This window comes from Apium graveolens, chromosome 5 (genome assembly GCF_009905375.1).
Source record: "Apium graveolens cultivar Ventura chromosome 5, ASM990537v1, whole genome shotgun sequence".
In the NCBI taxonomy this organism is placed as follows: domain Eukaryota; kingdom Viridiplantae; phylum Streptophyta; class Magnoliopsida; order Apiales; family Apiaceae; genus Apium; species Apium graveolens.
Window position 1 is genome coordinate 316,557,155 of NC_133651.1, and position 70,700 is coordinate 316,627,854.

The following is a 70,700-nucleotide window of genomic DNA, read 5'->3' on the forward strand; positions in this document are numbered from 1 at the left end:
CCTAGGCAGGCAAGGGAGCCTAGGCAAGAGCCAGAGTGGACACCACTAAACAGGACCCGGGAAGAGATACTGAAGGAAATCAAGGGAAAGCCATTCTACTATCCCCCAAAGCCAATGCAGACTCCGCCGGAGAGCAGGCCTTACAACAGGCAGTGCGACTACCATGAAACCCATGGACACAAGACTGAAAATTGTCTCTCTTTAAAATACTTCATTGAAGATCAAGTCAAGAAAGGCAACCTGAATCAATACATCTCAAGGGAGAAAAATCAGAGAGAAGAAAGGCAAAGGAAAGGTAAGAATGTGGTGAATGTGGTCCTAGGAGGTTCGTACTCCCCCCTGGGAGCCCGGGCTCAGGAGATGAAGTGTTCTCCATTTAATCCCACCCGGAGATGATGATCTCATTCAGCAGCAAGGATTATGAAGGAGTCAACCTGAATCACAACGAAGCCTTGGTTGTAACACTTGATATCTTTGACAACGAAGTAAGAAGGATGTTGATCGATAATGGATCCTCAGTAAACATACTCTTCAAGCATACTGTGGATAAGATGAAGCTTGGGAGCGTACGCTCCAATGAATGCCAAGAGGACCCTCTGTATGGGTTCGGGAACAACTTGGTCCCGATCCAGGGAACTTTATACTTGCCAGTCGTATTCGGATCGGGCTCAAACCAAGTTACCCATGTGATAAAGTTCTACGTGATCAATACTCCTTCATCCTACAACGGCATAATCGGGCGCTCGGCCTTGACCAGGATCCAAGCAATCACCTCCATATCACATTTGAAAATCAAATTCCCAACTCCAACCGGATATATTCGCTACTCCGAGGGTACTCTGATATATTCGCCTGGACCCCGAAAGACATGTCTGGGTTGGATGAATCCATAGCGATGCATAGCTTGGACGTCAACCCAGAGAGGAAGTCAGTCAAATAAAAGAGAAGAAATTTTGCCCCAGAAAGGCAGAAAGCAATCGATGAAGAAATTGAGAAACTACTGAAAGCTGGAATAATATGCGAAGTCAAGTACCCGGAATGGCTGGCAAATGTAGTGATGGTGAATAAAGCAAACGGAAAATGGAGAATGTGTATCGATTACACAGACCTGAACAGCGCATGCCCCAAAGACCCCTACCCCTTGCCAAACATTGATCAATTGATCGATGCGACTTCTGGGCACGTGATACTAAGTTTCATGGACGCCTACTCGGGGTACAACCAGATCAAGATGAATCCCAGAGACATTCTAAAGACAGCCTTCATCACCCACAGGGCGGTCTATGCCTATGTAATGCTGCCGTTCGGATTGACTAATGCGGGAACAACATATCAAAGGACAATGAATAAAATCTTCAAAACCAGATTGGAAGGAACCTGGAATCCTATGTGGACGACATGATTGCAAAGTCCACAAGCATCCCCAGGCACATAGGAGACCTGAGAGAATGCTTCGACAACTTGAGAAAATACTCACTCAGGCTCAATCCAGAAAAATGTACATTCGGAGTAGGGGCAGGAAAATTCCTTGGGTTCATGATAAGCAACCGAGGGATTGAGGCCAACCCAGAAAAGATAAAGGAAATCCAAGAGATGAAGGCCCCCAGAACACAAAAAGATGTGCAGAAGCTAGCAGGGTCACTAGCTGCACTCAGAAGATTCATCTCCAAGCTAGCTGAAAAATGCCTACCCTTCTTTGACCTGTTAAAAGGAGCAACCAACAAGAGAGAAGTTAATTGGAGCCCGGAATGCCAAAGCACATTTGAAGAAATAAAAAGGTACCTTTCTCAACCCCCTGTGTTAACCAAAGCTCAACCCGGGGAACCCCTATCCCTTTACCTGTCAGCAGGGGCCCTGGCAGTTGGAGCAGCCTTGATCAGGAAAGAGAATGACAAACAGCAACCAGTTTATTATGTGAGCCAAGTACTAAAAGACGCAGAAACCCGGTACCCGAGGCTAGAAAAGTTTGCTTTTGCCTTAGTCATAGCATCCAGGAAGCTCATACACTACTTCCAGGAAAGGGAGATACGAGTTGTAACAAATCAACCATTAAGGAAGATAATACACAAGCCAGATGTCTCAGGGAGGTTGGTAAATTAGGCAGTTGAGCTAAGTCAGTTCAATCTGAGTTTCACTCCTAGGACAACAATCAAAGCCCAGGCTCTAGCTGATTTCATCATAGAATGCAATTTCCCAGAAGAAGAGCCCGTGCCCATGAGCATTGACCCTGAGAGAAATACAGATCAAGAAACAGAAGCTTGGGCCCTCAAAGAAGATGGTTCTTCAACCAATGAAAGATCGGGAGCCGGGCTCATCCTAAAGAGCCCCGAAGGATTCACAATCCAAACAGCAATCTCCTTTAGCTTCTCAGCAACAAACAACCAAGCAGAGTACGAGGCCTTGATTGCAGGATTGAAGCTAGCAAGAACACTCAGGATCCAGAATCTCAAAATCTACAGCGACTCCCAGATCGTCGTAAAGCAAATAAATGGCGAGTACATAGCCAAAGATCCAGTGCTAGCCAAGTACCAGGCTCTGGTCCAAAGCTACCTCGCCTTGATACCAAAAATACAAGTCATCCAAATCTGCAGAGAGGAAAATTCAGAAGCTGATACACTATCTAAGCTTGTTCAAAATTCATCAGATTTGGATTGCTCCGTCTACTTCGAAGAATTGCAGAAACCGAGCATAGAGTCTGAAGAAGTCATGGAAATAGACAACAGTCCAAATTGGATGACTCCATTCATTAATTACTTGGAGAAGGGAGAGGTCCCGGAGGATAAAGGGAAGGCAAAAAGGTTAAAGGCAAAAGCTTCAAAATTCTTCATTGAAGAGGGTATACTCTATCGCCGGACCTTCTCCTCCCCAATCCTCAAGTGCATAGGCCCAGGAGAGGCACAGTACTGCCTCATGGAAGTTCACGAAGGAATCTGTGGGGACCACATGTACGTAAAAGCACTAGCTCACAAAATCATAAGGCAGGGGTACTACTGGCCTACTATTCACCAGGATTCAATAGACTTTGTGAAAAAATGCAAGGAATGCCAACTCTTCAGCAATGTGACACGGATGAGCCCAGTCCTACCTTCTTCAGTCTTGTCACCAATCCCATTTGCTGTATGGGGCATTGATATCATGGGACCCTTTCCCAGGGCCAGAGGAGACCTCAGGTACTTACTAGTCTCAATTGATTATATGACAAAATGGGTAGAGGCAAAGGCAATGAGAACAATAAACCAACAAGACTGCATCAAGTTCATGGATAACATTCTGATGAGGTTCGGGATCCCGAGAGTACTGGTCTCAGATAATGGTCTGCAATTCGTTGGTTCAGAATTCGAATCCTACCTTCAAGAACGGGGTATCCGGCACAAGAAGTCATTTGTATCCTACCCTCAAGGGAATGGCCAAGTTGAAGTAGCAAATAGAATACTTCTCAGGGGGATAGAGAAGAGACTCAAGGAAAGCAAAACCAAATGGCCAGAAGAATTGCCTAATGTAATCTGGGCATACAGAACAAGCCCCAGAACAAGCACAGGAGAAACCCCCTTCAAGCTGGCTTATGGAACTGAAGCCATGCTACCAATTGAAGTAGGATCCCCCTCCCATCGAGCAATCAACTTTGACGAGATAGCAAATGAGGAGGGGCTCAGAACGAATATTGAGCTAATTGATGAAGTCCGAGACCAGGCAGTGGCAAGAATGGAAAAGTATAAGCAGAAAACAAGAGAGCACTTCAGCAAGAAGTCCCGGGTCAAAAACTTTCAAGTTGGAGACCTGGTCCTTCGAGATACGGAAGCTTCAGACCCCACCAACACTGGAAAGCTAATGCCAAAGTGGGAAGGCCCATACAAAGTCAAGGAAGTTATAAGGCCAGGAACATACAAGTTCATGAACATGGATGAGTCTGAAGTACCAAATACATGGCATGGACTCAGGCTCAGAAAGTTTTACCAGTAGAAAAAGCAACCAAAAGCAACCAGAACTTGTAGCCTATGGCAAGCAACCAATCTATGATCCTGAATTTTGTATGAAAAAATTTGCAAATCAATGAAAAGAATTTTCCTTTCTTAGAAAATTATTACTTTTAAATTACCAGTTATAGAAGCAAAAAACAACCCGGGTACGTTACCATACCCGGGTTGGAAGCAAAAACAAAGGCAACCCCTATTTGCTTAGAAAATTTATAAGTAAATGGAGCAATCACCAATTAGACATACCCGGATAAGCATTCAGATCCGGGTTGCAAGCAACCATTATGCACTTATATTTTCTAAGTACATAAAGCAATACTTCAACCCGGGTGGGTATTATACTCGGATTGAAAGCAAATTTCAAAGCAAAATCAACCCGGACAAGCATTCAGATCCGGGTTGCAAGCAACCATTATGCACTTATATTTTCTAAGTACATAAAGCATAAAACAATACTTCAACCCGGGTGGGTATTATACCCCGATCGAAAGCAAATTCCAAAGCAAAATCAACCCGGACAAGCATTCAGATCCGGGTTGCAAGCAACCATTACGCACATATTTTTTCAAGTACATAAAGCAAAAAAGCAAACATCAAACCGGGTGGGATTTAAAACCGGATCTAAAGCAAATTTTAAAGCAAAATCAACCCGGATAAACATTCGAATCCGGGTTAGAAATAACCATTATTCACTTATATTACCCCAAATATATAAAGCAAAAAAAATACTTCAACTCGGGTGGGTATCATACCCGGATTGAAAGCAATTTCAAGAACAAATCCGGATACGACTTCATACCCGGATCAATCCGGATATCACACCCATCCGGATCGAAGGCCATAGCCACAATCCGGATCAGTATCATTTGCGCAATAGAGCCAGGATCCGGATCGCTCATAAAAATAAAAAGTACAGGTTGAAGAAAAGCAAATATTTTCCACAATTGAAGGAAAGTACAAGGCAACGAGAAAGTACAAGTACAAAGCAGGATCCGGATTGCCTTCAATCCGGAACAAATCCAAATATTACAAATAGTTCAAATCAAAGTACGATAATGGGAAATCTTAGAAAATGAAATTACATGGGCTGGGCCCGAGAAGCTTTGCAAAGCTGGTCCGGATCTAAAGGAAGCTGGGGCTCGGACCATCATAGGGTTCTGGTTCCCTTTGACCCTGCTCAACTGCAGCCTTTACAGCAAGGAACTCCTGGATGAAGCTCTCCCAGGACGCCAAGGGGTCGGTCTTTATGTGGCGCTCAGCAACGACCCAGGACCTACGAACCTCGGGAACCCCGGCCTGAGCAACCTCGAAGTCATAAACATCGCTAGCCTTGAATTCAATAATGATAGCCTCCTTGTTCAAATTTTCTTTAGCAACAAGCTCGGCCTTGAGCCTCTCCACTTCTTTGGCCAGCCCCTCAGCCCGGGTCTCAGAATCCTTCAGCTTCTCATTCAACCCGGACTCCACCACACGGAATCCCTCCCGGGCCTCCTCCAGCTCTCCCCTCAAGGAATCGGAAAGTATCTTCTCGGCTTTAGTCCGGTTGTTGGCCTCCTTGAGCTCAGTAAAAGCAACATCGGAGCAAATGGATATTGCACTCCCAAGCTGAGAAACAAAAAAAACATATTTATGAGCAAAGCAAAAAATGAATTGGAGGGCATAATCCGGAACTAAGAACTCAGAAGTTCAGAAATCACCTGCCCCCATTGATCTGTAACCCTCTTCAAGGCAGCCGCCATGCTGTACCCCTCTACCTCCTCCCAGTCATCTTCGGAGGGGATACTGGACATGAACCCGGCTAGGTTGATTAGAGATTTGGTACCTATCTTCACGGCCTCTCCATCGGGCCCTCTGCCTTCCGAATCACATAAAACCCGGTTGGAAACCACAGCTTTGCCCCGGGGTGGCTTGGTCGGAACAGATTTTTTTTTCTTCCTAGGGGGGTCATCACCGCCCGGAATCTCCTGGACCTCAGGCTCAGACTCGTGGCCCGGATCCGGGATGTTCTGAGGGACGGAGGATTCGGCCCCTCCCTCAATATCTGCGGAGCCAGATCCGGGACCAGGGGCTCCCTTGCTTGTCTTAAAGGCCAGCCCGAGGGTGTTGAAAGCAGCAGCATATGCAGAAGAAGACATGATTTTCAGGAAATTGCGGTTGAAATGAGGCAGACCTGTGGAAATGAAACAAAGGGAGATCAAATTCCGGATTGAAGGCAAAAAACTTATGCAAACAGATAAGCAAACTGGACCTTGATCCGGATCATCAAGCTGGATGAAGGAGATCCGGATCAAAGGCAAAAAACATACAAACAGGTTAAAAGCAAACTGGACCTTGATCCGGATCATCAAGCTAAGTGAAAGAGATCCGGATCAAGGGCAAGCATCTTATCCACAATCAAAAAGAAAAAAGGAAGCATGACCCGGGTCCCTAGGAGGGAAGAGGGAAGAGGAATCCGGATCAGGAGCATAATAAATTAAAGGAAAACTTACAGCCGAGATTAAAAAGCAGCTTATGGTTCATGAATGTGTCCCGAGTCGGCTGAAACTCGAGAGAATCACAGAAACAGCCCGGTCTTCAAGCACAGCCGGGTTGAACTTAGTCTGAACTCCCTCGATCGTGAAATAAGGGAGGTAAGCCAAGTCAAATCCCTTCTGGAGAATGATCTTCCCATTCCAGTACTTCAAAGAAGACTGGTGCATTATTGGCTTGGCTCTACCCGGGCCATATCCACACTCCGAGGCCCGGAACCTGATCTCATAAAAAGGTTTCTGACTCGACTTAGAGAGATAGAAAATCTGGTGGAAGAGCTTCAAGGTGGGCAAGAATCCGGATTTATTGCAGCAAGCGATGAACCAGATCATCGACTTTATCCCATTCGGAGTGATTTGCATCGGGGATATCTTGTACACGTGCTTGCAGAGGTGCTTTATGAACATATGGCACCGGGGGCTCCACCCGCATCTGAGATGTTCCATCCAGACCGGGATAAAACCATCTTCCGGACGATGATAAATCCTCTCATGGGGTTCTGGCCATCTCCACTCAATATCTGGGGTCAACTGGAAAGCATCCCGGACCGCCTCGTTCATCTCACCCGGATCAGCCTCGAAGAACGAGTCCTTCAACTGATAGTGATCCCGGCTTATAGGAAACTCAGCAAACATCCTCTCGAGAGCTTCCTGGTTATATACCCCGGGGTGACCGTCGGGCTGTCTATCATATCTAACCCGGCTATAATAGACCTCGTTTTCGATCTCGGTCGGCTTTTCAACAAAGTGATACTTAACATCTATCCAGTACCCCTCGGGCGTGAAGGGAACTGAGCCCCCAGGCATTCTTTTATACCTGAACTTTGAGATTATCTCGGCGAAAACAGAAGCTTTCTTAACCATCTCTACCCGGATCTGTTCTCTACCAGATGAATCCGGGTCACTCTCCTCTCCAGAAAAGTTTGGGTAGCAGTTATAGACTTTTCTAGCCCGCTCCTTGATCCGGACCATATACCTATTAAAATGAAGGTCAGTTAACTGACTGGTCCCTACATATTTTAATTATTTCGCTAAGAGGTCCGGATCAAGTGTGTTATGTTAGTATCAGCATAACCTAATGATCCGGACCACCAATGTAAGTCCAACCCGGAAAAACATCAACGATCCGGATCATGTTAACTACAACCCAAAAACCAAGCAACCGTGAACCCGGATCCTGTCGGCAAATACCTAGATCCGGATCCATAGCATCAAAAACTTAAAAACACACCCATATAGCCGGAACCCGGACCCATATTAACCAAAAACAAACTACAAATCCTAAGGAATACAATTCAACACAAATAGACTAAACCATATCCGGGTCTTATAACCCCTACCCGGATCAAAACCAAAACACTCACCCAAAAACAGCAACTTTGAGAATCAAAAACCAAAAAACACAAATTTTACACATACACACAATTATATTCTCTTAAGAACACGAAGAACAAACAAAGAAAACCCAGAAAAATCGAGCCCAAAAACTCAAAATCAAACCAAAACACAACGAAAACCTACAGATCTAAGCATAAAAACACGAAACAAGCAACAAAAACGAAGCCAAAATTCATGATTTCTACTACTTATGTGCGGATGAAAAAGCAAAATCAAGGCATACAAAAACTCGGAGGAAATAAAAACAAAATCGAAAAGAAAAACAGAAACAAACACGGTGATTTGCAGAAAAGCGAGAGAGAGAAGAGAAAAACAAAGGACTGTTGAGTTTCTTTTGTGAGAATAAAAAATAAAAGAGGTGGAGGCCCATCCTTTTATAGGACCAGGGACGAAAAAACTGCTCCTGCCACGTGGCAGGACCCTACTGGTTCAAGGATCGGTTTAAAAAAAAAAGAGAAGAAAGAAAATATATATATACATGTGTGTAATTACACACATATAAATGCAAATTAAACCCCATCATCATTAGGGGCCTATTTTCAAGGAACGTAACTGCAAAATTTTCAAATTATTGGGGGGAATTGAGCAGAAACGTTACAAATTCCAAAAAATTCACAGGACCTAAAGCTTCCTACCCGGATCATATAAGCCTACACAGGAACATATCAATCCGGATTGGTATTCATTACACCAGATCCGGATTGGGGGGCAACCAGGAGCAGAAAATTCTCTAAAGCATCTACTATACCTTAATCCGGATTGGCATCTACTACACCAGATCCGGATTGGGGGGCAACCAGGAGCGGAAAATTTTCTAAAGCAACTACTATACCTTAATCCGGATTGGCATCTACTACACCAGATCCGGATTGGGGGCAGCCAGGAGCGGAAATTTTTTTCCTAAGCCAAATATGTAACCCTACTCTACTCCCTCATCCAGAAAATCTGCACAATGGAGTGGGGGGCAAATGATAGGCTGTAAAAGACCCGGATATGCGTCAACCTGGACTAAAGGAATACAAGCTTAACTAACCTACCAAGACCCCCCTTTCCCAGGCCCGGGCCTATCCTATTGCCCGGATCCGCATCCGCCTGCATACCCGGATCCGGATCTATCCTATTGTCCGGATCCGGATCCACCTGCATACCCGGATCCGGATCGGGGCCAAGCCCACCATGAGGGGGGTCTCAGCAAACACACTCACATCCCGCAACCCACCAAGCAAGGGTACGTGGGCACGTGACTATGACAGCTATCAACAACCAACACACCATACAAGCACGGCGCGTATCAGAGGCCGTTAGGACACTCTGAAGGTGGTCCTCCCCTGGACACGTGTAAGCAATCCACCCAAGTCAGGCGTCCTCTGATCCCAAGATCCAACGGCCCAGATTTAGAGGTAACTACCCCTAAACCCTACCTTGGGGCTATATATACCCCCAAGGCTGAAGGGTTTAGGGGGGGGGGGAAATATTCACTCTTGCACACTCACACTCTCTCATACACTCAAAACACACAGCAGCCATCACATATACTCATCCACACACAAACACACAGCAGCCTTTACATTACTTACATACACCTTCTTCTTCTCCAAAGTCTGCTCTTATTCTCACATCGGAGGCGCCGTGGGAGCCAAACCCCCCTTCCGGTGTTGTTTTGCAGGCGCTCAACCAGCAGCTACACCTCACCCCCGCACTGAAGGTCCAGGAAGGCCGTCGGACGGAGCCGCCCGCTCACCGGAGTTATCATATAATATATGTTTGCAAAGTTAAGCATCTTCTAATCTTAATTGTCCTTGGATCCTGTTTGTCCGTTGTCTATTGTTAAATAATATGGCAGGCGCACGCCACTTAAGAAAATAGAGCAAAATGGTAGAGTATTAAAAATTGATTTCAAGATGATTATTAATTTCAAGCGGTTATTAATATCAATTTATCAAGTGGTTATTGTGTTTGCGACTACTTTTCCATTATTATTGAAATAAATCGGTCCACTACATTATTAAGAATTTTTTAAATTAAAAAAAGTCTAATATGATTCGAAAACACTCTTGAATTGTTTTTGAATACGTGACGGTATTCAAAAAGTAATGCCAAATTTTTTATTCTTTTTGTCAAGTTACTTGGGTCTTGGGTAGAAAAAGATAAATAAAAGTTTTTCAAATGATAACGTCTTAATTTGTTATTAATTATTATTTTCAAAAATACAATGAACCCGTGTTATCTTTGTATACTATTATTTTTTATCAATAAATAATAAACATTATTATTAAATCCTTTTTTAAGTAATTTATGTTAGTTGCTCTTATTTATTATACAACAGTAAAAAACGGGAATCGGAGAATATCAGTCCAATTAGCCATGGGATTAATTGAAAATAGGACCATCAATAATAGTACTACCGAAGATGCTCTGATGTCGTTTAATTTTTCTATATATTCTGAAGGACCAGAGCAAACAAGTAGTTTGTTCTCCCCTGGCTTCTATAATAGCATACCATACACTTTCTCCGGTTGTGTATTGGATAGTGTCAACGCAAGTACATTTGTCCGCGCATAAAATGCGGGATATGTTAACTGCTGGAACACACACATGAGCTGCTAATCAACCATGCAATCATTATGGAAAAAGCTAGACTGGAGATGGATGCTGTTGTTGGAAGAGCAGATTAGTCGAACAACTAATCATCTTCTCTTCCAACAACCGTTTCTATCTTCTGTCTAGCTTTCTCCATAATGATTGCATGCTTGATTAGCTCAGCAACTGCCCATTCAATTAATCAAACTAGCTGCTGTTTTTGTTCCAGCAGTAAACACGTCCTGCAAAATGACTGATGTTAATCTCTAGAAGTTATATTTTAGCAGTAAGATAGCCTTCATTTGATACATGTTCAATGTGGATGCCTTAATCCATCTTCGTTCTCTTGTCTCCTCTGTGTTCAATGATTCGTGTGTTTTGAGAAACCCTTTAGCCATTCCAGGGGAAGAGACTGCCACACTAAAGTATGAGCCAACAAAGACTTATGAAGTGGTATAGAAGCCAGCAGGTGAAGATTTATGATGTTTGAGGCATGAATATGTAGTTGTTATATTGAAGTAATTTTTAATGAACATTTAATAAATTTGATTAATGCAATTTTTAATGAATATGTAATTATGTAACGTCCGTTTCATGATATATACAACCTTACTTGTATATACATTAAAAAACTTGGTTGTATACTCGTATGAGTTCTGTCCACACGTTAATAGAAAAGTACTCTTTAGCCATAATATACAAGAAAATGCGATAATATTTTATTCGGTTCTAGGGCTCTAAATGAACCGAGTCGAGTCGAGTTCGAGTTCTTTTAACTGAGTCGAGTTAAGCACGATTAGCTAAACGATCTTTATTTTGTTGATCAAACTCGAGTTCGTTAACAACCGAGTCGAGTTCGAGTTATTAACAAACCAAGTTGAGTCGAAACCGAGCTGATTGATAAAAAATTTAATAATTTTTTTAAATAAAGTTTTTACATGATTTTTTCGACGATCCAACCATCTGGATGTTAAAAAATAACGATTTTATTCATGTGAATTTTTTTTTAAAAAAGTGAGATTTATCTAACATTACTTTATAAGGAAAATCTAGTAAAAGTACAATTGCCGGAAACATGATTTGTTTCCCTGTTAACAAAATATATATTTAAAATAATTTTGTCAATCCGTACGAATATTAATATATATTGATGTTATGAAATCTTACATGGGTCGTTTGATTTGGAAGACGGTATAAGTTTTGAATAAGAAATCGGGTTAGGCTGGTATAAAGTTGAGTAATCATTTCTGATATCATGTAGTTGTTTGGTTCGATGCTGGAATGAAATCTATTTAATTTAAATATTTTTGATTCATTGATTGAATCAAACTTTTATATATTGCATATGTCGAATTTAAGTTGTTATACAACTTACAAATAAAAAATTAAATATGAGTGATTAAAAAATTAAAATTTTAAAATTTCAATGTTAATTTATAATTTTTAAAATAAATAAAATAAAATATTACTAATTTGAATTAAATAAAAAAAAGTACAACTTATTTAAGATTAAACAACATGATATTTAAGATCTATGTTTTAAGATTGTATTTAACTTTATAAATAAAAATAATTTAATTTAATTTAATTTGATACCTTATACCCCTCCCTCAAACTCACCTCCCCCGTAAGATATCAAATCTAAGATTCCAGATGGGTATAAAAAATAGATATTAAATTTTAAAAACAGTCAACCAAAAACCGGATATGGGTTTGGAATGAACGAAACTCATACATGATATCAGAATGGGCCGAACCAAACAACCCCATAATGGTTCTTGTATTATTTGTATTGTATTGTTCTATATTTTGATTTACTAGTTATATAAATAATTAAAAATGATAATTTTTTAAATGTGTATATCTTATCGATCCCGAGTCGAGTTCGAGCCGAACCGAGTTCGAGTTGATAACGAGTTGGATCGAGTCCAACAACTAAAAAACTCGACTCAACTCATTAAGCATATCAATCTTTTTTTCTTGATCAAACTCGAGTTTGTTACAGAGTCGAGTTGAGTTTTTACCGAGTCGAATCGAGTTCAGCTCGATTCGTTTATGGCTCTGTTCGGTTTTATAACCAAAGTTGAAAGGATAGAAACTAAATCGAAGTTTTCGGAAGCAAAACCTAATTTTACGGTTTTTAAAATTTTAAAACTAAAACAAATAATTTCGAACATGATTTTGTCCAAAATCTGAACCAAATCGTGTTCTCTCGACTTATGCCGGTCATTACAAAATTACTCAATAAGAAAGATTCAAATAGCTGTGTAATGGATAGAACAAAAAATTGTTGGAAGCATAAGCAATTAAGAAATACCAAAAATGCTACTAATTCATGTGTATTACACTGTCAGGCAATGCTACTAATTCATGTGTAATTTGACATTTAATGGGTGGGGGAGGTCATTATAGTACCTAAAATTAATGTATCAAACTAAGTAACCACAGTTCTATGCGGAAGCAATGACTTCTAACTGGATAAGATGTACTCAGTTCGAAGCAACTGAAATATCATACCTCCATCTTCAGTTTTTACGGCTGGTTATTGAAATATCATGATTCGATCTCCACAGAGGAGTCAAGATCTCCACAGAGGAGGAGTCCGACGTAGTTGCTTCAGTTTCTGCTACTTCAAGCTCCACTGTAGCATTAAACCCAAAATCTTTACCAGGGACAAATGCTGATTTTAGCTCTTCTGCTGTTTGTGTTGTGTTAATCTTGTTATCCTTCACTGTTAAATTTTCCTGGTACATAAAATAATCTCAAAAGGTTGGTTACTCTAGCTCTGCTAAAGTAACACTGTATTTCAAGTTTCAACTAGCTAATGGACTTGCCTTCTTCACATATTCAGCCAAAGTTGAGCTGACTATTTCTTGAATTACAAATTTGGTGACACGATCTTCGCCAATAATCTGTAGTAGGAAACTTTTTGGAACCTGCACTAGTTTTCCTATCAGAATTCTTGCTTGAAGAGAAAGAATCAGTTACATGCAATATTTCTTCATACATGAATATCTTTACTGTCTCATCATATACATATAGATCAAGAAGCACGTATAGGGAGTATATTCAGCACAAGTCTACGAGATAAAACAGAGTAATCCTAAAAATTTGAAATTAAGTACTCTCCAAGTAAACTCTTAGCTGAAAACAATGGATAGCATTCTGTAGCATACACACTCAAAACAACAAACATATTTCTTCATTAGTAGACTAGACATTTGAAACAATCAGCCGAAAAGCATGTAAATTAAGGACTGAATGGCTTGTTTCTGGTGATAAACATCATAAAGGGAATGACTTAAATAGGTCTATACATAAACGCTAGCAAAACAAATTCTAAAACTATAAAACACCACCACCCACGTGAGAAGAAATTACCTTTGATGTTTTTCCTGGAAAAGCATCCGCGGACATGCAGAAAAAAAATAGAAAATATGAATTCCAAAGTTGCGTAGATCAAAAATATTTAAAATGAATTACACATAGCAGGTCTGGAACACGGTACATAGCCATATACTTGTGGTTTACCCAAATGTTTACTTGACTATATATTATCCTACAAGGTTGCACTGAAACCAAGCTCATCCTGTTAATAATTGATATTGTAAATTAAGTTGATAACTATTTTCTAGTCATGCCTCTCTTTTTGATTGTGGCACTTAACTACACTCACAAATTACGTATTTTTTCCGTACCTTCAAGAGCCGCAGGTGAGATTCTGGTTAGGTGTCAGGTCTACTAAACTGATGAACTGGATTTACATCAGGGTCAACAATTTCTTTTTATCATATTAGTTTGCTTTCCATACCACTCAATGAATTGTGCAACATCCAATAGGTAGAACCCAGAACCTTGTTCTTGTCAAAAAACATGGTGGTTATTATATCCCACGGATCTGTAAACCTCGCTTCGCCTCAAAGTCAAGACACAAATGCCATGCTTGATTCTAAAGTTGTTAAGATTTGTACCAACACAATTAACTACATCAACCAGTAATCCAGTATGGAACTAGAATTGATAGTAGAGTAGATTGTAGAAGTTATGATGCATTAGTAAAGAGTCTAAAGACTAAAATCCATTAATCATAAAGGAGTGCTTTACCAGTTTAGGAATAGCTATACAATAAAATAATAGAAGAATCTTGAAAAACCTGGCTTATAGTTAATGAGAATAACAATTCGTCCGAACCACTGTTAGAGGTTACCCTAAGATTGAAAACATGTATTTCAATCTCACTGTTGTAGTCTTCGAATGTATTCCTACAGTACCAGATACATTTTAATAAAGATGGTTATTAAGAATATAAAATTTAACGATCCAATAGATCTCTGGCATTGGCTAGATTAGCAATTGACCAAATTAATTAGTATACTTGTGATGACTGAGAAGCAATTCATGGATCACTTTAAATTTTCCATAAGGTACAACTAATTAAATTTATGTGTACGGGCATGGACGCTTCTAAGATTCTAGAGAAACTATATTTTTATGTAGCAAAGCTGTCAAAGTGCTTCAAATAAGATATATTAATTTAGCATATTAGTTGCGAGATCATTGGAAAGAGTAAGTATGGTAGAACTAGCACATGTGATGCATGCATAGCAAAAAACTGTGGTTGTAGATCCAAAGTAGCTAACTTAGGCAACAGCCAAAGCGACATCTCTGAAAATTTCTTAAAACAACTTATGTTACCGATTATGATAGTCAGATCCATTTTGTGTTGGTTGTGAAATAGGAAGATTAGCAGCAATATGTCACAGGAAATGATTTAAAGACTAAGAACTGGGAAAGATCTGTTCTGCTGGTCATATTTGAAAGTTATATCTTGGGAACAATAGCTATGTAGTATGTATTACACAAGTATGTATGAGAAACAAAGTAGTTCGGGAATCAGATATAAAATTGAGCAAGATAAGAAACTATTTTCTTGTGTAAATTATAATTTATCACCTCCTTTTTGTCTACGAAAGCCTGGAACTGGTGGTGCTGTACGAGCTAAATTTGCCAGAACCTTATCAAAAACTATCTCTGTGTCCTCCCCTGGCACATCGACTCTTAGCTGAATGCGCAACAATAGTAAAATTACTATATGTAAAGTTTAGAAAACAGGTCATTTCTAAATATTAATCCGTAATCTAGGCATCCTGCTCAAAAAACGGCCTTCAATCTAGTTGTGGTGTAAACTGCACGAATAATACAGCATGTACTTTATACTCTCAGGAGCTTAACAATATCTCAGTCAAGGAGAGACTTTCATCATTTTACGGGGAGCATTTTTATTATCAATTAAGTGTCGAAGTGAATCTTGATGACATGCTACAAACCAAAATAAGAGTGTAAGCAACTATAATGAATAGGCCCTGAACGACACAGAAACATGCATGTGGTATAGCTCACAGTAAATATCCTCGATATGCTATTTAAAAATATTGAGAGCCTAAAACTATTTCAACTGAATATGGTCCCTAAACTACTTGGGTGCAAGAATTAAGATATATAGGCCAAAAAATCAAACTATGAGAAATGTCCTCATATATTAGTTTGTTGCTTCGTATCATAAGATAAGGGTCTGATTGGGATGTGGTGACAATGCAGATCAGAATTAAGATGCCAAAAAAAGTTGCAACATCCACCACTTAATAGTTAGACTGGCAAGCCAACTTTTACAACCACCAAACTGACAAACTCAACTAGATATGTACCATCAAATAGAAAACGGTTGATTTAATTTTTTTAATCTGCTGAAGATGCATACAAGGTTATAGTCAAATTTGAAAGCTAACTTGTAAGATGTCATCCTCTTGAGACTCCAGAACTATCTTGGCATTTTTCACAGATATTGACTTTGCTGTGTCCTGTAACAGAAGCCTCTAAGCCTACAACATAAAAATAGTTTAGAGATATAAATAAAATATAAGGATAAATATGGAAAAAGTAAAAGGCGGAGTAGCTGCACAAATTAAGTTCTACGATGGAGTTGACTTACCTGTACCTACAGCAGATGTTGGTTTGATAAGAGATTTGAGACTCTCAGAAAGACTACAGGGTTTTAGAAATCTGTAAAAAAAAATAAAAATTAGCAGTACGACTCTTTTGAGAATAAAATAAAAAACTACTAGAAATTCCATTCAGGTTAACCGATGCCTTCACTAGAGTGCATGAATCTGTCTGATTGTATCTTTAGAATGCTGACCACTATAAAACTACTTCAGCCATATACAAGGAATCGCTTTGAGTTAGCCAAAGAGAGAAAAACCTTAAATTTATTAAAGTTCACGAGGAATTAATGTAACAAGCTCAAGACAATGCAATATTAAGGTTAATACTAATAATTACTGAGCTACAGTACTGATTCGAGATAGATCTACCAGGCTGTTCTGATGTTACAAACATTGTCTAATAATAATAATGGATAGATGTTTGATCACAAATTCTACAGACTAAACCCCAACCATCCCACATTTAAAAAGTTACTACAAGCTCAAAGTTATGATGCGTCAAGGTTAATATTCATGATTTTGGACCTACGATACCTAGTCAAGAAAGGGCTATCAGTCTATTTTGGTGTTCTAGTTTCCAACTTACAAGTATTGTGTATTATGATAATGGCTAGATGTTTGATCACAAAATCTCCGGAACAATACTGTTTTAAAGACAATGTCCCCATTCCGACAAAAAAAAGACAGTGTCCCCACATTAAAGATGTGGGTAACACAGCACCTGTTTCAGGGAGAACCTCGACAAATTATTCTCTTTAGTATTCTTCTCAATTGTAACATAATCAACACATAATCTGAATTTAAAAAGAATAAAAATATAAAATAACTGATTGAATCTGGATAACAGCTCCCGACCTTTTTAACTTCATGGAAAATTAGATATAATGATAGAAACTGTGAACTACAATTACTATGAATATATTTACCTCTGCCCTATAGTTAGTTCCTTTATGCAAGCTGTATTACCACAGCTATTCAGAACATGCACCAATGAGCTCCTAGCAGACAATTTCTGTATAATAAAGAGCCAAGAAGAACGAGGAAGTAACAATGAGCGAAAAAACAAAGAAAAATAAATTAACTCCGAGCACCAAAACGTAACTTAACTGCATTACTATAAGGCAAGTCACTTTATAATTGATACATATAAGCCAACTTCATTATAATTTCGATCAAGTGAACTAATAATGTGTACTATAATCATTCATTTATCTTCTCGATTAGGCCGAGAAACGGGTTTTTGCAGCCAATGTCTGTCTTTTGCTTATTGATCAATCTTAATGTCTGAAATGACTGAGTAAGCAACACACATTTTATTCTCTACAAAACACACACACACACAGCAAGTCAGCAACAGACATAACATATCAGCTCCCATATCAGTTCCAACTTGTAAAAAGACCATAAGTACTTGAACTAAGTTCCAAGAATCATAACTCAATGTTAGAAAATCTAATTCATATAGAAATTCAAGTATTACCAAAACATATTTATTCTTTATAAAATACACACACAAAAACACACATAGAAAACGCACACAAGGGGTTCTTACATTGGAGTTGTGAAAGTGAATACAGGGTGAAGAAGAAGAAGATAATCTCAACGCCATTGCTGTTGCTATCCACAAACCAATCCTCAAGTCTATGTAAATGTTAAGATAATTTCAAGTTTATATTTTTTAATTTATTTCATTATTGTTTTTTATTTGAAGACATTATCCGGTGACGTAAAAATCGGGAATCGGGGAAGATATCGATTTGAGATTAATTGAAAATCGGGAATTAATCGGAGAAAAAATCGGATGTATTATAATACTAAATTATATTTAATATATTATTCTGAATATATTAGTTATTTATTAATATACTTATACAAATTATGATACTTATACAAATTATGATAGAATAAATATATATTTGTTACTCCCTCCGTCCCTATCATTTCTTTACAGTTTTTTGGAGTGTTTGACACGCATTTTAAGATAACTATAACGTATATTTTCGTCATTTATTTTTAAAATGTTTTTTTTATAAAAGTTTGAACATTATATTTTTATTTAGGAGAAAAAAAAATTGAAAAAAATTTATGCAACTACATTTAACAAGAGCATTAAAGTATGTGCCGAACCCCGTTCCCCAATGTAAAAAATTGAGGGGGACGGAGGGAGTAACAAATATATATTTATTCTATCATAATTTGTATAAGTATTCATATTTAAATTAATATAATATTTTAATTTTAATAGATAATTATATATATTCCGATAACAGAAAATGAATACGTTCGTGATTGGAAAATTTCATTTAACGAGATTATTCATTTATAAAGATTAAAAATATATTCCTATCAAAAAAAAGATTAAAAATATATTGGATTTATTATATGAAAAAATTATTTGCTAGAGCAAAATTATTGATTTACCACTACGTGGAGGCTAGAAATGCAGATTAGTGTCCCTTCGTTGTTAACACCACACACAACAAAATGAAGCAGAAGCACACCAAAGGCTGGTTGAATATTAAGTACAAGGTAATCTCATTAATTTGAATTCAACAATTTAAATTAATTCTTGCCTAGATTTTTAGTTTAATTTGGATCGATTTACGTATAAGATGTTCCAATTTGCAATATAAATAGTTTATTTATTAACTGAGACTCATATATGCTTATAAGGTGTTCGATAGAAGTTCTAAGTAAATTGTTTACTGCAGTTCTCGTACTATCTATATCTTTATAGTTTTTTTCGGATTAAAGCTGGTATCATTTGATTAAAATTTTCGGGATGAGCGAGAGTCGAGTCTGGGACTACAGGAAGGTGTTGCAGTAATTAAAGGTCACATTTCGGAACTGTTAGAAACTGAATATTTGTATTGTAGAGGGTTAAACTGTTGCGAGATATGGAGAGCGGAACTTGTCCAGATTTATAATATTTTTTATTCATTTTGACACAGACTTCGCTATAAGTATAACTATTTTCAGGTTATTAGGGCACCTTGTATGTTAAATGTTCATCGAATACGCGGTCTTCTAGTGTTATTGAACCGTGAATATTTAATTTTATTGTAATAATATGTGTTTTGTTATGAACAGAGGTTGCCAAGTAGCCGGGATTTCTTTCTTAAAAGGAGGAAATGGATCAGCTTTGAACGGCTTTGGGCCTGGCCTTCTTCTCAACAAAAAATTTAGAAAGCTCAGAGATAAAGTAAGTAAAGCACTAAATTGTAACTCAACACTTGTTGGTTTATTATATGTTTACTTGCTCCGTTGTTAGTGGAGAGGATAGGCATGACTGATGACACTTAAACTGTAATTCCTATCAAATCTATACCGGCAAGATAATGTACAAGTTATTAAAAGCTTATAGAGAATGTTTAGTGATGATGTTTATAGAGTTAAAACAAGATAATATACTCTTTTGCTCCACCATTGCCTTTTCAATTCAACTTCATATTGAGCATTAGAAATGCACATAATGGTAAACGTGACACATGTACAAGCATATAGGGTTCAATTGCATCAACCTTTATGTTGTGAACTGTTATAGTGTTTCCTTTCGAGGCGAGTAAAGTACTCAATTGTAACAGTAAAGTACTCAATTGTAACACAAGATTATTCTCACATTATATGTTTATGTGTTTTGCTTTGTGTACGTTGGCACGATTCCGGTATTAATTACGTGCACGTTCATATTTTGCTAAGTACATGTCATGAAGCTATTGATAAGGACATGATATGATATCATGCATACAATTTCTTAAATTATAAGTCATAGCTCATAATTTATGGTGCCACTGTTACAAGAAGATCATATGATGCTAAGTACATGATATTGATGAGTACTCGATACAAGATCATGCATATGCATACGATTACTTGAATTGTAAGTGATTTTTTTCCACTGCTGCAAGATGTTGAGTGCATTAAAAGTAATATCCTCATCATCAACCATTAACGTTCCTTCCGGTTACACTACTGTCGGTCACACTACTGCCTATAGCAGATAACACTATTCTTTTGGTGACCAATAACAAACTTCAGGAGGGTCCTAGCTCTGTTAGGGTGTTGGCCCATTGCGGCACAATTTGAATAGATAATGTCCCAAGTAGCATAAACAGAAATAATGGCCTCAAATAGCACGCTAAAACGTAAGTTTAAAAAATGTTTACAGAGAATGCAGGATCCCCTTGTGTATATGTGTTTGAGTCACAAGGAAAATGAAGCAAACATATTATAATAATACGTCTCTGACAATAAAAATGCCATACGATGTATTGTTTCCTGGGCAACGCAAGTCTATATATCGTTTTTGTTTAAGAACTCGTGTGACTTAGACTACAAGGCTGCAAAATGATCAAACAGGACCACCTAAATGAGTGTTCTAACCCTCCACACACGTACCTTACTTTCATGTGTTATAATGTTGACTAGGTGGAGTGTAAGGTAAAGCAGTGTTTCCGGCCAAACTGGTACACCCTAAATCGTTGCACCTTTTTTTCCTCGTTTTTAAAAACTAAATATTTCTAAAACCCGCATGTAAATTGTTGAACCCCAAAAATAAACCGGTGCATTAGGATCTACGATTAGATTAGGGTTTAGGATCTAGGATTTAGGGCCCTAAACCCTAAATCGTAGTATCTTTTGTTCATTTTTATAGGAAACTGAATATTTCTTAATTCCAAAAGGGAATTGTTAATCTCCAAGGAAAAATGAATAATTTTTTAAAATATTAATTAAAAAATTGAATATTTTTCAATTTCAAAGAGAAATTATTGAACCTCAAAGGAATTACGTATAAAAATATAAATATTAGTGAAAACTACTGAAAATACAACTTTAACCGTGTTTACCATTGAAAAGTAAGTATGTTTAACTGCTGAAAACACAACTTTAAACTGTGTTTGACCAAGTCATAACGCCACTAGTAGCGTTTTAATGTGCTATTTGGGGTCATTTATTTGAGGTGTGCCATCTTGGGCCTTTTAGTGTAAAATTAGAATTGTGTTGTATGGGGATTTTTTTTAAGTTTGTTATGATGTTCATTTGCAATAAGGGCCATGGTGGTTGTTAGACCTCCCAACAACTTATATCGCACCTTCAAAGTGTGGCGTTCAGAAAATAACATGATTATGTAAGGTTGATCAACTCCGTGTCTATTGAAATTGGCTAACACTTTCTTCTCAATTTCACGACCCAAGAAGTTTGAGAATCAGTTCGTGATACTTTCTCTAATGGTTTATTTTCTAACGCCATTCGAAAATGACAAAAAAGTCGAATTATTTAGATTCCATGATTGTAAATGTTTCGATGATGGTACAACATACAAGAAGATTGTAGAGAATAATCGGTTCTTTAAGTTTCTTACGGGACATGATAAGTCTCTTGATGAAGTTCGTGGTTGAATACTTGGAACCAAATTACTTCCTAGTTCAAGAGAAGCATTCTTTAAGGTCTGCCGGGTTGAAATTCGAAAAAGCTCATATTGGGCTGGGTCAACTGGATAACATATCTCCATTTGGAAGTTCCGCACTTTCTAATCAAAATTGGTTTGGGGATTATCGTAAACCAATATATGTATAAGCATGCATATGACAAGATCTATCTTACTAAGGAACGACATTAGATTATGGTATGAAACAAGAATTTAAAACATAAACATTATTACAATCTTAAAGTTATGATAAATTCGATAAGAAGCATACTAACACCTGAATATCTAGTTAAGTTTTACAAAGTAGTTCAGTTTTGTGCACACATACATTCCATCATTTACAAATGTTAATCCTTATGTACCCATTGTGGAACAGTTTGGGGCTCCGCGACTTGTCCCCTCGAAGTTGCAGTCACGACCTAACACATGATCCATCAACCGCAGCACACGAGTTTCCTCTGGCTCCATCTATTCCCATGGTATCTTTGTTGGCACTACCGACCAATCCTACTCCTTAGTCACATCATATCCCCTCCCGTCTCAGCGGGATGCCTAGCTACTGGTGTTACCTCCTCCTCTACCAGATCCATCTCAGAGCCTCCTCGGAGCCACCATGATTACCCTCCCGCGACGTCTCTAGTTATGAAGTCTCAACCATGTCGATCTGCTGCTAAAGTAATAGTAACAATAATATAGAATCATGCAATTGACTCAACAATCGCAACATATACCATCATGATAACTAAGACCATATCTGATTGTCTCGACCCAAACTCTACGTGAGTTTGCATAAAGCTCTCCTTGTCCTATGCGATCTTCCTATCGTATCTTAAATTCTGCCTATTCTTATTTCAGGGACCAATAACATGTAGTCCTCATACCAACCTGTGACGCGCTCCAAATTTGAGGTCTAGATTTGGGAGTCACTGATCATTCACAATCATAAATTAACATGGATAATATATTTATAAGGATGCAAATGACCCCATCTATCTACGAATGATTGATCTCTGGTTATGGTATGAAACATGAATTTAAAATATTAATATTATTATAAACCATCTTAAAGTTATTAGCAATTAGGATAACTAAGATAAAAAGCATACTAACAACTGAATATCTACTTAAGTTTTACAAACTAGTACAATTTTATACACACATACATTCCATAATTTACACATGCTCGAGAAACTCAAAACTCTCGTCTTAGATAGGCAACTTCACCTTAGTTGCCTGAGGGTCCCTCCTTATCACACGCTTCTTTACCTTTCGAGTGTGTGTAGGCTTCATCCTCTAGTTTTACTGAAAGATATAGGAATGACAAACAAGCGTGAGCCAAAAATGACCAGCAAGTTCACAATAGATATCCAAGCACCAACAACCGTGAACAAGATATAACTGATAAAAAATCAATAGAACAATTTCAACTGATAATTGTTTCAGTTTTGCGTTTACTTTAGAAGTTCAAAAAGGAATGCAACTAATGGCAATTAACAATAAATTAGACTGGAAACATATGTACTATACCCGCTGATCAGTCGGGATACACTACGGATATACACCCACATCATATATCCCTACATATTAAGGACCCAAGCATACATTGGCCTAAAATAATCACAAAGACCAAGCATTACTGACCTTTTTTATAACCATCCATACCGTAGGGTAAGCATCCAGAACAATCGACATGCTTAAATGTTGTCCCAACGTCATAATTTTTTTGTATTTGTAAAATAATGTTCAAGTAAAACAAGATATGATATGATTGATTTAACTAATCCAGAGTATCAAAGAAGAGAAACAATATTATATGGAGATGAAAAATAAATGAACCGCAATTAACCTAGAACAAAGGTCATTTGCCTAAGATATCTATAAATTATGACAATGAAAGAATAAAAAATAAAGGATACTGGCATTATCATGATTTGTTGTAAAAATAAGTAAAACATTGTACTATTATGAACTTAGAATAGGGGAGAATACTTGCATGGTATGCAGTATGAACACACTTTACTTTTATGCTCCTGGCCCTGAATGCCTCGAACTATGTGTATAATTAATTGACCAAATCTATTTTAATAATTGGTTGATGTTTAATAATTGGTTTATGTTGACCAAATCTTTAGGATAATAGTTTATGGTTAGGTGTGATTTAGTTTTGAATATTTTGAATTACAGTTTAGTGAGATAAGATATTTGTTTTATGTATTTACTTATATAAAGGATACGCATATAATTAAAATATAACAGTTATATGCAGTTTACACTTTATATTTGTATAGCCCTAATATGTACACACACCTAAAATACCAATGGTATCAGAGCTCTCTTCTCAAGGGACTTGTGAAGTACCATGACATAATCTATAACCTATATGCTCAGGACCCGCACATCAGCATGGTGGCTCCGAGGAAGACCCTGAGATGGATCCGGTTGTGGAGGTAGCACCGGTAGCTAGGCTTTTCGCTGAGTTGAGAGGGATACCATGGGAGCAGATAAAACCAGGGGAGGCTCGTGTGTTGCGGTTGATGGATCATGAGTTAGGCCGTGACACCGCCACTTCGAGGAAACAGGTCACGGAGCCCTGGACTGTTCCATATTGGGTACACGAGAATTTGTTGATTGAGTTTGATGTTCTGCAGGGTCAAAACCATGATCTCTGGAGGATGCTAGATAGTCGGAGAGAGGTTTAGACGGGAAGAACGGGGCCAGTTGATGGGATTATGAGGAGGATTAAATATATTGAGGAGGTCGGTACCCGAGAGAGAGTTGGATGAGCTTCTGATGGCTAGAGATGTATAGTAGATTACCGTCTTGCATGTTGAGGGGTGTTTTGGCTGAGCTCCGAGACGTAGAGAGGCGAGATGCAGAGAGGATGGGTGATCCCAGATGAGGGTTTCGAGTTGCCCGAGCAGGTGTAAATAAAATAATGGAGCGTATGTGTTTATAAAATTTATCTAGTTTGTAAAACTTAACTAGATATTCAGTTGTTAGTATGCTTGTTATCGCAGTTATCGTGATAGCTAAAAGATGGTTTGTAATAAAGTTTATATTTTAGATTCTTGTTTTATACCATAACTTGAGATCGATCTTTTGTAGATAAATGGGGTCATGTGCAGGCTTATATATGTACATTTTTTATCAGGTTGGTTTATGATTGTGATTGGTTAGTGACTCCCGAATCTAGATCCTGGATCAAACATGATGTCCTCGTCATCGTCAGGTTTGAACAAACATCCCATAGGTCCAAGATCGATCCTCCCTAGCCATTGTGGGATAATACCGGTTGACTGCGTGTCCCCGCCTCCGGATCTCTATTCATTTTGGTATAATACCACCAGCCTACATGTCCCTAGTTTCGGCAACTTGATGAGTCAAGCTTTCGAGAGTCGACTCTGATACCTAATGTGAAAACCGATTCAAACCCAAGCCTTTCTTGAAAACCGGGTCAAAAGTCAAATTAATATCGGCCCAAATGTAGCCAACTTGGGTAGTCCACAAGCCCAACACAGACCTCAAAAAGATAATGTTTGTTGGTGCACATATACTAATTGAACTTTGCCTGAAGTCTCAAATATCTTCAATGTGGGACTGAGGTGTTATATGAGTGTTGTTAAAGGCATATATTAAGGATGGTAGAAAAATTACTACTTTGCTCACACTCGTCCAGATTTTGGGTTTATGTTGGTCAATTTATGAACAGACCTACTCAAGAATACTTGAATATCTTACAATATCTCAATGAGAATTCAGGTAAAGGATTATTCTTCCGGAAAACAGCAAATCAGACTATCGTAGTATTCACTGATTGCGCTGTAGGGAAATTTTATTACATTGCGTAGCAAGAAACATTTTGGCTGAATTAAGAGCATTGGCACTCGTGATATGCGAAGGAATATGGCTTAGAATGTTACTGAGCTAGCTTAAGGTTACTAAAAGGGCCTATTTCCATGAAAAATGGTAGTCAATCAGCTATAGCTAAAAATCCAGTGCATCATGATCGAACAAAACATGCTGGGATAGAGCGACCTTTGATAAGTGAGAAGATTGGAGGCAAGATTATCTCTAATAACCACGTTCCTATAAATCAGTTTAGCAAACTGCAGACATTTTAACAAAACCGCCAAAATTTGTGTTTCAAGCCTGGTCTGATATATACATCCCAACTTGAGGGGGAGTGTTGAATTCTAATTTAATGAAGTTAGTTGTATATTGTTTAGATATTATGTGTAGAAGTGTGAAGTAAGAATGGTTGTTAGGTGAATCTGTTCCATGATTGAGTGTAATTTAGGCAGACAAATCACTGATTTTCACGATCTAATTTGATCCCATTCTCTCGGTATATATTCTATTTCTTACTGAATGATAGGTACGAGCTTTCTCCAAAACTTCGGTATATATAAGCGTCATGATATGTGAAAGCAAGATGAGCAGAGCTATACCAGCCATGGTGATTTACATATGGATATTTAATCACTGTGGGAAGGTACTATTTCATGCCCTTATAGAGAGAGTATGTTTAAGCTTTAGCAGCAAAAATGATATGCCTAAAGTAGGTATTGAAATATTGTTAAAAAATCAGCGTGAATTAGTAAGCATTATAATATTAATAGATTAATAGACAAGATAAAACCTATTTGAATAGAATTGCGGGTGTTATAGTATTAGTTCAAATATAAGTTGGAGTAAAAAGATATAAAATATAAGTACCTAATGATCCTTTATTTTTCTGAATTTGCTTAAGGGCACATTTTTGTTTAAAATTAGCTTTAGTTATATAATTCGTTCCTCCACATATCAGAGCTTCGAACTTCGAAGTAGCCCCCTAAAGGTAAAAGACCCCAATTTTCTGTCAGCTGCTGATGTTTAAGTTTTATTTTTGCTGTTGTATGTATGTATATAAGTATGAATTGTTTGTTTGTAAGAATTCGTATAATATGGGATTAATTACAACTTACCCCTTGAAATGTGATACAGTGTACACATAACCCTTAAAAGATGAAAGTCATACACATCAACCTCTTATGTACCGAATGTATACATCATGACCCTTGCTCCAAACATAACTTTTGAGTCATAAAACGTTACAATTTCAGGCAGGGTATTGTGGGCAACAAATGATTTTTTTCCTACATAGTATGAAGATCAGTCATGTTGTTGTTTTGCGGGGCATGTGCTTTTGTATTTATAAAATCATTCTCATCCCTGACCGAAACTAAACCTTGTTCAAGAGGCAATATAGGTATCTTGTAGTATAAACACTTTAGTTCCCTATAACCAAAGGCATTAGATTTTAACCTAAGATAGACTAATGTAAGTTCATCACAAGAGTCACAGACAGTGAGTTGGCCTCCAACATATTCAGCAACAGGGAGCCAATTTAACTTTTCATCTGAACTTATCGTTTCATCACCTACATTGAAAACATAACAAACAGTACATTGAAAGAACTCAGTATATGATGGGTTAATTGAAACAAATTGTAAAAGACGTGAAAGTACCTGGAGGAGTTTTCTCTCCCATGAAATACACCCCATTTGATCCTCACAATCTTCGAACTTTGTTCTTCATCATTTGTCTTTAAATTTTAAGCTCTGATAGGGTTTCAATATTTCATGTGCTTTTTGTTGATATCTTAAGGGCTGATATTTGTACAATTATTACAAAATATGTATCGGTCTAATTTGTGTTCCGAGAATACCCTCACCCCGATACATGACATTTCACGATTCAGGAGTGTTTGTCGAGCAAGGGTCGGGATGTACACATTCGGTACATAAATGTGTATGACTTTTTTCTTTAAGGGCTTATGTGTACACAGTATCATACTTCAGGGTCAAGTTATAAGGAGTCTATAACATGCTAATCATTTACCCTGCAATAATCTCGGAGGAGAAATTATTAAGTTGTCTTTTGGTGCATATCGAATAATCTCCCGAAATTTTATTGCAACTGTTAAAGATGCATGTCAGGTTAAGCTCATCAGTAAGCACCTGATCTAAATATATTATAATAAGAGGGAGCTGGGGTAGTGACCGGGGTTTCGGAGTTCCGACTCTGGTTCCTGTTGGCAGCGAAAGTTTTATTTGTCATTGTAGGAAGAAAAACGTTAGGACTTATGATAAGACTTTTATCTAATCAACTTGGGCAGGTTTATGCTATGTGTTCTATTATTTTAGTGCATAAAAACACCGAGGTCTGAGGTTATATATTGCCTTAAAAAGATGGCTTTTAGTAATTTTCTATAATCCCAAATTGTAGGATTTCAAATTAGCGAGAATGGATAAGTGTTATTGTGTTACTATAATCCAATTAAGACCTTTTTAACACCTTACGATTTTTCAAGGTTTTTAGGAGAGTTGATAACCTAACAACAGTGCAGCAGTTGAAAAGTGTTTCTTCTGATTTTCGACAAGGTCTGGCTTCTTCTATTTTTCTTCAATTTTTTGCCCTTTAGTTGCTTCTTTTTCTGTGTTTTCTTTGTGCTGCAAATGTTATTAACTTTGAAGTGTCGTTATTCTCCTCTAATTATGCTAGTATATCTGTACTTTATGGCTTTGATTTCCATATTGTTTGAATTTATGATACAGGTTTGGCACAAGCATGAATTATTGGAGGTCAATGATTTCATATATGTGTTATCAAAAGAACGTAATGTTGGTACTTCTAAGAGGAAGATTCATTTGATGGAGCTCCCAGTAAAACTCATTAATCAGCTACTGGAGAAAGTTCTTTGTATGAACATTCTTTTCTCTGATTACTTTAAGTGCTTTACGTTTAAAAACTTATGGTGAAGTTATTAAGATCTACTATCAAGTGGACCATGTGGAACCATGGATAATAGGAAACTGTCAAGGTCCTTCGACAACATTTTCCCTTCTTTCCAAATTTTTTATGATGATTATCACTGCTAAGAAAAGACATGGGCTACTAGATCACCCAGATTCTCCTTACATCAGAGCTGTGACTTTAACTTGTTAATATGCATAATCTGATGCTTGATTAACTAATTAATAGGCTTATGATAGCAAATTGGCTACCAGGCTATGTGTTTATGAATGATTTTTATTATTTATGATATTTTAATATTTATAATTTCTCCACTGTTTTAAGTCTTTGGAACCATTATTGGGTTTATCAGACCAGAGGTCCGCTTGACTTACCTAGAAGCTACTTCTCGCCTAGTTTATTTTGTAACTTATATGTATAAGTATATTTATACCTAAAAGTTGTTACTTGTTTGGATAGTGTACATAGTGATGATGCATAACTTTTAAGTTATAGGATGTAAATGAATAATAATAATAAATAGACACATAAGTGCTAGAAATTACATATGATGAGATAGATAGTGTTTTTTTATCAAATCAAATTTTAAACTTGAAAAAATTGAAGTACCAACTTCCAAGCTTTTAATTTGATGAACTTACTAGTGATGGCCAAGTCTTGCTGACTAAATTGTTAATTGGCGATTTTCTGGTTTAGGACTTACAAGTGGGCTTGATGCATTCCAAATTCTAATCTGGTTGTGAGTCTAATGAGCTTTAAGTGGATACCTATGATCCCAAGTACTGCTATTAAGATTTTGTCTGTTGACGACAAATATAGACATACTAAACCTAGTCATTTTGACGTAGGTTCTATTTATTTAACTTTGTTTATAATTATATTGTTTTGTGATGGAAGAAAATGCATATTCCGTGTATAATTTTCTTCTTCATATAGATTATACACAGCTTATGGGTTATTAGGAGATTTATGTGTTGGATTGGGGAAATATGTACAAAGTTGGGTGGGAAAAAAGTCACCAAATCACTTTGGTCTTCAAGTTCCTGTGAAGCACAGAAATTAAACTTTATACATCTTGTTGCCATTACCATTGTTCATATGTATCAATAGTTTTGGTTTGGTTTTCCAGGTGGGATTCTTCTTTTTAAGATATGTTGCCGCTATGGGGTTGATTTCAATCGTATATCAAAGACGATGAGGTGTTTTACCACGTTTTATTTTTCTAAATCTTCTCTTGAATTCATTGACAGTTTTGATATATATTGTCCATAACTAATATATCCTCTTCATTAGTGATATTAAGTAATGTCTAGCGAGTATTATAGTACATGATGACATAGTTTTAGCATCTAAGTTGATATCTTTGTATAAACATAGTACCATTAGGCTTTCTAGTTCATGGCATTTTGCGATATATTGTACTTCATTGCTATTTGATGACATTCTCCGTTACTTTGTAGGAATTTTTCCTGGATCTGACAGTCGAGTGACTACGATGGGTGTTTATATATTATCGATCTCGAAATGTTACAGCTCCCTACCAAGTGGTGGAACTCTGTTATATCCACCAGCGGATCTAATCACAGTGCTCAGCGGCCGCCATATGTCAAAGTCTCACTTTCATTCTCATGGATATTATTGGGCTAATAACAACTTTAACCTATTTTTTACATAAAAAAATAACAATAATAACTATTTTCAGAAATTTGATCAGCTTTAGCCTTTGGATATCCAATTAGTATCCGAGTATCGGATATGTTATATAAATTGGGATACTCTACTGAGTATTCCGCTAAAATTGACTACTTTCTTTATTTGTTAATTTTATCATAAAAATGGTTATTTTTGTCATTTTTTTGATAATATTACACTTTGTTTCATTTGTTTTAGAAAAGTTGCAACAATTTGTAACAATATGTAATGCTGGGAAATTTGACTTCCATGGTTTCCCTTTCAGGGAACATTTTTATTTATATTTATGATACGACTTACATGGTTTGTTAAACAAACAAAACAAGTGAGAGATGTCATGCTATCAAATAGATAGCATGTCACTGTTAAAAAGTATGCAAGTTTACTTTCAGCAAAAATATAATGATTGTAAAATAAAAAAAAATGCAATACAAACATGTACGGAAAATCATCATTACATATATAATTTTAATGATTAATAATTATTTTGCTTAAATTATGTTTGATCGTTTAAACATGTACTTAGCAATTGTATTCTTCATATCCTTTTTGATAAATTGTAGTATATATAATATAATATAAAAAACATACATTAACATCTTGTATTAAATATAATCCTAAAATATTACTTCCTCCCATCCCAAAATGCTCATATTTTTTAAGAATTTTTTATCCAACAATAGTTGTTCATGCATATCTCCAACCCATAAATAAGAATAAAGTTACAAATTTACCCTTTTTTATCATTTCCTGGACAACTTACTCATTCAGTATAAAATTAATGCAGATTTTAATAATAAAATTTAACTATCTTCTCTAAATATGCATTATTTATTTTTTCAGGTACACTAGTAAATTGGATGAATCGAATACATAATATAGATGGAGCACAAGATTATTTCTCGAAAAATCTATAAATAAATATTGTATGATAAAACTGGGCCTGAGTGTGTTCTCAGGTAAAATTACATGAAATTAGGACATTTTATATTTAAGGACAAATTTATAAATTTAAACATGCCTCCTTACTTATATGCTACACTTATTTTATTTTAATCTCATATATGTCTCCCGAGTTCATCAGTAATCTCCTATGGTATTTATTAAATTCTTTATTAATTTTTAGTTTTTGGACCACTTAATTCACATAATTATAGCTATGAAAGTAGTGATACAATATATTAACAACAAAGTAAACATAATAATCAACAGATCTGAAAGCAAGGAAAGTATACAAAAGACAGTTCCTTGTCTCAGGGAATCATTGACCCTGTTGCAATAAACACAAGTACTTGTAACTTGTAAGTATAATGTCTGTACATAGACACACATGAATCCTGGCCAGACCTTGAAGTGTTCACTTCCTATTTTACTTCCTATACTTAGAATTTCTTTATCTAGGAACTATAACTCTCCAGGCACTACAGTTATATTTTATAGTATATGTAGAGATATATATGACACAGCTGCACTCTCCATTGCTATAGAACTTTGTGTTCACCAATTTCCAAAGATTCAACACATAATACACTTTGGCAGCTTCTGCACACAACATTCAAGACTCTTTTAAGGCGGTCAAGATTTATTTTATCAAGTATTGGAGGCACAGAACAATAATAGCTCTGTTTCAGTCTTGTTTCAGTTTGAGCTCTCTCTCTCTCTCTGCAGGTAATTAATTTTCCTATTTCTTGGTTTTTGATGAAGATTGTATCTTTAGCTAGTGTTTCAGTTTGAGCTCTCTCTCTCTCTCTCTCTGCAGGTAATTAAATTTCCTATTTCTTGGTTTTTGATGAAGATTGTATCTTTAGCTAGTGTTTCAGTTTGAGCACTCTCTTTGTTCATCTCTCTCTCTCTCTCTCTCCCCCCTCTCTCTCTCTCTCTGCAGGTAATTAAATTTCTCATTTCTTGGTTTTTGATGAAGATTGTATCTTTAGCTAGTGTTTCAGTTTGAGCACTCTCTCTCTCTCTCTCTCTCTCTCTCTCTCTCTCTCTCTCTCTCTCCCTCTCTCTCTCTCCCTCTCTCTTTCTCCAGGTAATTAAATTTCCTATTTCTTGGTTTTTGATGAAGATTGTATCTTTAGCTAGTGTTATAATATGCAATATCTTGGTTAAGAAAGATTTTGGATTGAATTGATTTTGTTTCTGATTATGTTCATTTAACTTAACTTTGAAACTTGTTTTTTCTATGAGTTTTAGTCTTCAATAGCATGTTTAAGAAAGATTACTAAGGTGGGTTGATTTTGTTTCTAATTATGTTTGTTTAACATACCTTTGAAGCATGTTTTTTTTAAGGATTGTATCTTTAGCTAGTGTTTTAATCTCGAATATCATGTTTAAGAAGGATTCTGAAAATGGCTTGATTTTATGGTGATCATGTTTTTTTTTGCTAGGCTATTGTGATCATGTTTGTTTCACTTAACTTAGAAACAACTTGTATTTCTTGATTGTTTTATTGGGTCTTGCTACGGGTTGTGTCTTTAGCTAGAGTTATAGTTGGCAAAATCATATATAAGAAAGATTCTGAAATTGGGTTCTTTTGGGTTGCTCTTGCTTGTAATTATGTGTTCAGTTACATGTTTGAATCAATCTTTTTAATTCAGTTTTTATGATTTTTACATGCAGGAACTAGAGTACTTCAGTTTGAAAACTTATACTGGCTAGAGGTAAGTATGTTGTTCTTTGAATTATATTGTTGTTAATAGTAGTTGAGGTTAAAATTGAATTGTACCAAGGTTGATTTAGACTAAATTTGTGCTTGAATGTTGGCCTGGGATACAAAGATTGTAGACTAGTTTCATTATATTGTTGTTTAATAGTAGTTGAGGTGAAAAGTTTAATTAACCAAGTTTGATTTAGGTGAAATTTGTGATTGAATGTTGGCTTGGGATACAAAGATTGTAGTACTAGCTTCATTTTCTTTCGTTTTTTGATGTTTAGATGGCATGTCCATTTTCGTCTAAAGAAAAAGGCTTTAATTTGGATTCTCAAGAGCTGAAATGAATGCTGCGGATAGTAAGACAAGCTATTCGAGTACGGAGGACCCGTTTAATAGTATTGAAGATATGATGAATTTTGATACATATGCGGCTGGTGCACTAGCCCCTCGACTTCAGATAAGATTCCTGATTCTTGTTCGCTCCTCCCTTTATCTGGGGATTGCATGGCCTTAGATCCATTGAGCTTTGCTCAAGAAAGTTTTGAAAGCTTTTGTGATAATGATAATGATGTTAGAAATTCGGTTTGTGCCACTAAAACAATTATGTTTGAGCAGGATGTTCCTAAGTTTGATTTTCCGGTTAATTTTGTTGACAAAGATGATGGTCATGCCATAAAAAGTAGTTCTTGTCAACAAAACAACAATACCGACATTGAAAATTGCATTATTGCTCGACCCTTTCAACCACCACTTGAAGAAAGGATGTTTAAGGCATTGTCTTTATTTATGCAATCATCTGGAGATGGAATTTTGGCACAACTTTGGGTTCCTGTGAAAGACGGTGATCGTTTGAAGTTAAGCACCTGTGAACAGCCGTGCTTACTTGATAATATGTTGGCTAGATATAGAGAAATATCTAGAAGATTTACCTTCGCAACAGAGGTTGAACCAGGGTTATCACTTGGGCTTCCTGGCCGTGTATATACGTCCAAGATACCCGAGTGGACATCAAATGTTGGATACTATAGTAAGAATGAATACCTTCGAGTACAACATGCTGTTGAAAATGAAGTCCGTGGATTAGTTGCTATACCTATTTTTAGTGGCAATCCTGGTGAGACATCTTGTTTCGCTGTGCTGGAACTAGTTTCTTTGAAAGAAAAGGACAATTATGATTTAGAAATGGAAAATGTTTGCAATGCCCTCCAGGTTAGGTTTCTTTTTTTTAGTATACAACAGGTTTCTTTTTTTTAGTATACAACTTGACCACATACTTTGAGACATTATATATACTTACTTTGAGATATTCTATTATTCATTCTTAAGGGCAACACCAAAATCAACCTCTCTGTAATTAAAAAATTTATCCTCTTTGGTTTTCTTAAACACTTCATCTATACCTAGTTTAATTGATATTATAAACATCATTTTATGTGACTAGTATTAGTTACCATGGACATTCCCTGTTAGTTACAATGTAGGCTTATTGTGATACATAGAAGTTGGTATATTATATATTATATAATAGAAAATTAATAAAGTACATTTTTATTAGTAATTATTTTTCTAACAAAGTGAATTAATCTTTTAAAACTAAATAAGATAATTGTTAAAAAGAGTTAATAATTCTATTTATCTTTTATGTAAGTATTGTGTTACTATTTTTAATTCCTTACCTATAACTTATAATCATTAGTTTCCCCTCTATCTTTACTTTTCTTTTTTGAAATAAGTATATGTTGAATATATATTTTTAATTTGTAAATAGATATTTTTTTATTTTTTTGTCAAGGATGTTTATTTTTTTTTTAAGATAACATAAAATATTTTGTTGGTAGTTACAAATACCCGTAGAAGCAAAGTCAAAGAGCACCAACACACACACATAAAATATTTATATAAATGTTACCTGGTGCAAAAATAAATTGCAAAATAAGTTTATATAAAATTTATAATTACTCTAATAAAAAGATTTGTATTCATATTGATTGTATTCATATTGTTGTTCTTTTATATTCAATTACACGTTTTGTTTTGAGAAAAGTGATTATGGATAGTTTTAGTTTTTATATTTACATATATCCTATTATATTTTGATTTGTAAATAAACTACATTTTTAGAAAAATAATGTAGACTTTATAAATATGACTTACATGAGTACCATTTTTAAATTTTGTATAATATTAAAAATGTAGGTATTTTAATGTCAAGTACTAATATAAATGTATTATTTTATTTAATAGTTAAAGTACAAATATAATTGTAGCACTACATTAACTAAAAAGTTAGTACTATAATAAAATGTATTATTTTAAGAATATTTTTAATTATAAAAATCTAGTATGGTAAAATAGTTAATTTATTTTTAATGTTTGTATATTGATATTATAAAAAAAACAATTTCTTTTTGTTTTAACAAGCTATTAATATTCATTCACAACAATATGTGTTAGTGATTAGTTGACCTTTTGCCCTTTAAACAAAGAAGAAGATGGTGTGTTAGTGATTAGTTGACTTTTTGCCCTTTAAACAAAGAAGTGTGTTTTAGTTTTCAATTCTAGAATTATGATATTTTGTAATGATCTTTGTTAAATTTAGCAGCTCAGTATATTTAAAGAATTAATTGTTGATGAGTAAAACATGGTTTTTACTTAACAACTTTTTGCTAACTCTTTGACATGCTATATATATAGGCTGTGGATTTGAGGAGCACTGCCCCTCCTCGATTTAGTCCTCAGGTAAATAGGAAGATACTCTGCATGGTTCAGTTCTCTATTTGAAATATAAAAGAGTGAAAGTTTGTTTTTTGTTATCTTGCAGTTTTTATCAAATAATCACAGAGCTGCTTTGGCAGAGATAAATGATGTCTTACAGACTATATGTCATTCATATGGGTTGCCACTTGCTTTGACATGGATTCCATGTACTTATAATAACCACGGAAGTGGTGATAATATTCATATAATACGTGTAAAAGGGGAAAAGATAAAGTCAAATGAGAAATGCATACTTTGCATTGTGGATACTGCATGCTATGTGAATGAAAGAGAAACAGAAGGATTTGTACATGCTTGTGGTGAACACTATTTAGAGGAAGGGCAAGGTACTGCAGGAAAAGCACTTATGTCCAATCACCCGTATTTTTTCTCTGATGTGAAAGGATTTGATATTAATGACTACCCTTTAGTGCATCATGCTCGAAAATTCCGTTTAAATGGTGCAGTTGCAATCAGGTTAAGGAGCAGTTACACTAGAAATGACGATTACATATTAGAGTTTTTTCTTCCACCTGCCATGACAAGTATAACTGAACAGCAACTCCTGATGAACAATCTAGCAAATACCATGCAGAGCATCTGTAGAAGTTTGAGGAGGGTTTCAGAAACTGAGTTACACCAGGGATTACTTACAAACTCACCAAAGGTGGTCTTGACTGGCACTCAACAGGAACTTATAGATGACCATATATATGCTAGCCATGAAATTCATACAACAGGGAGTCCTGCTCAACAGGTAAATTTTCAATTCCTGCTAACAGGTAAATTTTCAAATGTATTATATAGTACAGTGTTAATGACCATATTTTCTCAAATATATTATATAGTACAGTGTTAATGACCATATTTTCTGGGCCAATAGATAAATACGTCTACAATAATGAGTAATTTAAATTTGTGGTAGTATTTTAATTTTCATTAAATAAATGTCTAAAATAATATTATAAATGGTATAGTAATACAAAAATTAGCTTATGTCCCCTGCCCTCAACAATTTCAGTCTATATATAATATATATTTTTTATATTTAATATTCTTTTGTGTAACAAAAATTATTAAAGAAAAAAATTTGGAGACTATTTCTCTAGAAAATATCTAATATAAACTATATCCAAATGTAGTTCAATGTTATTTCAAAATAACAAGAAGTTGAAATAATGAATGTCATTTCCATATTAGTGTGCGTAAAATCTCAAACACATTTGTGAAAAGTAATACAATATATTATTTCTATTAAAGATGTTTTTTGTTTTAAAAACTTTTATATTATTTTAAAGTATACAATTTATATTTCATCTATATTATACTTGCTAATATTTAAACTATTTACCTAATGTAATCTAAGTATAAATGTATCATTTTATAAATTAGGAATTAATATCTTGTGCAAGATATAACCAAGTTAATAATTTATGTTACTATAAATATAATATATGGTCATATTCTACTAATCTTAAAACATACACTTTTTAAACTATAAATTAAAAGGAAATTGTATTATATTTTTATATATTTGAAAAAATAGACAAATATATAATATAAATAACTAAAAGTACTTGTTATAAAAGATTGATCCTCTCATTTATTATTGGTTTGTTTGCTTATTTATTAAAATCACATGTTTCAAAGTTGTGTTATTGTGTGTTATTGACTTGTATATACATATAAAAGTATATACATTAATAGTGTATATAAAAGTATTTAGGAACTACTAACTAATCCATTACCCTTGATGGGCAATACCCAAATAAATAACTTTTATATTTGTTGATAAATAAATAATGAAACTAACTTCCTGACAAATAATAATAATAATATCTACATAGTAGCAGTGGTCTACCAAGTGTTGCTTATATGATATAGCAAGATCTACCACTAATCATTTCTTGTGAAATAAGAAAATTTAATATTTGTTAGTTAGCAACATGGTTAGATTTTATGTTATCTTTTCTTGTGAAATAAGAAAATTTAATATTTGTTAGTTAGCAACATGGCTAGATTTTATGTTATCTTATATAACTTATCTTATATTATAGGCAACAAGATCTAAGAGAGTGACCGAGAAAAAAAGAAGCAGTTCAGAGAGAAATGTAAGCCTGACAGTCTTGCAACAATACTTCTCTGGAAGTCTGAAAGATGCTGCTAAGTGTATTGGTGGTAAGAATTTATAGTTTTGAAAATGGCTAATCAACAATTTCCACCTGTCATCCTAAATTTCTATTTTTTTTAGATTAAAAATTATAGGAAAATGCTAGAGGTACAAAATGAGTTACTAAAATAGTTACAAATGTCACATGTCACATGTTGGTTGGCTAAATATAAATGGACCCCTTAATATGACCAATTTAATTTTTTCATTGTGCCACATCACCCATACCATGTCATTTTGTGACAATTTTTTGTAACTTTCTTTTGTGCCTCTAGCATTACTCAAAATTATATACCCATTGAAATTGGAACTTGTATCATCCTAAGAGTGAATTATATCTAATCTTTAATTTTTCTTCTTTTTTTAGTTTGCCCCACTACGTTAAAAAGGATATGCAGACAACATGGAATCTCAAGATGGCCATCCCGAAAGATAAACAAGGTGAATCGTTCTTTGAAAAAAATACAAACCGTGCTCAATTCTGTTGAAGGGGTTGAAGGAGGATTGAAAATTGACCCAAACACAGGGAGCGTGGTGACATCAGGATCTACCTTTGAAAACTTTGGTGCATCTGAAACTTTTCTTTTTCCCGATAAAATTTTTGATCCGAAAAGTTACGAAATGGTTGAAAATATAGTTGTGGTGCCGCCTACATCATCTCTTTCCGACGGAAAGAATAATGTTGTAAAGGTGAAAAATATTGAACAGTGTACAAGTGAGAATCAAATGCGCTCGCCTTGTTTACAAAACTGGAAAAGAGATAATAACTCCGGCATCATGTTTAGTGATTGGCTTGACAACTCCAATATGGCCGAGCCCGATGGAAAGCCAATTAGTCCTAATATGGTGTATGGTGGTGGTTTAGAGAATACTTTGGTGGGATCGTATTTCTCGAAAGAAGACAGTAAAATATGTGGTTTGAATTCTGGGGATATAAAATTAGAGAAATATGATTCTCCAGTGAAGTGTCATAGTTCTAGCTCGATTGCTACTAATGAGATGTATAACAATGCAAGTATCAATAGTAGCAAAGATGATGGGGAGAGGCTTGTTGAATTTAATCAGCCGGCAACTTCAAGCATGACGGAATCATCAAATGCATCAATGACACACGGTAGTTCATCAACTTCTCCAGATTATGGTGAAAGAGAGAGCTCAAAAACTCAAATATGTGAAACAAACTCGAGGATAACGGTTAAGGCAACTTTCAAAGAAGATACAATACGATTTAAATTTGACCCTTATCTAGGGTGCTTTCAACTCTATGAAGAAATTGCAAAGAGGTTTAAAATACCTCCAGGTTCGTTCCAGCTCAAATATATGGATGACGAGAAAGAATGGGTGATTATGGAGAATGAGTCTGACATGTTAGAATGTCTTGAGATACTGAATTTCATGGGAACTCGTAACATAAAGTTTCAAGTTTTTGATGCAGCTTCCATAATGGGGAGTTGTGGCAGTAGTAGTAACTTTGTGATGGGAAGTTTGTAGGATGTTGGATGGTGGTACCTGTTTGTATATATAGTAAGACTAGTAAGACTATTATGTTGTAATAATTTGGCAAGTGTTTTAATGTAGGTATGGTTTCCATGTTTGTTCATATATTGTTGTTTTAGTAGTTTCTTTATTAACAATTTCAAACTTATATTGTATGGTAAAAAGGATAGTAAGATGTTAATGGAAGATCTCTGATCTCTCTCTCTTTTTTAAACAATGTACAATTTATGCATATAAAATAACATAATATTATCTAATGTACAAAAGAATTGATTATAATAATATATATTATAATATATTTTTGAAATTTTGCCTATTTACTATAATCATCCTATATACAAAAGAACTGATAATACATATTATACTTTCTTTACCATAAATCACCCACAGACTTGTTACCAAAACTTTTGTAAAATATTTTATTACAATACTAACAATTGGTAAAAATAGTTGGACTACAAATCAACAAGAACAGCTTTAACCCTGCTCCAAAACAGAAGAGACTAGATAATCAAGCTGTAACAACTTCACATCTAGCAGGTCCAATAAATTTAAGAAATTTATGTGCCGAATCTAATTTCATCTCAATGCCTGGACAGAGTACCACAACTTGATATATCTGTTGGGAAAGAGCTTTCGTATTCTCAGTGACCATAGCAACTAATTTGACATCAATACCCGGTGACATAGTTAGTCTATCACCGAACATAAATCCTTTAGCACCATCAGCGGCAGTTGATGAAATCATAGCCATTTTTAAAGCATTATGTTCACCTACACGTTGGTGAAAACTCGGAAGCATTGTCGCCCAAACAATCTGATCACCATAAAAAACTGAGACACCAACATTCTCGTAAAGGAATGTGGAAGAATTGCTTTTGTTTGTGACGTTGAAAGTCAGGTTCCATGAAGATTTGATCTTGTTATTTATTGGTTGATTGTAGGGAGATGTAATAACGGAGTTGATTAAGAATTCATGTTTACGAACTTGATCATTGTTGTGAAGGTAAACTTGTGAACCACCATAGAGCATTAACAAGAAAAATAGAACTACTGAGAGAATGTCAACGAAAAGGTTCCAGTTAAAACTTATTGTTTCATGTTGTGATGGTGGTACACGTCGTGCATCTGTGGTGTTGACTGCTGTGTAGCCCTCCACCCCTGACCGGAGAGATGATCTATCTCCGTTCATGGCGAAGGACTGTTTATACTCAGAAGGAATTTGTCATGAACGCTGCAATATGGAGGTAATTGCAGTCAATTTTTTTATCAGGCTTCTTTCCAAAAATAGTAAAGAAAAGCGACAGAGGAACATCAAATATGTGGTTTGCTGAAGTTAATGGTTGATCATAAACAGAACCTGATCCCTTGAGTTGTGGAATGCCATGCATCAATCTCATGTCTCACACACAATTGGACCAAAATTGTTAAAGATTATCATTTCTCTATATTAGGTAGAGTCCTTTCTCTCCCTTTTTATCGGAAGGCAAAATGGAATTTACTATCTAAAGCTGCTCTGAAATTATCAAAATTAGGGTGTTCTTCTGGGGTTATGCATTGCTCCTCCCCTGCACATGGGCGTGCAAGCATTTGGGAGTCTGCTCAACGTTTTGCCATAGTGTGTGATGTACTGATATGAATTTAAAGATAACGGACTTTCAGACACTATGTTAACGGAAAGTTCCACAAGACATTAAGAAAGTACTGAGGATTGTATCCATCGACAAAGCCTTACTGGTCTGTGGAGGTTTAAACATTAGCAAAGAAGAAACTCGTGATTGCAGAGAAAGTTGAAAACAAAAATGGAGAAAATCAAGGGAGCTTTACAGTTGTCTGACTAAGTGCAGGCTAGCTGAAGAAGGTGAAATTTCTACAAGCTGGCATGAGGAGCCAAATAAATGGAGTGGCCATTTGATGAGAACATATTTCAGTCATAACTAAAACATGAGAAGCTCACCGATAAGAAGAGATTCATTCTGGTCTATAAGACGACGAGTGTGGAGAGTTTGCAGTACACTCAATTGATGGTGTCCCCGATAAGAAGAGATATGTTGCTAACATAATGACGTGATCCACCACAAACCCTGTCTTCTTGGTATCTAAATCTTTGCTCGACTTCAAGGGCAACATTATTTTGTTCTGCATACATCAACGGACTTGGCTCATCTAAATATCTGCAGGGCAAATCCAGCAACAGTTTCATCGAAGTGAGGCACACATTGTAAAAGGAAACTAAATATTATGCTCATGCTCGAATATCTGTATCGTGCAACTGGTTACAGTTCCTAGGTAGAAACCTTTGCCGCCTGCTATAAAGAAAGAACAAACATCAAATCAAGCATCCAGTAGGTGACTGGAAATTTCAGTGGCTCGTTTTGGAAGCATACCTCAGACGTAAGTGAATCCTCAAAGTATTTCCAGTCTGCACAAAACCATTTTAAGAACATATTCCTTCGGTAAATTTCACGGGTTCACACAATAGACCTATAAGATGCTTGCTTTTTAACTAACAATGAAACAATCTTAGGGCAAATTTCTAATTTAAAAACATATTGCGTTTTTAATTATGGACGGATACATGCACGAAGGTCCTTGAGAGAGTAACAAATAATATATAGCTAACTAGTTTTGGTAACAATTTTGCTACTCTAGTATTTCTATAAATATGAAAATTGATGGAACATAAATTAAATAATTTCTAACATTTAAATAAACATTAATTTATTATCCTTAATTATAAAATAATTAAAACATTCAAAAATATTTCTAAATTTTTTTATCAAGTAAAAATAAAATTATGCTTTTTTTATTATGTCCCTGCGGATATATTATAAACACATAAATTTATAATTTTAGACTAATTTAATTTATTAAGTTTTTGTTTATGTAAATACACGGATTCAATCACTATTATAAAAAACGAATTCAATCAAAATATTTTAAACTTGCAAATTTCGCATATATTCGGGCACAAAATAGAAAAACTTATAAAATTAACCTGAAATTTTTCCAGAGATTTATTACCAATTAAACTATTAACTTTCGATTCTGTTTCACCACACTCTTTGACAAACACAAGAAATGAACACTCTCGTCTCTCACCACCACATCTCCGTCGTCTGCTCTCTCCGGCGCCACCACCGCCGGCGCCGTAACAGCTTCCCCCAACAACCTCCTCCAACAACCTCAACCGACTCCAACAACCTCCAACTAACAATCGACCTAGTCTCCTTATCTCCACTCTCTCTCCAAACACGCCTTAACAAACTCCTAACAACCTCAACCGACGCTTATAACGACCTCAAAACACTCGTACAAATCGACTCCAACAAGCACGTGCGCATCTCGTGTAAAAAATCGACCGTTACATTTTTAATTCACGTGCTAGTTTGCGGGATTGTTGTTGCTTTAGGGTTTAGAGTTTTGGGGAAGTTAGTTAAGTTATTTAAGAGCAGAGGAAGTAGTTTACGAGAGGCGGTGGTTACGAGACGAGATAGGAGTTTAGGAGGGAAGGAAGTTGTTGTGGGGAATGTGAGTAGAGGAAGGGTGTTGGAAAGTCCGTTGGAGTCTAGGGAGTTTACGGGTGGGATGTTTAAGGGAATTACGAGGAATTGGGGGAAGACGAAGGGGAATAGGTTGCCGGATTGGTGGCCTAAGAGCACGAGTGTTAGTGTGAGTGTGGGGGATGATAATGAGGAGTATCAGAGACAGGCTAATAGACTTATTAGAGGTTTGTTTATCGTTCGTAGATGGTTTAATCCTAATGTACTTAATTCAATTCTGTTAATGACTAGTACTTATCACCATATCTGAAATTTTCTGCCTATATTTAATTGAGTTCTTTGTGTATGACTAGTACATTGTCTTGTGTTTGATTGTGTTGTTTGTATATGCTTGTACTTTTACAAATTTGAGCTGCAGTATCAAGTTTAAAAGACATTTTAGGCACTGAATTAGAGTAATAACAATGGAAATATTCAACGGTGTAGCTCCACTTGATGCACTTTGAGAACGCTCGTATGTGTGTGTATATAGTGGATTAGAGTTGCTTGTACATTTTTACTTCTTGCATATACCGCTTGTTTTTCAAATTTTCTTTTCTTTTGTATGATTTACGTTATTTGTCTCTTTCCCGTCTCTCCTTTGATGAGATCTATATATATCTTTGAGATAGGGTAGGTAATAAGTATATTTCTCAAGCTTGCATCAATGTTTTTCTTATTTTAATTAAATTACAGCTTACGAACTTAATTTCCAGCAATCATGGATTATCGAATGAGCGGAAAGGACATATGGATGGATGATGTAGTACAAGTTAGTGCTTCTGTAACTGTTCTTTGTATTTATTAATTGTGCATTGTTACTGTGTACTTTTGTTACATCTCATATAATTTCCTCAGCCAGACTCAACGTCTCAGTGTACTTTTTTTTCTTCTACCAGGAAGTCCTTTGAAAAGAGCAGGACTTGCTCAATATTAGTAGGCATAGTAACTTGTCATATTTTACATATTTTTTGTGAGGAGTATGTGTAGTTAAATGGGCAGTTATGTTGTTTTCAAATACTTTTAGGAGTGTAAGTACTATAATTGTGATCATTAGGGGATGTAGAAATTTCGAAATGTAACTCTGGAACCGTGATCTTTTCCCGTACCACTGTTATTTTTTCTCTCCTAGCCTTGTCCACTTGCAACTATTTTCCATGTTTCTCCTTAATACTAGACCAAATCCCTTCTTCAGTCTGTAAACAAGCTCTAGTATCTGAAAGTGAGTGTAGGTCCTTGCAAAGATGGTAACAGAGAAATCAAATCCTACCGTCTTCTCCTTCAGCTTCTCCACTTGGATATACCTCGATAAATCCTTCTTCCTCAACATGGCTCATTTACTTTCTACCATATATATCCGGTTATGCTCAATGCCAAATTATCAGTGATGTGTGTAGTAACTTTTGTCTGTGATAACAGTTGCGTCAAGTATGCCGTATTTCTGGAGTAAAGGTGAACATTGACACGGCTAACTCACGTGATTCATTATATCGTGCATCTGTTGATTTTGTTCTCAACATATGTAGCAAGTAAGTGTACCTCTTTGACGATTCCTGAAACTTCACTTTTGTTCGCTGTATTCTTTTCGCTTCTTACTTCGTTGCTACATCTTTTAATTATAAACAGTGTGCCAGACCCATCTGCGTTTGTTCAGATTATTGGTGAGGATGCCAGGGAATTCATTGCTGGACTTGCTGATAACATTGTGCTAGAAAAGGACCGTGCTGCAAGAATGGTTACTGCAGCAGTTGCTGCTCGTACACGCTCATGGCTTTTACAAGCATGGGTACGTATCTGCATTACTGCACTTGAGCATTAGTGGTGTAAGGTGTTGTATATCAGCGTTTGTGTTAGTAGAACTATGTAATTATAGATGTTAGCCTGTGTATAGAACTACATTTTTATATTTTTTTTAGTTTGTTTATATTCATCCATTAGTCATTTTAGGATTAGGACAACGAGTTTGTTTATATACATCTTTAGATTATTTTAGGATTAGCACAGAAATATATACATTTAAGAATTAGCCCAACGAGTTTGTAATTGTACATACTACTAATTCTTTTACTACGTTCGGCATGTAGATTTTTTGACGTAAAGTATTCTGTTTGGTAATATTGAGAGATGAGGAATACCTGTGAAGGTGCTCATTGTAGAACAAAAATAGACTGGATGGTGTACTTGATTTCTTTCAACATTTTCCTCCTGCAAACAGTATGAACAATTATTATTTCATTCGTACGAGTAATGAATGTGTTTCGTTTTCAGGCTTTAGAAATGCAAGGCAAACATGCTGAAGCAGTGAGGGAACTGTCAAAGTTGTCTCTTACTCACAGCATATTTCCTCCTGAAGAAAGCTCTGTATGTGTTTTGCTATAAGGCATCAGTCACCTATGGACTTCACTTTTTTATGTTTAATGACTTCATCTTGCTTTATGGGAAACATATTTTTATGCTTTTTCAACTTGCGGTGAGATGAAGTCTTCCGTGATAAATATTTTTTTGTCATATATTCTAGACAAGTTTAGGATCAGGATTAGACATTCAACATTATATACTCTACAAGTTCTGATTATTAAGTTTGTATAATCCGCAGTCTGAGCAACCGTAGGAGGCTTTAAATGAGCTCTGTCCTCTCGTACTTATTTTAGGATAAGGCCTCTTGACTACCATTTTATTTTCCGTCATAAATTTGTCATGTTTATTGGTTATAAACATTATTTATAAATATCTACGAAAAAATAAGAAATATATAAAATTGTATGTGTTAAACTTGCATTCCATGTCCCTGCACTCGTGTCCAATTCTTGATCCATATCTAAGAATTCTATTACTTTCAAAATTATGAATCTGACACCTGGATCCATATCTGACCCCCGCACTTGAGTTTAAGTAACATAGTTCCCATGTTTCTTATTTACTACTTTGTTTTGATCTGAGTAGTAATTTCATTAAGGATCAGAATTGATTAACTGAAGAGAGAAATTTTACTTCAATGTTGAAGGAAAAATACAAGATAGATGCTGAACTTTCGAGATCCTGCTCTCCCAGAAGTGGCAGTTTCTGCCTGTCTCACATGTCTCTCCGCCTATTCCCTACACTGACTCCACTCTCCCTCGACTTCCCTTCTTTCTAATTACTTTTCCACTCTCCTCCACCTAATCCTTTACCCTATCAAATTATTTGTTTTCTCTCACTTTTTATTGGTTGTTGACTTTAAATTCTGTCACGAATAGCCAAAAGTAATCTAGTTGACCGTCAACTATCCGTCATGACTTGTGACTTTTACATCAATTGCAGATTCAGTTTATCTCCATTTTTAAAAAAGATATGGTTGTATATAATGATCTTCCGACACAAGCGTTGTCTGCCCTGTTTTTCTGATCTTTGTTTAAGTGCTTACATTTAGTTCCTGTATACCTTCTTTTTTTAAAATTTTAAATTAGTTTCAGTTATACCTTTGATGGCAAAACTGACGTAGCATAGTAGACTTCTGATGTTTGTGAAATTGTTTTTGCAGCCTGAGATGGAAATGGTGGCTAGAGGCCTTGAGAAGCATTTAAAACTAGAACAAAGGGAGTATCTTATGAATTTGTACGTAGAAGTGTGTGGTGATGAGACTCATAGAAGTGTGGCTGAAGCTCTGGGTTTGGTATGTTATTTGTTTTTTTCTTGGCTGCTTCGTTAAAAATCTAGATGCAAAGAAACCATGCATACAAGAATTTCCCTTCCAAAAAAATATCAATAACTAGGTACGCTGCTACCTACGGTAGAGTCTAGACTATAGAGTCTCAATTAAGAAAAAATATATGATATACTCTGCACAAATTGTTCAAGGCATTTATATATATATATACACACACACATATATATATATGTAGCTGATGCTGGCCATATTTGAGGATTTTTCAGCTCAACTGGTTAATAACAAGTTCTAAGATTTGACACCCATTTTGAAATTTCTTTGATCTTTGTTTTCCTTACACTTTTATGCCAAACAAAGTTGCCTTTTTTATGAACATTGGTGCCAAAATGTTAGAATGTATTATAGATCAGGACCATCAGGCTCTATCTTACTAAATTTACAAATAACTAAAACTTTAAACAAAGGACCAACCAAGGGAAACATCAAGTGCTTCGGATGTGAGTATTTTGATAAAACATAGTTGGGATAATATTGCCATTGACCTTGGTTGTTAGATGTACATATGTACGGACCCAAAATTTATGATTTATTTTTTTTACATTACAGCCGTTGCAGACTATATCACCAGAAAGTCTAAATGATCGACGGAACGAGTATACACAACTGAACTGATGCTCATTTGTCATTCAGGCGTCTGCTCTTTAAATGTTCCAAGTCAACTTATTAGTCAGCTTCTCGTGCAACGTCATTTATTTTGGGAGGTCGTTTGTTAGCTCGACAAAAATGTTATGTGGTAGTTAGTATCAGCGTTAAGTACTTTGAGAACATAATAGTTCTTTTCTTGTTAACCAAAAGGTTTTCTTTCTCTGCTTAGATCTCAAGATATTAGTATTCCTGTCAATTTTGTATGGCAGGGGAAATGTAATATAGAATGGTGGAAGCCGCATTTAGAAAATGATATTCCTAAATACTTACTACTTACCGATTACCCGTCACCAGATAAGAGAGGAGGGGAATGAATCTTCTCCCAGTTCTCGACAAAAAATGCTGTTTGTACCCTGTTACAATTTGATATACAATTCCTCTATATGTTGTTATATTCGTTTTTCTACGCACTATTTCTTAGTAACATTTTGGAGTTGTTAAATGTCACTCGAGCTGAGCTAAAGAGATTGTGAATATTTTGAAGTTCTCAGTTATTTTATTTCAAAACTACCCCTGACCTATATTTGCAAATTTAGTTGAACAGTACTCATTTAAATTAATGGTTCTTAGATGCTTGTTATTTGTTGCATGAAAAAGCTTTTGGAGGAATAAAAAAATAAAATGCTTCTTAGATGCTTGTTATTTGTTCTGAAGAACCTGCAAGAAAGTTGAAAGAAACTAGAGTTTCATAGTTTTGGAGATATAATAAATTTTGGTAAAATTTATTGAAGTTACTATACGTTATCACTCTATACATATCTTTCTTTCTTTTCAATTTCTTGTACTCACCCAATTGTTAACAATGATGAAAGGAGTACTCCTAAAATACGATAAATTCAATGAAATGAGACCAAGAATATATGAATTATTACTAACCAATCTATCATCCAGACTTCACCAAATTATTCATTCCAGTATTTGGCAATACTTCTATTATAATTCAGATATTTAATTAGCTAGATACATTTTAAACCCTTTCTGCAACTCTAAATACTGCACTCTGCACATAACATCTTTCTTTGGACCACACATGTTGAAGATAACAAAGATAAGGTTCCCTATCGCTAACACAATGAACCAAACTTTAAAATTTATGTGTGAATCACCATCAAATGAAGCAAGCTTTAACGAATTATTCAATTTCAAACAGGCTCACCAAAGAAAAAAAAATCTTTTGCTGAAGAAAAACATTTGAAAAACCCTGAGTATACACCCTTGACAGGTTGTATAAAGCCGCCAATATCTCCTTTGGCTTGATGTAAGCAAATAACATCTGATTTGAAATGTCAAACCTCAAAATGAACTGAGCAAAACCAATCCTATATCTAAAAATCCCAAATTCGGACAGATGTTCCACTATGACAGACGAAGCAAACTATGCAAAACCGAACATACAAATTCAAATGTGATTCTCTATATCTCAGGAGGTGGGGCAGCAGTCCTCAGAAGCGGTTGAAGAGCCTTTACAACAATGCTCATATTTGGCCTAAACTCGGATTCGTACTGGACACATAATGCTGCTACAGCTGCCAGCTGCAAAACAGAGACAGATAACACCTCTTAGACACCTTAACATGATGCAAGTGTGTGCGACGGGTATGTTATTAAATGCATGAATATACCTTTGCAACTGCTTTAGGAGGATACTCCCCCTTGAGCTTTGGATCCACACATTGTTTAACTTTGTCTTCGCTTAATCTTGGGGTTGCCTATTAATCAATGCAAAACATCTCAGCCTAAATATCAGAATGTCATAATAGAACTGATATAACTGTAGAAGCACATCACTAGAAGTAGCAGGAATAATGGAAAATACATTACAATATTAAACATGCTTTTTACAAAACAATTTAAAACTTTCGAACTCCCTCCCCTCCACCCCACCTCCCACCCTCCAGGTCTGCTGTGCACACCCAAACCAATCAAATTATTATAAAAATATATATGGCCTATCATCTCAAAAATAAAATAAAGGCTGACCCAAGTGACAAGACTCTGCTGTCCTCGAGGCATGGTATGATCAACGGGTTTTCTTCCAGTCAAAAGCTCCAAGAGAACAACTCCAAAGCTGTAGACATCACTTTTCTGTGTTAACTGTCCAGTCATGGCATATCTGTGGAGGTTTCATTAAAAAAAACTTTAGTACTGACAATCAATATATACAGCCTGTTTCAGGATAATTTTTAAAGGCTGCACAATGCTATATTACTATCATACTATGAGAGGTTAGTTTTTGCTGCAAATCTTCAAGGAATTCAATCTTCAAAAATCAATATATTTACAATCTAAAGTGCACATATGTGCTTCCTTTTATATTTGCATTGCACCTGCTATGGTTTACTAAATTTTAGTACTACAAGGATCTCAAGTAAGAACAAAGAATATGTTAAATTAACTAGTACTGATAACATACAATCGTATGTTAACATTAATGGAGCGGAAAAGCATTTTATAAATTGTAATTGAGCTGTAAAATTATATAAGCCTCAAGTAAAATAAGAGCACGTGAGAATTTTCATAATTAAAGAGATAAGTACTAAGGAATTACTCAGGCGCATGATAACCGAAAGTTCCTAAAACTCGGGTAGAGTGAAGGCGAGCAGCATTATCAGGCGCTTGATTAGAAAGGTTAAAATCTGCAATCTTGGCTTTGAAGTCCTCGAATAAAAGCACATTAGAAGATCTGACATCTCTGTGTATTATAGAAGGTTGAACCTTCTCATGCAAATACTCTAGTCCCCTTGCTGCATCGACAGCAATTCTTACACGCTGCATCCAGTCAAGAACAGGACCAGGTTGTGCCCCTTGCACTCCCTTCCTACCTATCGACGCCGATACGATTTGGAACATTTCTCATGTTAGCAAAAGGAAAACTCAATTGAATTCCCTCCAGTTTTATGTTAACAAGGAAACCATCTGAATAATTCTTACCGTGCAAAATGTCATGTAAAGACCCCATTGTAGCAAACTCATATGCCAATATACGGATATTGCCTTGAACGCAATAACCCAGCAATTCAACAAAATTATCATGTTTTAGAGACGAAACCATGGCCACCTGAAACAAAAAGCCAACATGCATCTGGATAAAGAAGAAACAAGACATGCAAGATGAAGGTGCTTATAAAAAATATATGTGAGTGTGTGTGTGTGTGTCTAACAATATATTATGATTAAAATTATAAAGACACCTGACTCAGAAACTCAGTATTCGACTCGGCCTCAGTTGCAACATCAAGCTTTTTAACAGCCACATCTTTTCCAATACTTAAGTTGGCAAAATATACTCTTCCAGAAGATCCTTCCCCTATCAATGACTCAGAACCAAAATTGACAGTTTTCTCAATCAACTCATCAAAAGAAAGTGCAGGTACTTCAATGATTGGCACCGGTTTCTCGACTTCAACTTTGATAGGAGCAGCTACTACTGAACCTTTATGGTGCCCTAATATGTACATATATGTAAAGAACTTAGAAGGACGAACGACATTAAATGTGCTAAACAATAGCAGCAAAACTTCCGAAAATACCAACCGACTTTTAAACTAAAAGAAGCAGTGCAGTCATCTTTACTATTAGTAAATGGAAAGGGGTCTTAAAAACAATTTAAACTTTGATTCTTCACTAACAGTAAACTTTGGTGAAAACTGTTTCCAAGACTTATTAGATGATGTGATCAAAGTATTCATATATGTACAAATGGAACATAGCTACACCATGAGTATGCTTGTTGTAATAGTAATAAGTAATAACAGTGTAGAAATCAGGAAGAATCATGAATATGCATTCGTATATATACATATAAAAGTTATTATTCGTGACTGTGCCCTCATTCTTCAAAAAGTAAAAAGGTAAATTCATAAAGAAGTCCACTATTGTCTCAGATTCTGATTTCTCATCCTGGAAACAATGACTTTGCCATCGGATATTGCCAAACTAAGAAATGTCAAGGTGTGGGTGATATAATCCAAATGTAGGACATATTGCAGCATGTTTGAAGAAGATTCATTTAGTTATAAATTAATTTACATTCTAAAATTTTGATAAATTGACGAGAAACAGAATCTGGAAAACCTACAAGCTACCATGCACCAACCCAATACAGAATAGAAAAGTTAAAAAGTTGACACTCCATAATTCAGTAGCTAGATATGCTTGCATATTCATTAACGACAATGCTTTGTATTAATCATCAGAAAGCTTGCAAGAGACTCAACTAATGGACATGCGGTATGATAACTTATATGTTCTATATTCATTTGCCTAGGAACTTTGATTTACATAGAGTGCTTCATCTTGAATTATAGTGTATCCCATTGGCTAACATACAACTCTTTTAGTTCAGTAGAAACTTAAGATGATAATTAATTATCATTGCCACTTGTCAGATTAATAATAGACAACTCGGCTACTTTAGGCCTTACTATGGTGTTATCCTAATGCACTATTGAAGGCTCCCCTTTAATAGTCCTTCGCTGACTTGATGTAAATATTTGTTTTTACGCTTTCCAAAATTCCATCCAATTATCTCCTGATTCAAGTGATGATCCCAGTCAGAACTATCAACAAGCCTACAGAAAATATCCGGTTAGGATGGACCTGGCCATCTTTTGACATAAATCTAAATTGTTTCCTCAAAATAATTTCTAAAATGTTTCTTTACTAATATAATATCATGACAGCTGTTGGCAAGTCCGGGAATCTCTGTATTAAGTTCAAAAGCATCGTCTAGGTGAACAATAGAAGTGAAACTGTTGGATTTTCTTCAATCATTTCTTTCTTTCTCTAGTCCCATAACATTGCACATACCCTCACTAAATGTCAAAGCAGAAACCTCCTAACCCCTTACATGCCTTTATTTTCTAAACTGCATGACTAAAGAAATAACAAAATATACGACTCTGGAAGCTGATTAAATGTCATGCCTTGACAAGTAATTTTCTAGTTTTTGTATGTTTTGTGATTTTCTAGGGTTTATAAGGTAGATAAGAGTGAAACAAGTAAGAAAACAGAGAGATAGAGGCTAGAATAGCAGAGATTAGATGAGAAACAAGCACAGAAATGAGAGGTTTCTAGAGAGAGAAGTAACCTAGAGAGAGAAACAGTTAGACAGAGAGAGAGAATAACAGAATTCTAGAGAGAAAGAGATTGGTGGAAAACTGATTTCCATTTTCTGAATATTTGATCATACATTACTGAATTACAGATCCTCTTACTCTATTTATACTAGTCCAGACTTAAAACACAGCACAAAGACCATTCTACCCCTTCCACTACTAACACACTATACTAACACAACCACATTGCTACCAACACAGTATACTGATATAGAGCAGATCCTGACAATCCTCCCCCCTTCAAAACCACCATGTCCTCGTGGTGGATCCTGCAGGTCAAAACTCCTTCCCACCTGGATCACATTCATATTCGTTTCCTCTAATATGCCTTCTTGCTCTTCCAATAATAAATCTTTTCCAATAAAAGTCCCTGGTAATCATTGCTGATCACAAAGATTTCCAGTTGTACCACCAACCAGCTGAGCTTCATAGAAACAGGTGACATATCCTCCTGGATCAAAGATGATTCTTCCAACACTTCCCCATGAGGTCTCAGATTCTTCCACTTTTTTTATCCTATCCATTTCAAGGGCTAATTGTGTCATTACACTAAACTTAGGTACCACCTTCCTTCCGGCTCCTACTATATCAACATGACGTTGAATGACTCCACTAACTTCATCAGTATGAATGTATGATGAACAACTCCATGAATTCTACCTGCATTCATCATCTGAATCACAAACACCTTCTTTTTTACTTGATGCTCCTTCATAAGTTGGTCTATTGTCAGCTTCCAACCGTTCATATCTTCCAATTGCCCAAGCTGACCACAGACTGTCACTCTCTGCCTAATCTTTTCTATGAGCAGTATAACAACACCTTTTGAATTGATGTTTTGCACATAGCCACCACCTGGATCAAAGTTCAGCACCCTGTTCTTACAATAAATTGCTAAGTTTTCCAAAGCATGAGAATTTGCAGCCATTAAGAACCACAACTTCAAGCCACCCTATATCCATTCAAACTCACTAGAAGGACAACTTAAAATGGTGCTGGTATCATTAAACTTCAGAAAATTTGCATTTCCAGGCATACTTGCTAACTTCAAATCAAGAACACCTTCCTTTGTTCTCATACTTGGTTCAAGTTGACTTTCTAAATCATTGTAGATGCCTTTTTTATTCAAGAATGGGGAGTGTTCAATCCATTCCAGCCTCCCACTAGAGTTATTTCCACCACAAGGCCTTTCCCTGGAATGAAAGTTGTAAGGATTCATTACTAACACATCCAGGTATCCTTCTCTATTAGTCTGCATAACATTGTATGCAATAATGTTTATGTCACCAGGTGACACCTTCTCTTGTAAAATTTGGAAGTTTGAAAATTCTGCCAGCTCCTTTGACCCTTCACTGCTGCAGATTTCAGATTGTAAGGGTTTGGACAAATCTGAAGTATCCCCTCTTAGTGCTGTTGATATGAACTCATGCTCAGGCCAGAACTCATGGCTCTCTCCTGGTACTTTATCATAGACAGGTTCTTCATCATAGAAAGGTTCTTCATCCAACAATTGCTCACACTCCTGTAAGGATTCAATGATCCCTGCTTCAAATGTGGGAAAACTCAACTCGAGGCGCTGCAATTTCCCTGTTCCCTGGCTGTCATTGGACTTGTTAGCATTGTCTTTCCTTCCTTGTAAGGTAATAGTGTTTTGAACACTATATCTAGCTCTTTTAAAAGCTCCTTCAATACTACTGGGACTCAATAGTTTCAGTATTTGCCTAACTTCTTCTTGTAGTCCACCTATGAAACACTCAATAAAATACTCCTCAGACAGATGAGGCATCTTAACCCTCAGTTGACCCATAATCAATGCAAATTGATTACAATAAGCTTCCACAGATTCTTCCTGCCTTGAGGACTTGAACTTATCAAACAACAACTCACTTTCTCTTTCACCAAACCTGGATGTGAATTGAGTGCAAAACTCTTGCCAGTTCAAATCTGATTTTCCAATGACAAACACGTGATACCAGCTCCTAACTGTACCCTCCAGATGCATGCCAGCAATAACAGTTTTCTTGTGATCTGGAATTCCATATACCTCAAAATATAATTCACAATCCTGAAGCCAGTCAGCAACCTCTTTTCCTTCTTCATACTTGGGAAAATTAAGTTTCAGGTGCTTAAGATTATCATGTGGTCTCTTATGCTTTGAAACAATGTTGTTGTCCTCTGATTTTCCAAAAGGATTCACAAACTCTTCATGTTGCCTTTCAGGCAACAACTTCATCTTTTGAACTGCTATATCCACCAGTTCTTCTATCATTCTGAGCTTAGCTCCAGTTCTTTCCCTATGTGCTACGAATTAACATCTCATTGGAATGTTTTTCATCCATTCCTCTAGTTGAATACTTTAGATCACACTGAATCCTACTTACTCAAACCTTTAATTTTCCAATACACAAACACTTCACCACAACTCACTAATAACAATCCCAACTACCAGTGCACAATTTACACACAACAACACTACAATTTCAGTTTTCAGTAATAAACTTGAGTACTTCCAGATACTAAATCAATTCACATTCACTTCAACTAGGCAATTACTCAAACAACTGCTATACCTTCAAAATTGCAGGTCACTCCACAATTTTAACAGTACTTCTCTCAGGAGAACTGTCAAACACCTTCAGTGCACTACTTAGTTTTGCAAAAAAAACACCAATACCTACACAACAGCAACACACAATCACAAAACCACCAGAATACACAACAGCTTACAAATACTTAACCTCCTTCAACTTCAACACCACAGTATGATCTTCAAAACAAAATATACACTACTTACAACTCTAAAACAGCACTAGCTTGCTATTTATGTACTTTTCTCCAATAAACTCCACTAATTTCAACTCACAGCAAGCAAACGAGCAGTAAACAGGCTAAAACAACTTCAGAAATTATCTACTAACAGCAGTAAATCACAGATCTAACAGAAAAAATGAAGAACAGTACACCTTGACTGATCTGAGAAGATTTCCGTGGTTACAGCTGCAATTACTGAGGTTCTAACCTCGCACAGCTCGGAATTGATTGCACAACTCATAGGAAGCAACAGTAGATCGAAAACAAGTGCTCTGATACCAATTTGTCATGCCTTGACAAGTAATTTTCTAGTTTTTGTATGTTTTTGTGATTTTCTAGGGTTTAAGGTAGATAACAGTGAAACAAGTAAGAAAACAGAGAGATAGAGGCTAGAATAGCAGAGATTAGATGAGAAACAAGCACAGAAATGAGAGATTTCTAGAGAGAGAAGTAACCTAGAGAGAGAAACAGTTAGACAGAGAGAGAGAATAACAGAATTCTAGAGAGAGAAAGAGATTGGTGGAAAACTGATTTCCATTTTCTGAATATTTGATCATACATTACTGAATTACAGATCCTCTTACTCTATTAATACTAGTCCAGACTTAAAACACAGCACAAAGACCATTCTACCCCTTCCACTACTAACACACTATACTAACACAACCACATTGCTACCAACACAGTATACTGACATAGTGCAGATGCTGACATTAAATAGTTGTACAAGTTAAGTTTCTAATTAGGATAATAATCTATAGTTAGTATATTGCTATTTAGAGTTTGATTTAATTTAGGAAAGTAATTTTAGGGTTTTAAAAAGGTATTTCAGCTTGTATTTTAATCAGAATTCTAATTTATTGATAACTTCTTGTGTTAAATTTAAAGTTCTCTTGCGAGAGCTCTTTGAAAACCCCAGAAACCCTAATTATTCCCCGTCTTTCCTATCACTTACAAAGGTGCAGCCCTTCTATTGTGGAGCATACCCCCATAGGTTTTGAGTGCCCAACAGAAGAGATTTATCTAATAAAGCAAAGCTCAACTCTACAGCATTCATTAATGACATAACATGCAATATAATGTATAAACTAGCTAGATTTGAAAAAAAAAAAGATTATGACTCCCACCCACCCTCCCCCTATCTCTCTTTGTAACTTCTATTTGGGACTCCAAATTACAATGTGTAACATTGTCCTCTACAAATTTGCACAGCTGCAGCTCCTATTCTAGATTCTGTTCTCCCTTTATTACCAGAACCTGATTTATCTTTCTAACCAATTACATATGCAGAACTTAGATCTCTTCTAGTCCCATTAGCATAATCCTTAAAGTGTGGGGAAATACCCAACTTTATAAAATTATAAGCGCTGGAGGCTTCAACAGGCATTCATAAATTAAAAAAAATGTGGAATATAGCTATGTTTAATTACAATTACAAACTATTGAAATGTACTACACCCATCCGAATTTATTTGGCAATACTTGCCTTTTGAAGTATTTGGATGTTCTATAAGACTACAACACTTGCATATTAGAAAACTTTTTTTGTGTAGTTACACCATGTTCCCACTTGTCATGTTTATTATTATAAAACATAGAGGGCCCCTCAACTAAATAAAATGTAGTAATTCACATTTGTTACTTTCGGCCACAAAATTACAAGAACTTAAAAGTGTATCAAGCAAAATTTTGGAAGTTCAATTATCATTATGCCCAAAAAACTGTGGCAGATAAAGGACTGATTATGATTTTATAAATATAGCCTATAGGATCATGCTCAGACTTACATAAAATGACATGGACACATTTAAGTCAATGTTACACAATAATTCCATTAAAAAAGTTACTTACTAAAGGATGCACTATGCACAAGAGCATCTCAAATTTGAAAATGCAGCATCTTCAATCATCTACGACAACAACACTATCTGAATATACAACTAACAACGCTTTCCTATCCTATAGGTCCTTTTTAAGGAGGTTTCAAAAAGTCAAACCCCCCCCCCCTCTCTCTTCTAATGGCATTTTGTACTGCATTTGCTCCTGATTAGTACTACGCCTACAAGTTTAAGCTTATAATGGCCCACTAGAACTTTCACACTTATTATATTCAGATTATCCCCAAATATTGGTCAAAATTTTGCATCATCTCATGTAAAACATACTTATCAAAGTGTCCAAGTAAGTAACTTTGTTATTGAATTTTTCTAAAAAGAATTTTGAAATTAAGTGACAAGTTAAACTGAGATCAAATTCCATATCGTCCATACATACCTTCTGCATGAGTCCTCCCTTTGAAAGAACCACCCTCGTTTGAAGGATAGGACTCTTCTGCATGGCAAGAGCAGCACAACCACCTGCGCATCCTTTTATCTTCCTTATCTAAAGATTGTTGTCAGAGATTCTTCTCTCTGGACGTTTAGGTACTTGGACAGAAGTGCATTTGCCTGCATTGATTTTGAAAGCAATTTAGATTTTTGTTACACCTTACTGAATGACGCGATATACTATATGCACTTATGGAATCATAATCAAATAAATCACACATCACGCTCAAATAACACCAAGTGCTGTATAACAGGTCCAAAGCAGATATTACCGCATACTGCCATCTAAACAGGGTGACTGCTGACCAACTCATTAAATGCTAGAACTTGAAAGGATTTGATGCAAATCCAAAACGTAGAATTATTAACAACTTACTATATCGTAACCAACAAACATATTAATTTGCCACGTGTTGCTAATGTTACAGTGGAAAAAAATCAATAAATGCTTCGTGATAGTAAATGATACCTTTATTATTTGTGAACTGGTATTTGACAACATATCAATTGAATTAAAATTTTGATCTAAATTCATACTTTCACTAATTGAAGTGAGAAGTCTAACATAGATCTGTTTTAATTTACTAAACTTATGTTGAAAATCAATGCACCATTGTATTGCAGATAGTTGATCAGTGCATTTCTGGTCGTTTACACCGAAATATCGCCCAAGTAAAACTACCCTGCTACAAAAGTATTATATGAGTTTTACATACCGTCAAATTTGAAGGTTTGTTAAGAATAAGAAGGTTTATTAAGAATAGTGTCTGCCATAAGCAGCTATATATAGGTTTTTTAGGTTGATGAATTATAACATTGCTTACAAGATATGCTTATGAGCTTAAGAGATTGCTTCCAAGTATTTTAAAATTGTGATAAATTTGAAGGGGCTAGACCACCATGTATAGAATTTATAACTAAACTGAATAGCTTGCTTTGGCAAAAAAAGAACAACAAATTTAAGGTCACAGAATCCATGCAGACTAATGAAGGTTGAGTATTCAAGAATAGAATAGGGTGGTTTTTACCATTAATCTTACTAGGGTTACATCAATTTACCATCTCTAACTAAACGTTGCGAGCAATTTATTATCAAAATTCTGAAACTGATTCCAAAACTTGTATCACTTTTATGGGTATAGGTATTATGCTTATCATGTAATTTCTATTTCAGATTCATTCAGTAATCAGTATACACATGGTTATACCATGCTAGTTGCGTGTGCATTCCAAGGACATTGACTCGGTGCAACCATTTAGGCTAAGTCAAATCAATTTAGCAAAAATTGCACAAAGTAGTAGAGTTGGCACAAGATAATATATCTAATAGGAGTTCATCAACCGTCAGGCCTATTTATTGCTTTAACTTCGTAGATATAGTCAGGTCCGAAACTAAAATTATGATATAGGTCCATTAGAAATTTTACTTTATGAAAAAAAAGATTCCAAATCAATGCTCATTCAACAGTAAATTAAGCCAGCTAGGGGTTATTATACACCTCAAGTTTGTCAAACGAATATCTACAATTTCCCTGTTGGACACTTCAATAACCTGAACCCGAACATATTGATCAATTAAACTATTTTAAAGCATTATGTAGGATAAAAAATGGATCTAACAGAATATACTCCCAAAACTCTATTCCACTTAAATGAGCATAACCTAGTTTCTAACTACATCGCTGCCATATAATTATAGAAATCATTCGGACGCAGAACTTCAGGACCGCAATCTAAAACTTAAAAAATCCTTCTAGATTTATTTAAATTACTTATTGTTTAATCTAGATTATTACTTTATCGAGATCATACTGCACCAGTCTACTAACTTGTGTGTTCCAGATCCAGTTACAATTTGCATAAACTAGCAACAACAACATATGAGAATGAAAATCAGACACACACACAAGTATATATAAGCAATTGAATAGCGGATAACATTACAAAATTCGCAAGTAATATTATAAAATTCACAATTAAGAATCAAACAAGCAAGTAAAATGATAATAAGAACGAATTGGAGAGAGAGCGAGCGAGAGAGAGAGAGAGAGGGAGGAGAGAGAGAGAGAGAGAGAGAGAGAGAGAGAGAGAGGGAGGGAGAGAGGGAGAGAGAGAGAGAGAGAGAGAGAGAAAGAGAGCGACAGAGAGAGGGAGGGGGGGAGAGAGAGAGAGAGAGAGAGAGAGATGTACCGTACTGATTCTGAATTTCTGACACTAGGGCTTTGTTTGGGGTATTTAGGGAAATATATAGATATACAAGCAAAATGTAAGTATAGAAAAGGGAGAGAAGGTGGACTCAATTACTCAAACCAGGAGCTTTTGATTTTATCCTTTTCTTCACGCGTCAACAGATGTGCTTGTTTCAAATTATCCTTTTCTTAAGATTAATTTTCTTTTCATGTCAAAAAATATATTAATTTTAATTAGCAAAATATATATATATATATATATATATTAATTTTCTTTTATATTCATTTTCTTGTCAAGATTAATTTTCTTTTGTGAATTATAAAGTTTTTAAAGAAATTATATTGTTACTTGATAAGTATTTTTCCATGTTCATTCAGGTTGAGCATTCGGTCGGCGGACCGGACCGAACCGAATAAATCAAAAAATCGAATAGTCATTTTTTCTTGGACCGAAATTATATTATGGACCGGACCGGACCAAACTGAAATAATTTGGTTCGATCCGATTTTGGACCAAATAAACCGAATTTTTTTTCAAAAGGAAATTTGTATTACAAATTAAATCATAAATTATAAAATTTAAAATATAATTAAAGTGATGTTATATGTAGAGTTCTAATAGTCTACAAATACAATTATAAATTAAAATTCTGATTATAATTTTTAAGATATATGTAAAATGTATATAATATGAAATTATAGTATTTATGATTTGGTATGTACGGTCTATTTATAATAGCATGTGCAAAAATAGTATACCAACTACTAAGGTATGATACGTGGGTGTGCATGCTGTTATTGTGTCCCTCGTCGCGATTTGGGGGAATGTCTCGGCGTCTCGCTTACACTAGGGGATCTAGGCGAGGAATTTTACTGCTTGTTTAATTAAAATATTTACCGACTTATTATATTGTTTTAATATGAAATTGAGTATGTGTTAATAGTGAATATCAGTACTTGTAAATACTGGTCAGGATTTACTGGGTCTGGCAAATCCTGACGCTGGTCAGGATTTTCTGAGATTGACAAATCCTGGTATGGCTGATAAATCCTTACGCTGGTCAGGATTTGTTGTGGTAAATACTGACTGTTACGTTTCTGATTCTGATAATATTCAATTAAATGTTGTTTAAGTCAATATATTTATTTTAATCAATGTAATATCTTCAGTTACGTTTTTATTTTGTTAAATACAGAACTACACGTTTTGAAGAATATATACTACATTCACATACTTGTGAAACACTAGTTGTTGTCTCTATCTCTTTCTCCCCTCCATAACATACAGATTATAACATAGGTTTTCTGGGCGAACTGAGGTCGGGTCATTGTTGAGTTTTATGTAACTGTGGACGAATTGCTCTGTGTTGCTGTATCCTGAAAGTGACGTTGCTACAACCCAACACAACGTAAGTGGGATAATAATCTCTTCGAAAGCAGTCTAGGTTTCTCGAAGACTAGGCGCCTCAGCTGTTATTCGCTCTTTCAGATTTGTTATAGCTTTTGTTTGAGATAAGTGTTCTTTCCTCTCTTTGTTAATTCAGTTACTGATTGATCTTGTTGTTTTCCTTCATGTTTTATTTCATTATTTGGTTTAATTGCATGTTCTTACTTAATCCTGATTATATAATTGTCTCACTGTTGCGCGTAGTGTTAGTTTATTACCCAACACGTTGTTCATAGAACACTGAACGTGATGAACTGGCAATAATTATGGATCTCATTCCAATTTTCGTAAAAATTCTCAATTTCAATCTCGGTTCGTGAAATTGGATCGAAGTTGAGATCGAGATTGGATCCTGAAGATGCATAAAATTCAAAATCTGAAATTCATGTCTGATTTTAAACGGGCATAAACAATTGTACATCTCGATCCGATGAAATCACGAATTAAAGTCCTACTCATCCCATAAGCCCAAATCAAATGTGTTATTCTTTAACATACAATTTTCAACATACTCAAACTTAAAATGAGAGGAAATATAAAAATAACAAATTTATAGACTACAATGACAAGAATGACAATTTTCGATGAGGTTGGCGAAAAAATATCAAATAGTATACGCATCTCGCGTTAGGGTTTTAGATAATATACACTTACAGTTTGAGTAACTAGCCAATACACAAAAGCATATTGAATAAAGTGAAGTTTATGCATATCATGTAATTATCATATTCTCTTATAGTTTGAGTATTCCAAGTTACGTATTTCTAACAAGGAATATTATACCATTTACATAAAGCACGCATTTACACGTAGTCTAGAATCAACTTCATATATCAACTTCAACGGGATATCAGGTAATTAAGTAATACAACTTTTCAGGTATTAAAATCGGTATTCTCATTCCGCTCTTCGGATAATTGGTAATCTTATTATTGTTAATAAAAATGTTATTATTTCCTTACATTAAAGCACTCAAATACAACATACAACATAAATCGAAAATAGAGTATGCTAAAAAAACAAAAACAAAAACAACCTAACTTAATCCAATTTTTTATAAAAAAAATATAATCTGAATGGGGTTAAATGGCAGTTAGGTCACTCAACTCACTACTAACTTTCAGTTGGGTCATCCAACTCACAAAGTTTTCAGTCAACTCACAAATCTCTTTAAAATTTTCACGTAGGTCACTTGTCGTTACCGATGTTAAAACTTGGATGGAAAAGTGACTCGGCAATCTGACATGGATGATCTGTGTCCCATCTGGCATATGGACCTCATTTAAACCTTGTACCCGATCCAAATATATATAACCCATTATATCATTCCTCTTTTATAAACTCTCCCCCTTTTTTACAAAATTAGGGTTCATATCAATCTCAGACCATCTGCGATGTCCAGTACGAAGAGCAGTATCTCTTCACTTAGAAATCCGTTCGGAAGTAGCAGTAACTTTTGGACGGGTGGTAAACATTACGACCTTGATTTTGAATATCGTTTCAATGGTATCAAATGCAAGTGCGATCTTCTGGCACCATGTCAATAAGCTTGGAAAGAAGGGGCATTGGACCCGGGAAGAAGGTTTTTCGGTTGCAGTCAGTGGAAGGCAAGTCTATGTTGTATTGTTACCTTGTTTAATGCTTAAAAGCATTTAGCTAACTTGACTTATATTTTGATTAGGATTCAAGTAAAATGTAACTTTTTTCTATGGGTCGAACCTCCATACACCGATAAATAGACCCGACAATTTTGGACACAACACGACTTACACGACACAAAAACGACACTAAAATTTAGCGTTTGTGTTTGCATTTTTAGTACACCACATGAAAATACACGAACACGAAAGTACACGGTCGAGATTTAGTGTTGGTTCTGTGGTTAACCTTCAAGTACACTACACGACACGAAGTATACGACATAAATAAATATTATAATTAAATTTTAATATTTTTTATTAATATATGTAGAATTATAATAAATGCATGCATATTTATTTAAAAAATATTATTAATTTCATAATATTGTATTAAATTGAGATCTAAATATATATTTTTCATATATTTTATATTTTTTTTAACCTAAAAATCTTATATTTTAATTTATATTAATATTAAATTATATATATATATTAATATTCAATTAACACGACATACACGACACGAAACGACACGAAACGAAAGTACACGAACACTAATGTACACGAACGCTAAACATGTCGGTTTTGTGTTTGGCATTCAAATACACGAAACACGAAAATACACGACACGAAAGTATACGACACGAACGAATTGTCAGGTCTACCGATAAAGCAAGAGAACTTATTCAAGAATTAAAGGCAAAAGTGAGAGCCAAAGATGATCAATTGTAAAGAGCTATAACAGAGTTATGTATTGTCGGGAAAAAATGTTGATTTTGAACGAAGAACGTATGTCACTTCGTAAGAAAAATGGTGAATTAGCAAACAAGTTCTTAGTAACAAACTAGATGGTAGCAAAATGAAGAAGTTGATATTGCTTATAACTATAGCTTGGTTTGTTTTTAGGTTCTTCAAGTAATGGTGAACATTAGTTACAATATTCTTAGTGATTTCATGTAATTTCTACTTCATGTAATGGATGCTATCAATGTTATCAATGTGTTGTTAGTAAAATATTCTACCCATGTTTTATAATATAAATGCACTGTGGTGTGTGTTATTAATAAAAAAATAGACCGGAAATATGCAAATCGTTATCATATGATTGTTACACATGGTCAATATTGTGAGCTTGTAATAGTAGGGCTATAAACTAGCATTTGAAATTGTATACATGCAATTAATAATTTGTTCCTTGCATTGCCTATAAAAGCCATGCACTTGTGAATGAAAAATACATCAGCAACAATCTCTTCTTTGCTTGCATTTTTCTTTATCACCTCTCCACCCCTTTCATTTTCATTTAATACACGTTATCAGCACGAAGCCCTGCTGAAACTGATAATGTATAACTTTATTTTAAATAAATATATATATGAGTAGACGTGGTTACACCCTCTACAAATAATGTAAATAAATATATGACTGAAATAGACGTGATTACACCCTCTACTAATAATTTAAATATATATGGCTGGAGCACCGCCAATTAAAATTATTTTACGGTACCATTTACTTTTGGGTAATACCAAAGTATAGTGGGAACCTTAATTTATAAATTGCATAATCATCGGATAATAACTTTTGCTCCTAACTAACTTATGCAGGATCGTCCACTTCAATTTATTATTGGTCGGAGATAACCTGCATACGCAGACGTCCGTATGGCGGGTGAAAATCCATTTATCATGTTATATATAGATTTGTTTATAATATAAATGATAATAATGATATATACATTGATTATTGCATACTTGTTAACGCACCCGATTAAGTAGGACTTTATGTAATATTTACATTAATGAATTAAAATTTGATAATTTTTGTGTTAATTCAAATTTAGTATGACAAATATTGCAAGCTTATCGTTCGTTGCCTTGGATATTTCTGGAGATAATTATTTATCATGGGTACAAGATGTAAAGTTGCATATAGGTTCAAAGAAATTAAGCGACACGATAAATGTATAAAATAAATCCATGGTTGAAGAAAACTTTACCTCTATAATTTTTCTCCGACACCACATGCATGAAGATTTAAAATCTGAGTACTTAAAAGTCGAGGATCCCTTTATTTTTTGGAAAAATCTAAAGGATAAATTTGATCACCAGAAAGTAGTTTATTTACCTGCAGCTGAAAATGATTGGGCTAATTTAAGACTTCAGGATTTTAAGAGTGTCTGAGCATATAGCTTTGTTTTGTTCAACATAAGTTCTGGGCTTATTATGTGTGGTGAGAATGTTACGAAGAAAAGAAAAATCGATAAAACAATATCAACTTTTCACCCCAACAATATCAACTTAGCAGAGATGTACATGGAGCGTAAATTTACTAAGTTCGGGGATCTTTAATCAACTTTCCTCGTTACTGAACAAAATCATGAATTGGTGATTAAGAATCATTAATCCTATCCAACAGGATCTTCCCCATTATCCGAAGTAAATAACGTGTCATTTTAGTAGAATGTACGTGGAAAATGGTATAGAGGTGGACGAGACCAAGGTCGGTACCGTGGACGAGGTCGGAGCCACGGGCATTTTCGTCCATATAACAACTCTGGTCACCGGAAGTGGCAATCTGAAAAATCTTCGATATAGGAACGACATGGATGGGCATTGGACATGTAATTATCATGCCCCAAATCATCTTATCAATCTATACCAATCTTCTCAAAAATCAAAAGAGAAAATGGTAGAAACAAATTTCGCCAACAATACCATAGATGATTTCCCCAGAATCACAATTGGAGGAATAAGCATTAATGGTCTGAATGAACCTAACAAAACTCCCAAATGGGAGGCTGCGGGTTAGTTTCATATAATTACTATAGTAGTGTATATTGTGTGCTTTATTTTGTTTGAACCATGTAGTGTGTTATGTTCTTATCAAATAAATTATATTTCCTAAATTATATACAGAATTGATTCGGAAGATATATGCATTGCTGATTGTGGTACGACTCTTACATTCTACAAAACTGAAAATATTTTACCCATATAACTAAAATTGAAGCTCAAGCCGGAATGATTTTCGGCGTATCTAATATAATTGAAGGTTTTGGAAAAGCTAGTTTCGTCCTACCTATTGGTACCATCATACACATTCGGAATGCATTATATTTTAGTAAGTCTACTAGAAATCTTCTTAGTTTTAAAGATATTCGACTCGAACGATTTTCACATCGAAACTACCTATGAGGCTGATAGAGAATATCTTCTTATTACTTATGCTAATTCTAGCAACAAGAAAATCTTAGAAAAGTTTCACCCACTTTCTTCAGGATTATATATGATGAAAATTAGAACTATTGAGTCACATAATATCATTGCTTCCAAACTCATAGATCCAAAATCTTTTACACTTTGGCGTGAAAGATTTGGTCATCCTGGCATCTCTATGATGCGTCGTATTATAGAGAATTCTATTGGTCATCCTCTTACAGATTTTAAAGTTCTTTCCAACAATGACCTTCCATGTTCAGCATGTTCTTTAGGAAAAATGATTACTTGACCATCTCCTGTTAAAGTTTGGATTCAAAGTCCAACTTTTATAAAAAAAGATCCAATGCGACATATGTGGACCTATGCACCCATCATCTGGCCCATTTAGGTACTTCATAATATTAACTGATGTCTCAACTAGATGGTCTCATTTTTATATTCTTTCATCTCGTAATGATGCTTTTGTAAAATTACTTGCCCAAATAATCAAATTACGAGATCAATTCCCAGATCATTGCATTAAGTCAATTCATTTAAATAATCCCGATGAATTCACATCTGTAACATATATCGACTATTGCATGTCTATAGGGATCTTAGTTGAACACCCAGTTCCTCATGTACATACACAAAATGGTTTAGCCGATTCCTTTATCAAAAGATTCTAACTTATTGCAAGACCGCTGTTGTTGAAAACAAAATTACCTACATTTATTTGGAGTCACACAATACTTCATGTTGTTAATATTATTAGGATTAGACCAACTTCCTACAACCAATATTCTCCGCTACAACTGGTACTTGGTCAAGTTCCTAATATTTCTCACTTCAAAATTTTCGGAAGTGTTGTATATGTACCGATTGCTCCACAACAAAGATCGAAGATGGGAGCTCAAAGAAGAGTAGGTATCTACGTTGGTTTTGATTCCACGTCTATAATTAGATATTTGGAACCTCTAACCAGAGATTTATTTACCACAAGATATGCATATTTTTATTTTGACGAGTCTATGTTTCCTTCCTTAGGGGGAGATAAACATTTGAATAAAGTTAATCCTGACCTAACATGGAATACATCAGGATTATATTTTCTAGATCCGCGTATCAGTCAATGGAAACTTGAAGTTAAGAGAAATATCAATACGCAAAATATCGCAAACCAAATGCCTGACACAATTAATGATTCCAGAAATATAACTAAATCTCATACACCTGCAGTAAATACTCCAACTAGAATAGATATACCAATTCAAAAATCAGATACAAAAGAATTGGTTATAGAATTAAAGCCACTCCTGAAGCGTGGTAGACCGGTCGGTACAAAAGATGTTGCACCACGGAAAAGAAAAATAAAGAAAATTGCCCCTGAAGTGGCACATACTCCAGATGAAGCAAATACCCCTAAAGTGGTATTATCTCCTGAAGAGATTCCAGTCTCTGAAGATACGAGATTAAACAATCATGAAATTTAAATAAATTATGTGCATGATATGAAATCATGGGATCGAAGTAAAACCATAACCGATGATGTATTTGTGTATTCCACAACATTGGATGTCGACATAAATTCTGATTCTGAACCACAAAGTGTGGATGAATGTCATCGAAGAAAAGACTGGTAAAAATGGAAAGACGCAATACAGACATAATTAAATTCATTGCGTAAAAGAGACGTAGTTGGACCTGTTGTCCAAACACCAATTGATGTGAACCCCGTTGGGAATAAATGAGTATTCATAAGAAAACGAAATGAAAAGAATGAAATTATGATATATAAAGCCCGACTTGTAGCACAAAGGTTTTCTCAAAGGCATGATTGATTATTAAGAGACATACTCGTCAGTGATGAATGAAATTACTTTTCGTTTTATATTAGGTATGACATCTAAAAAAAAATCGGAAACACGTCTTATAGACGTCGTTACTGCATACCTATATGGTTCACTTGATAGTGAGATTTTTATGAAAATCCCAGAAGGGTTAAAAATGGATGAGTTCAAGAAACCTCGTCATATATACTCCATTAAATTATAACGATCATTGTATGGACTGAAACAATTTGGTCATATGTGGTATAACAGACTTAGTCATGTTAGGAATATATGTGCATTAGTTTGATGATATGTTTAACAAAACACTTAAGTAGAAATCTAGTGTTTGTAGCCTCAACGGATAAGACCATTTTGGCTATCCGTTGATGGTGTAGCTTTACTTAGAAATAAGTCTAGTGTTGTAGCACATTTCAGTCTCTGAATTTGAGATATAAATTCTTAAATGTTGAGGGAAATTATAAGTCATGTTGACTACTAGAGGATATGCAGATATGAAGGCCAATTGTAAGTATTTCATGCCTTGTAATTTTGTATAAATGAAATGGTGTCAATGGATAACTTAAAGACCTTCAACGGATGAGAAACAAAGCTTCAACGGATGTCTCTAAAGCTTCAACGGATAACATCCTTCAACGGATGAGTGCATCAACGGATAGAGCTTCAACTGCTAACACATCAACGGATAAAGCCATCAACGGATGAAGGCTTCAACGGATGTTCTGTTAAATAGCAGTTGACAAATGGTAGTTGTACCTACAAACAGAGGCACATGGGTTGACAGAGACAACTGAGATGTGGTAGCCTATTTCAGGAACATCAGAAAAAGCAGCCGTTCTGCTCTAGTATAAAGAGGCAATAGTCAACAATGTACTGGAGTAAAATGGAGAAGAAACAAGTGGAGAACTTATTTTATTATTGTACTTTTTATCTTTGTCTTCACTTGTAAACTTGATGATATATAAACCAAGTTGCAGCTAGTAATTAGAAGAGAATTTTTCCAGAGCTGTTTAGAAAAATCTTGAGAGAAAAATTATCTAGTTTGTACTAGGACGCAGCTGTGATCAACTTCTTGAATCATAGATTTTCTGAAATACCATCTCTGGTGGAACAACAATCCACCAGAAAAGTTTTTAAGGTCTGTTGTGTTCTTTACATTAGTGTTTGAATATATATCTGTCAGTATTAGCTTAAAGCAATTCATACACTTGTTTATCTTAAACACATAGCCTTTGAAACTGCTCAAAACTTGAAAAAGTTTTGAGATTTACATTCAACCCCCCTTCTGTAAATCTCATTGTTAGTTCATTAGGAATAACAATTGGTATCAGAGCAGGCTCTTGACACACAAAGAGTTTAAAGATCTTGGAAACTAACAAAGATGAGTAAGAAGGATATTGGAGTAAAAATCCCAGTTCTTGACAAAGACAGTTATCACCATTGGAAGGTGAAAATGCACCTTCATCTACTCTCCCAAGATGAAGGTTATGTAAACTGCATTGAGAATGGTCCTCACATTCCCCACAAAGTAGCCACAGTTGCTACAGCCACAATTGTTGTTGGTCAATCCATTCCAAAACCTAGAGCAGAATGGACAATGGAAGACACAGAAGAAGTCCACAAGGATAAGAAGGCTATGAACATTTTGTTTAATGGTCTTGACAAGGATATGTTTGATAATGTGATAAATTGCACAACTGCCAAAGAGGTTTGGGACACAATTCAGCTATTGTGTGAAGGTACAGAACAAGTAAAAGAAAACAAAATGCAGCCTCTCATTCAACAGTATGAGTATTTTCATTTTGAAGAAAATGAATCTTTAAATGACACATTCAATAGATTCCAAAAGCTGTTGAATGGACTGAAGCTGTATGGAAGAGTGTACCAGGTGAAGGATTCAAATCTTAAATTTTTAAGATCCTTGCCAAAGGAATGGAAACCCATGACTGTCTCCTTGAGAAACTCTCAAGATTATAAGGACTTCACTCTTGAAAGATTATATGGAATCTTGAAGACTTATGAACTAGAGCTGGAACAGGATGAGGTATTGGAGAAGGGAAGAAAGAAAGGAGGTTCAGTTGCCTTGGTAGCTGAAAATGAGAAAGAATGCAGACAAGAAACTGTGAGATCAACATTAAACTCCAAAGATGGCACAAGCAAATCAGAATCAAGCAAGGGTAAGGAGCAAGTTGCTGAGAATGAAGACAACTCCATCCAAGATGACTATGATGGTATTGATGAGCATCTTGCATTTCTGTCCAGAAGATTTGTAAAGATGAAATTTAGGAAAAACACTAGAGCCACTAAACCTCATAAGAACATGGTGGACAAATCCAAGTTCAAGTGTTTCAATTGTGGTATAAGTGGACACTTTGCAAGTGAGTGCAGAAAGCCAACTTCTGAAAAGAAGAAATTTGACCAAGTAGATTACAAAAAGAAATATTTTGATCTGCTCAAGCAAAAGGAGAGGGCTTTCATTACTCAAGAAAAAGACTGGGCAGCTGATGGAGAAGAAGAGGATGAAGATGTGGAATATGTCAACTTGGCTCTCATGGCTGATTCTGAGGAAAATGAAGTTAGTTCATCAAGCAACCAGGTAATCACTACTGATTTAACACAGCTTACTAAAGAAGAGTGCAATGATGCTTTTAATGACATGTCTACTGAACTGTATCATTTGCGTGTGTCTCTTAAATCTCTTGCTAAAGAAAATAGTAGGATTAAAGAGAACAATTTTTTTTTAAGTAAA

General features: G+C 35.3%; 4 protein-coding genes and 1 long non-coding RNA gene across 13 annotated transcripts; 3 read left to right on the forward strand and 2 right to left on the reverse strand.

The window, feature by feature from the left end:
- Positions 1-12,786: 12,786 nt before the first annotated feature.
- LOC141659557 (uncharacterized) lies at positions 12,787-18,162 on the reverse strand. Of its 5 annotated transcripts, XR_012549784.1 has the most exons (9): positions 18,035-18,162; positions 17,409-17,494; positions 16,470-16,540; positions 16,267-16,359; positions 15,434-15,542; positions 14,634-14,742; positions 13,862-13,875; positions 13,315-13,416; positions 12,787-13,224 (listed from the first exon to the last, which is right to left on the reverse strand). XR_012549784.1 is itself a non-coding variant. In XM_074466478.1 (8 exons), the coding sequence occupies exons 4-8, from the start codon at positions 16,278-16,280 to the stop codon at positions 13,006-13,008; spliced, it is 486 nt and encodes a 161-aa protein (XP_074322579.1). In that variant the 5' UTR covers positions 16,281-16,359; positions 16,470-16,540; positions 17,409-17,494; positions 18,035-18,162; the 3' UTR covers positions 12,787-13,005. The 5 variants fall into 5 exon arrangements, 2 of the variants coding, with proteins under 2 accessions (XP_074322579.1, XP_074322580.1); XR_012549783.1 differs by lacking the exon at positions 14,634-14,742; XM_074466478.1 differs by lacking the exon at positions 14,634-14,742 and having other exon boundaries at positions 16,239-16,359.
- Positions 18,163-18,888: 726 nt separating this feature from the next.
- LOC141659558 (uncharacterized) lies at positions 18,889-30,556 on the forward strand. Its single transcript, XR_012549786.1, has 6 exons — positions 18,889-19,011; positions 19,573-19,684; positions 28,263-28,332; positions 28,507-28,651; positions 29,835-29,904; positions 30,166-30,556. It is a non-coding gene; the product is annotated as an uncharacterized LOC141659558 (long non-coding RNA).
- Positions 30,557-31,643: 1,087 nt separating this feature from the next.
- Positions 31,644-39,582, forward strand: LOC141659559 (protein NLP9-like). Its single transcript, XM_074466480.1, is given in 8 exon segments — positions 31,644-32,065; positions 33,020-33,060; positions 33,335-33,478; positions 33,481-34,262; positions 35,748-35,792; positions 35,875-36,567; positions 37,868-37,988; positions 38,348-39,582. Coding segments are annotated over 6 exon segments (2,850 nt in total). The 5' UTR covers positions 31,644-32,065; positions 33,020-33,060; positions 33,335-33,393; the 3' UTR covers positions 39,472-39,582.
- A 2,924-nt stretch (positions 39,583-42,506) lies between these two features.
- LOC141659560 (uncharacterized) lies at positions 42,507-47,776 on the forward strand. Of its 4 annotated transcripts, none has more exons than XM_074466481.1 (7): positions 42,510-43,207; positions 43,736-43,791; positions 44,439-44,548; positions 44,646-44,805; positions 45,288-45,380; positions 46,540-46,671; positions 47,272-47,776. In XM_074466481.1, exons 1-7 carry the CDS (start codon positions 42,559-42,561, stop codon positions 47,335-47,337), a joined length of 1,266 nt encoding a protein of 421 aa, XP_074322582.1. In that variant the 5' UTR covers positions 42,510-42,558; the 3' UTR covers positions 47,338-47,776. The 4 variants fall into 4 exon arrangements, 3 of the variants coding, with proteins under 3 accessions (XP_074322583.1, XP_074322582.1, XP_074322584.1); XM_074466483.1 differs by having other exon boundaries at positions 43,068-43,207; positions 43,716-43,791; XR_012549787.1 differs by lacking the exon at positions 47,272-47,776 and having other exon boundaries at positions 42,507-43,207; positions 45,288-45,489.
- Positions 47,777-48,474: 698 nt separating this feature from the next.
- On the reverse strand, positions 48,475-59,960 carry LOC141659562 (PTI1-like tyrosine-protein kinase 3). 2 transcript variants are annotated; one of them, XM_074466484.1, is made up of 8 exons: positions 59,816-59,960; positions 57,573-57,745; positions 50,562-50,815; positions 50,302-50,428; positions 49,919-50,192; positions 49,351-49,483; positions 48,993-49,079; positions 48,475-48,903 (listed from the first exon to the last, which is right to left on the reverse strand). In XM_074466484.1, the coding sequence occupies exons 2-8, from the start codon at positions 57,661-57,663 to the stop codon at positions 48,784-48,786; spliced, it is 1,086 nt and encodes a 361-aa protein (XP_074322585.1). In that variant the 5' UTR covers positions 57,664-57,745; positions 59,816-59,960; the 3' UTR covers positions 48,475-48,783. The 2 variants fall into 2 exon arrangements, with proteins under 2 accessions (XP_074322585.1, XP_074322586.1); XM_074466485.1 differs by having other exon boundaries at positions 59,821-59,952.
- Positions 59,961-70,700: the final 10,740 nt, after the last annotated feature.

Coding starts and splice junctions, on each gene's coding strand:
- LOC141659562 (XM_074466484.1), bottom strand. CDS start 57,663: ATGCGCAGGTGGTTGTGCTGCTCTTGCCATGCAGAAGAGTCCTATCCT. Junction 50,429..50,561: donor ATACTGAGTTTCTGAGTCAG/GTGTCTTTATAA, acceptor TTTTTGTTTCAG/GTGGCCATGGTTTCGTCTCT. Junction 49,484..49,918: donor TTCGGTTATCATGCGCCTGA/GTAATTCCTTAG, acceptor AAACCTCCACAG/ATATGCCATGACTGGACAGT.
- LOC141659560 (XM_074466481.1), top strand. CDS start 42,559: ATGAACACTCTCGTCTCTCACCACCACATCTCCGTCGTCTGCTCTCTC. Junction 43,208..43,735: donor GGCTAATAGACTTATTAGAG/GTTTGTTTATCG, acceptor CTTAATTTCCAG/CAATCATGGATTATCGAATG. Junction 46,672..47,271: donor TGGCTGAAGCTCTGGGTTTG/GTATGTTATTTG, acceptor TTTACATTACAG/CCGTTGCAGACTATATCACC.
- LOC141659557 (XM_074466478.1), bottom strand. CDS start 16,280: ATGACATCTTACAAGTTAGCTTTCAAATTTGACTATAACCTT. Junction 15,543..16,238: donor TCAAATTTGACTATAACCTT/GTATGCATCTTC, acceptor TTGCGCATTCAG/CTAAGAGTCGATGTGCCAGG. Junction 13,225..13,314: donor TGGCTGAATATGTGAAGAAG/GCAAGTCCATTA, acceptor TTTATGTACCAG/GAAAATTTAACAGTGAAGGA.